We start from the raw sequence: 71,874 nt of genomic DNA on the forward strand, positions 1-71,874 counted from the left end.
ATTGTTTAGTTTTAGCCAGAGGAACAAAGGATAAGCGAAGAAGAAATTTAAAACCACATCTACATGCATGTCTATCTCACCTAACATCTTCCCGTCCGCTGCTATGTCTGAGTCTGGTTCCCTCGAACAACTTCTGTTCCTCTCCTGAGAGAGGGGCCTTCTTAATCCTCCCCCAGTTCTTTTGATTCTGTGTCCAGGGCCTATGATCTATGCGGGCCAGCCCAGCCCTGTACGCCCAGGAGCTGATCGAGCCAATGGCTCTTGAATTGTCCTTTAGCAATGCTCAGAGGTTTGCTGAATAGCTTTATCCTGAGCCAGTCCTTTCCTTCCTGTCTGCCCTTCCAGACAGACTGCTGATGAGTTAGATCAATATAGTTATACTGAAAACACCCCGCTGGCCAGGTCGACATACAGCCGTCACTGAGGTGTGTAGTGCACACAGATTCCATTCACTTGCAGACTCATGGGATCTGCAGGCCATCAGCATCCTGAAAACCAGGCTACTGATTTAGTTTCAGGCATCCAGTTTTGAAAATAAATTGGCCTTAACGTTTCGATGCCTCAGTTTCCCTCTCTGTAAAATGGGAGGTGCTAATATTGCACTTGCCTATATCACAGGGGGGTGTGAGGGTTAATCATGCAGGATAACACTCACATTAGCCCGTTTAGCAATGAACGCAGACTGATGGAGCGGGTACCCAGAGCTCCAACCTCAAGGTGATGGGGCTGCCAGGCTGGGTCCCAGCAGAGACCTGAGAGTGTTACTAAAGGTGCCCAGTCCACAGAGGAATAAGGAGACACAACCAGGTTTGGAGGGGCGAGGGGTTGGGAGCTGATGTTCCATGACATGGGATGTGCAATCTCTGTCCTTACAGCCATGCGGAGTGAATGGAGACTAGACAGGATCCCACTCCATGCACCCAGCCAGGGGTAGAGATTAAACCTTGGCCGAGGGTTTGATGTTTTATATGGAACTAAAGGAGCAGCTCAGCAGAGTGGAGCTGCAGGGCACTTGCTCCTGTGGTCTGAGCTGCATAAAGCACAGGGACCTTCTACCTCCAGCTGGGACGCTTTGGCCATAGGTCAGTACATTTAAGAACTGGTCCTTTACAGTGTGTGTGTGGGGGGGGCTCTTGTGCTGGTTTTGTTCTGTGTTGTCATACATTGCTGAGGCCGTCAGTCCCCAGATGGGATCTTGGAAGTGGTTGTCTGTCCACCGGCCACTGCATTCCAGCCACGCACAGGGAGTCAGCCAGATTCCTAGCAAATTGCTACCGTATGGTGGATTCCAGTCACCAGTTTCTGTCCTGTCCCACGGCTCTCAGGGCTAGGAGCACAGATGGGCCTAGTGTTGGTTAATTCCTCGGACGGGCCCTGGCGTTAGAGTTCGGGGTGGTCAGTGGTGCTCCCGGAATGACTGGGAGCAGAGTCATCTCCAGACTGAGTGACACCAAGGTGCAAAGGGAAAGAGAGAGTGTGTTGTACCTTCAGAAAAATAAAGTTCCCTTCAAGTACAGGGATATACGGTGGTGGGTATTTCTTCGGGAGGTCACCTACTAGGGAAGCACATCGCAGATAAAGGCTGCCCCTAGGGAGGAGATGGTGGAACACTTTCTGCTCGTCCACTCCTTTATTATCCACGTCTGCGATCTGTTGGCCTCAGCCCTGAGAGCTCCACTGTTGTGTGACCAGGCTTGCGGATACTTGGCTCCTGGACTTTTCCAGACACCAGAGGATTCAGCATCGACCTTGCTAAGGGAGGCCAGACAGACATTGGCCGTGTAGTTTCTGTGGGCCCCTGGCAGTTGCTAACGCAGTAGATCTCTGTTGACTAGAGCAGAGCTCTTTGGCCTCTTTTCAGGTGCAGGACGACCTGTGCAGTCATTCAGCTGCTAGCAGTGGCAGAGAAAAAACAGATGAGTTTGGCAAAACGGCAGTTGGCACAAGGGCCTGTGGCATCAAACTGACCTTTTCATTCCCAAGACAAAGAGTCTGGCATGGAAGGGGTCGGATGTTTTCTTTTGTAGCTGTGCATTGTACCCATTGTGACTGTGATGTCTGGGGTTTGGTTTGAAGTTTTTATTTAATAAACATGAACAGAGACAGAAGCAGAGCTGTCGGTCCGAGGTGGTGGGGCTGGGATCGTTTCCTGTTGGCCTGTTGGTGAGTCACATGCCACTCACTTACCATAGTGTTTTGCTTTCTGACGGATGTTACAGAACAGTTGGGTGCCTGCTCCATTCTAGCTGGGTAAATAATGCAGAGACGGGAAGGCCTATGAACTCTTCAGCACCGGACATTCTGCCCTGGCCCACGGCAACGCCTCCCCGCACCGGATGCTAAGTCGAACATTGCAGTCGCCCTCTATGCAGAGGTGGACCTGCCAAGTCCAGCTCCTGGGCTGGGGTCGGGTACACTTCACTCCGGATCCGGCCCGAAGGGCCAAAACCTCAGTACAGTTGAAAGCAATGGCAAAACCCCTGTTAAGTTCAGAGAAACCAGGATATAGCATTGCTTGTGTGTCTTTGTTCAGACCTGACTGCTGGGATGACCTCCAATTCTCAGGTTTCACCAGCTGAGTCCTGGGAGATCTCTCCTCCTAAGCACCTTGACACTATTTGGCCAGTACTGGCCTCTGCTTGATTGCTGGGTTACACCCCTCTCCATTGCAAACTCCTCAGCCTGTCTTGGAATAAGCAGAGGGGTTTGCTCTGGGCCATGGGTCGCATCGCATTACAACGAGGCACAATTATTCCATCAAAAGCTTTTTTTAGTCAAAAATTGGCCATTTTAATTGTCTGGGGTTTGGGGTTGTTGTTTTTTTAACAGAATCTTTTTTTTTTTAACCTAAAACTGGAAAATGTTCCATTTTGAGTAATTGTTTTCGGTTTTCAAAAATCAAAAACTGTGCCTGCAAACCAAAATGATTTCACTTTTTAAATCAAAACCTGGAAAGTTTTTGCAAAAAAAATTTGAATTTCTTTTTTTTATTTATTCAAACATGTTCCTGGAAAATACTTACCACTTTCTGACCAGCTCTGTGCTCCTCACTCTTCTGTCTGCCCAGCTAGGGGGGTAGACAAAATCAATCTGGTAGGTCTTCATTGCAAAAAGGTGTGTTTTTACATCAAGATCACTAACCTGAGATAGCGCTCTTGCTATAAAATCCTAGTGGAGACAAAGCACTGTAGCTTTTATCTCCGTGTCTCTGTAGTTAATTGAGGTCAGCCCCGTATGTGTGGGGCGTTGTGTTGACTTTGACTAGCTACCTCAAGGTAAACACTACCTGTGCCTTGTCTCCACTAGGGTTTCACATCAAGATAGAGATCTCAATATATTTCTTATTTCTTGTTTGTATTCTCATAGCACCCAGGAGCCCTACTCAACAAACTGGACAAACAGAACAACAAAATAGTTCCTGCCCTCACGAGCTCATAATCGAAGTCTAAGATAAGAGACAACAGACAAATACAGACAGAGAGGAGATCACAAAGGCAGTAAGAACACTCCTTTTGGCATTGAAGACATAGGCTACATCTACACTACAGGGGGGGGTCGATTTAAGATATGCAAATTCAGCTACGTGAATAGCGTAGCTGAATTCGACGTATCGCAGCCGACTTACCCTGCTGTAGGGACGGCGGCAAAATCAACCTCTGCAGCTTCCCGTCGACAGCGCTTACTCCCACCTCCGCTGGTGGAGTAAGAGCATCGATTCGGGGATCGATTGTCGCGTCCCGACGGGACGTGATAAATCGATCCCCGAGAGGTCGATTTCTACCCGCCGATTCAGGCGGGTAGTGTAGACCCAGCCATAGCCTCTGACAGGGACTCTCTTTTGGGTGCTGAGTCTCTGGGAGACACTGCTGCTTTTTGTGTTGCACCACTTTAACATAAATCGATTGTTAAACCAGTTTAGTTAAACTGGTGCAAACCCCTGTGTGGACAGTCTGATTTCAGTTGAGCGGCTTATTTTGATTTAATTTCAACCTGTTCCCAGGGAACTTAAACTCAAGTGAAAAAGCTGCTCTCAGATTGTGTTTTCACTGCAAAAAAAGTTGTGGCTGGACACAGATGTGGTGAATTCAAGATCGGGATCTCAATGTAACACCCTAGTGGGAACAAGGCACTGTTGTTATACCTCAGTGTAGTTAGTTGAGGTCACCCCTATACCCCCCAGCTGGGGTTTAGCCCTACTAGCTACAGCAAGGTCAGAACTACCTGTGCCTTCTCTCCACTCAGATTTTATGTCGCTCCTGATACCAATATACACCATATTTGCAGTGAACAAATTGCCTGAAATAAGAGCAGCCATACGGGGTTTGCTCTGGTTTAACTAAATCAGTTTAAGTTCCCCCTTCAGTTAAACCAGGGCAACTTATACATGTAGACGGCCCCCAGGATTATTATGTTCTCTTACATTTGATGCCATCAAAGAACTAATCAAAACCAACAATTTATTGACAAGGCAGCACATGCAGGGTGGTAACTATGAGCCCTAAGGTTACGGTTCAGCAAATATTCAAAAAAACGTGAGTTAGACAAATCGAGACCAGAGGCTCTTCCACAGGCTGTTACTTAGGCTTTGTCTACACTACACAGCTTTGAGTGACACCGCCGTGTCGCTAAAAGTCAGGCAGTGTCGTCACTCGCCCCTCCCTCCCTCCCTCCCTCCCTCCGTCCGTCAGATACTAGTTTCGCGCCTTTTTTCGGACCAGATGCCATAGCACTGGGATCATGGAGCCCGCTCAGATCACCGCGGCAATTATGAGCACTATGAACACCACGCGCATTGTCCTGGAGTATATGCAGAGCCAGGACATACCAAAGCAAAACCAGGACCAGCCGAGGAGGCGATTGCAGCGCGGCGACGAGAATGATGAGGAAATTGACATGGACATAGACCTCTCACAAGGCACAGGCCCCAGCAATGTGGAAATCATGGTGTTACTGGGGCAGGTTCATGCCGTGGAACGCCGATTCTGGGCCCGGGAAACAAGCACAGACTGGTGGGACCGCATCGTGCTGCAGGTGTGGGACGATTCCCAGTGGCTGCGAAACTTTTGCTTGCGTAAGGGCACTTTGTGACTTGCTGTCCCCTGCCCTGAAGCACCAGAATACCAGGATGAGAGCAGCCCTCACAGTTGAGAAGCGAGTGGCGATAGCCCTATGGAAGCTTGCAGCGCCAGACAGCTACCGGTCAGTCAGGAATCAATTTGGAGTGGGCAAATCTACTGTGGGGGCTGCTGTGATCCAAGTTGCCAGGGCAATCAAAGACCTGGTGATATCAAGGGTAGTGACTCTGGGAAACGTGCAGGCCATAGTGGATGGCTTTGCTGCAATGGGATTCCCAAACTGTGGTGGGGCGATAGACGGAACCCATATCCCTATCTTGGCACTGGAGCACCAAGCCACCGAGTACATAAACCGCAAGGGGTACTTTATAATGCTGCTGCAAGCCCTGGTGGATCACAAGGGATGTTTCACCAACATCAACATGGGATGGCCGGGAAAGGTACATGATGCTCGCGTCTTCAAGCACTCTGGTCTGTTTTGAAAGCTGGAGGAAGGGACTTTCTTCCCGGACCAGAAAATAACCATTGGGGATGTTGAAATGCCTATCGTGATCCTTGGGGACCCAGCCTATCCCTTAATGCCATGGCTCATGAAGCCATACACAGGCAGCCTGGACAGTAGTCAGGACCTGTTCAACTACAGGCTGAGCAAGTGCCGAATGGTGGTGGAATGTGCATTTGGACGTTTAAAAGCGCGCTGGTGCAGCTTACTGACTCGCTCAGACCTCAGCGAAAAGAATATCCCCATTTGTTATTGCTGCTTGCTGTGCGCTCCACAATATCTGTGAGAGTAAGGGGGAGACATTTATGGTGGGATGGGAGGTTGAGGCACATCGCCTGGTCGCTGATTACGCGCAGCCAGACACCAGGGCGGTTAGAAGAGCACAGCAGGGTGCGGTGCGCATCAGAGTAGCTTTGAAAACGAGTTTTGTGACTGGCCAGGCTACGGTGTGAAACTTCTGTTTGTTTCTCCTTGATGAACCCTCCACCCCCCCCACCCGGTTCACTCTATTTCCCTGTAAACCAACCACCCCACCCTCCCCTCCCTCCTTCGAGCACCGCTTGCGGAGGCAATAAAGTCATTGTTTCTTCACATTCATGCATTCTTTATTAATTCATCACACAACTAGGGGGATAATTGCCAAGGTAGCCCGGGATGGGTGGGGGAGGAGGGAAGGAAAAGGACACACTGCAGTTTAAAACTTTAACTCTTATTGAAGGCCAGCCTTCTGATGCTCGGACAAGCATCTGGGGTGGAGTGACTGGGAGGCCGGAGGCCCCCCCACCACCGTGTTCTTGGGCGTCTGGGTGAGGAGGCTATGGAACTTGGGGAGGAGGGCTGTTGGTTACACAGGGGCTGTAGCGGCGGTCTCTGCTCCTGCTGCCTTTCCTGCAGCTCAACCATACGCTGGAGCATATCAGTTTGATGCTCCAGCAGCCAGAGCATCAACTCTTGCCTCTGTCTGCAAGCTGATGCCACCTATCATCTTCAGCCTGCCACTTGCTCTGTTCATCCCGCGATTCAGCCCGCCACCTCTCCTCTAGTTCATACTGTGCTTTTCTGTAGTCTGACATTGACTGCCTCCACGCATTCTGCAGGGTAATTATACTGGACCAGATGAGGGATTCTCAGCGGAGGGGTGGGGGGGTGTCACAACTTTCAGGTAGCTGCAAACAGACATCATGGGGTCATGACCATCTTGCATTGCTAAATAGAGGGGGGTGCTGGCGAGATCTCAGCTGGATGCGAGAGGGGTCCTGGTGTGGAAAAGTGGGCTGTGGCCTACAGAAGACTGAAAACTCCTGGCCTAGCTGGGTCAATGTTATGTTCGAGTTTGGAAAATCCTTTCCTTAAGGGCCTCCCTTCCCTAGCAACTGAATTTCAGACCGAGCTGCAGAAGGATCCCTCCTTCATTAGTATCTCTGTTCTCTCTTTGAGCCCATAACCGCCTGTGTCAGTTTAGGATTAAACAACTGTTGTGATTCACGTCCCAGTGAGTTCCATCTTGGTGTAAAAAGCAGCTGCAATGGTACTTACCGTGATCTAAGATGAGTCCTGTAACCCCCACATTCCTGAGTTATTAATCCGGCTGTCAAGCGATTAAAAAAATTAATCACGATTAATCATGTGATTAAAAAATGTAATCACAAGGGATCGTGCTGTTAAACAATAATAGAATACCATTTATTTTAAATATTTTTGGATGTTTTCTACATTTTCAAATATATTAATTTCAATTACAACACAGAATACAAAGTGCACAGTGCTCACTTTGTATTTTTTATTACAAATGTTTGCACTGTAAAAAACAAAAAAATTGTATTTTTCAATTCACTTCATACAAGTACTGTAGTGCAATCTCTTTACTATGAACGTTGAACTTACAAATGTAGAATTATGTACAAAAAAACTGCACTAAAAAATAAAACAACATAAAACTTTAGAGCCTACAAGTCCACTCAGTCCTACTTCTTGGTCAGTCAATCACTCATACAAGGTTGATTACATTTGCAGGACATAATGCTGCCTGCTTCTTGTTTACAGTGTCACCTGAAAGTCAGAAAAGATGTTTGCATGGCACTGTTGTAGCTGGCGTTGCAAGATATTTACACAACAGATGCGCTAAAGATTCATATGTCCCTTCATGCTTCAACCACCATTCCAGCGGACATGCTTCCATGCTGATGATAGGTTCTGCTCGATAACAATCCAAAGCAGAGCGGACCGATGCATGTTCATTTTCATCATCTGAGTCAGATGCCACTAGCAGAAGGTTGATTTTCCTTTTTGTTGGTTTGGGTTCTGTAATTTCCACATCAGACTGTTGCTCTATTAAGACTTCTAAAAGCATGTTCTACACCTCGTCCCTCTCAGATTTTGGATGGCACTTCAGACTCTTAAACCTTGGGTTGAGTGCTGTAGCTATTTTTAGAAATCTCACATCGGTACCTTCTTTGCATTTTTTTCAAATCTGCTGTGAAAGTGTTCTTAAAACAAACATGTAGAAAAACATCCAAAAATATTTAATACATTTCAATTGGTATTCTACTGTTATAAGTGCAATTAATCACGATTACAGGCAAGTCTCATCTTATGCGGGGGTTCTGTTCTGCGGTTAGCGCGTAAAGGGAAAACCGCGTACAGAGAAACACTCATTGAGTTCAATGGCGGGCAGAATTGCCCGCACTACAGATGCAGTTTCTATATTGTTGTTTCTCCCCCCCCCCCCCCGTTTTTGCTGACCGCGCAAAGCTGAATTCACGCATGTTAAATGCGCCTAAGATGCGACTTGCCTGTAATTTTTTTGAGTTAATCGCGTGAGTTAACTGTGATTAATTGACAGCCCTGATTATTATTGTTAAATCTGAGATTCCCTCTGAGTGTTCTTTAGGGGGCAGATGACGGGCTGCCTGTGGCAGATGGAGGTGATCAGCTCTATTCCCTACAAAGGAAATGCCCTTTGGGGGCAAGTTTTGAAAGTAATGCAGTGCCCAGTGCTGCCTGAGGCTTGAGATGTAATCTATATCTGCAGGGCCTCCTGCTACACTGAGAATAGAGACCAAGTGGGAGGGCTAAGGCCCTTAAAAGGGGCCTGAAGGAATCCTTCCTTGGGAAAGTATTTCTGTACCTGCTCCCAGGTGCCAGCTGATGCATTCCCATGACCAGCCCGTAGGGCTTTTTGCCTGGTTTCCTGGTGGCCGAGTCCAGGCTTGCCAGTGGAAGCTGATTGCCTCAGGAAATTGCTCAGTCTCTGAAGAGCTTGTAGTGAGGTTCTGCCACATCAGATTTGTGCCACGACAGCTGGTTTCTGTCCTTTGCTCAGGCCAGGCATGAAACACGGTCTTCAGTGACTGCAGATTGGAATGATCCTGGGAACGCCCCCTCTAGATTCCCCGGAAGGCCCCGCACAGCTAGATTTAATAATACCAATCTCAGGCGGGAGAAGGTCGCAAAGGTATGGAGGTGGAACTGTGTGCAGCATTCACAGACGGCACGTACAGATGCTCATTGCTAAATATGGCCAGGAGCACAATCTCAGGGCCGGAACTGAAAGAACAGATTGGACAAGCATATGCAAACTGACACAAAATATTTCCATTAATGCTGTATAGTACCAGCACATTCCTCCATCACACGATGTAACCCCAGTGCCCTAATGATTCTCATTACTATCCTGCTTAGAAAATATTGCTCCTCAAAGACGGAATTGGGAATAACTTCTGATCCTAAATCCTGTCTACATTAGGGGGATTGTCAGACAGTTCCCACCTTGCTAACATTGTCACAGTTCCAATGTTGGCAGCTCTGCGGATGCTATACCATTTTAAGTCACTTACACCTGCTCAGAACAGAGCAGGGACAGATTAAGAAATAGACAGTATAGGCTGTGCCTAGGAACTAGCTCCTGGAGTCACACTGTGTGTGTGTGTGTGTGTTTCTAGCCCTCATGGACTCAAAGAAAAGCTTGAAAATGTGACCTGAGTATAAGTGATGCCTGCCTGAGTTTGCAGAGAGCCTGAAACAGTAGCCCAACAATAGCCATGAACAGTTCCATTCATCTTAATTCTGAAGCTTGCCACCATTTCACAGAGGGCTGGGGCCATGACCTCAGATTACCTGAACTGAGCTTAAAGGTTACAAGCAAAACAAAAGCATTTGGGGTTAGCACAGAGGAATCCACGAGCCATAAAGAAATAAAAAGAAATAAACCTAACCGCATCTTCCTAGACATTTCCTGATCTACTTACATATCTGGGGGTTTCAGGTGAGTAGTTTCTAGGTATGATTCAGATGATTTTTCATACCTGGCCCCAAGCTTCTTACAGCGTAGTTTCAGTCCTCTCTGCTTCTCCCCGAGAACAACAGACAGATAAAGGGGAAGTTTTCCCCAATTTTAAAAAGTTCTAGCCTTCCCATTGACTCTTTTGGTCAGGTGCCCACTCCCTTCCTTTTACCTATGCAGGGAGACTTTTTAACCCTTTACAGGTAAAGCAAGTAGAGAACAGCTACTAAGAGGGATTTTATAGCTAACTGGCTGGCTGGGTGTCCATAAATGGGAGCTACTCCCCCCCTTTCATTTATCACAGGGACATTGTCCTATTCCTGTATATTGTGTACCCCAACCAATATTAGCGCCCCATTGGGCTGGGCACTGGACAAAGACAGAGCAAGAGGCAGTCCCTGCTGCAGAGATCTTCCAGTCAGAATAGGGAAGACAGATAAAGGAGAGGAGAGGAAATGGAGGCAGAGAGACTAGCCTGCAGAGGCCGGGAAGGCAGTGCGGGTGCTGCCAGAGGCTGGGGGTTTCAGGGAGCTGCTTCAAGCTATGGGCAGGTGGGGTGAGATGCCTCACAGCGCTGGGTCCCCCTGGAAAGGTCACACTGGGCTGCCATCACCACACAGACCCTGTAAAGCCTGACTGCCAATAACAATGACTGTTTGGTACGTGACTGTGTGTGGCCTCGTGTCATCAGACACTGGGGACCAGCAGCATGGGAATGCTGGGATAAAACAGCTGTTTTCATGGGATTCTCCAACTTGCAGAAACAGGAAATGCTGGAGCTCTCCTGGGGAGCTGCTCCCGCAGGGACCTCCCCAGCCTGCCTCCCGGCCCACAGAGCAGCTGAACCTCCAAGCCTGCATAAAGTTCACCCGTTGCTATGGCGCTTGTGCCTAAGTGACTGGCAGGAGTGGAATTGGCCCCTACAGCCACGTTCCCCTAGGAAATGAGACGCACCAGGCTGTTTCCTGCCACTGTGCACAGTAACAGCGAGGAGGACAGAGCAATCCCTTGTGCCTCTTTATTAAATTGTTCTGCCCCAGTGGAGCTTGGGCAGGACACTGCCTTTGATCCTGAAGGCCAGGTCTCATTCTCAGCCATTGGGCCAGGCGAGGGAAGACCAGTGAGTAATGGGCAGTGACAGCTTGCCCTGTTCCAAGGCAAATCCGCCATTTGCAAACAAACGGAGACTGATGCTTTGCTAATGAGGGATAATGAGTGTGAGAGGCCCACAGCAGAGGCTGCTCAGGGAAAGAAGGGGGTGGAAAGGGGACGAACTCGCCTGATAGCAATAACGGTCTCAGCTGTACGGAAAGCGAGGGCCAGGGCTCTGAACAAAGGAGGCACTATGTGCTCCTCGGGACAGGCTCGTCTGGACGGTGCACTGACCCACACACACTGATTCTCTGAGCTGAGTAATGGCTTCTCGTCACCTCCTGATTATGGTGACTCAGCTTCCAGCTCCCAAACTGGGCTGCTTGGCTGAGGGCCTCCATTAAGCCCTGGTGCTGGTGCATGACCCTGCACTGAGCTGCCATCACGGCAGGTGGACCCTGAGCTTCAACCACGGGGTGTTTGCCTTCGTGTCCTGGGACATTTGCTCCGAAGGCCTAAAACCCAGCACCTAGGGGGCCCAGCCACCACCTTGGGCATAATGGGACGCACCGCTCAGCTGTGGCCTCTACCATAGTATAAATCGTAACTCACTCATCAGACCCCCCTGTGTAATGGGTTCTGCTGCCTGAGACTCTCTGAACCCTGCCCAAACCTCCCCAGAACTGTTGTGCTTTCCTGGGCTGGGGGGAAGGGTGATGTCTCGGGACATCTCCCCCACATACAGCTGTCCTTCCCACCCGCACTGCTCAGCTCCCCCCGCATTCTGAGAGCCAGGCCATGGCTTCCTAGAATCATAGAATCTCAGAGTTGGAAAGGACCTCAGGAGGTATCTAGTCCAACCTCCTGCTCAAAGCAGGACCAATTCCCAACTAAATCATCCCAGCCAGGGCTTTGTCAAGCCTGACCTTAAAAACCTCTAAGGAAGGCGATTCCACCACCTCCCTAGGGAACCCATTCCAGTGCTTCACCACCCTCCTAGTGAAATAGTTTTTCCTAATATCCAACCTAAACCTCCCCCGCTGCAACTTGAGACCATTACTCCTTGTTCTGTCATCTGGTACCACTGAGAACTGTCTAGATCCACCCTCTTTGGAACCCCCTTTCAGGTAGTTGAAAGCAGCTATCAAATCCCCCCTCATTCTTCTCTTCTGCAGACTAAACAATCCCAGTTCACTCAGCCTCTCCTCATAAGTCATGTGCTCCAACCCCCTAATCATTTTTGTTGCCTTCCGCTGGATTCTTCAAATTTTTCCACATCCTTCTTGTAGTGTGAGGCCCAAAACTGGACACAGTACTCCAGATGAGGCCTCACCGATGTCGAATAGAGGGGAATGATCACGTCCCTCAATCTGCTGGCAATGCCCCTACTTATGCAAAAAGAACAGGAGTACTTGTGGCACCTTAGAGACTAACAAATTTATTTGAGCATAAGCTTTCATGGGCTACTGCCCACTTCATCAGATGCACAAAATGCAGCCCAATATGCCGTTAGCCTTCTTGGCAACAAGGGCTCACTGTCGACTCATATCCAGCTTCTCGTCCACTGTAACCCCTAGGTCCTTTCCTACAATGCAGTGTAACAACACTGAAACATGGCAAGGACATGGACTTCATTGGGACTGAAATCAGCTATCAAGCTGTGGTACAGTGTGACCTAGTGGCCAGGAATGGATTATTAAGGCAATGTGGGAGGGCTCATTGCGGGGGCCCAAGTTCCATGGCCTCCTCCCTCATTGGGTGTGACAGATGTCCAGTAACATGAATGAGGTAGTACACCTCTCAGAGCAATTGTTTCAGGCTGTCTGCAGACTCAAGCAGATGATGCTGCATCAGTTACACTCACAGTTCCAATCTTTTCTCCGTGAGGAGGCAAAGACTGATGGAATCACGTGGCTCCGGAGCTGGGGTCCTGGGCATGTGTCTGTAGTGCCTGTGCCCTAATCCAGTTTTCCTGGTGGCTTCACCTCAGAGATCAGAAGAGAAACAGTAGGTGAAATTACCTGACCCAGCTATGGAATCTTCATTTTTGTACTCCCATGAGCATCAGGCTGTGGCTGGGGACAGGGGCAGAGTGAACAGTCTGGATTCGTGTGGTTGCGTTGATTTGAAAGCCAAGTCTGTTCTTCCCTCTGCTCTCCTGTAAATCCGCAGAGCCAGGACAGAGGTGTTTGGGAAAATGGTTCTGAAACGCTTTTGGAATGAGGAGCTTGAAGATTTGCTACATCTGGAAGAAGAAAGTTATTTGGAGGCATGAGCAGCCCAGTGACAACAGATCCCTTAGTGCAGAACGTCACTCATTGAGCCATTCCCCCAATGCTGAGCAAGGAGCAGTTAATCTGCACTAGTGTGACCAGATCACCTAAGTCAAATAGCGGGACGCGGGGGAAGAGGGGTGTGTGGCAGGGGGGCGTGGCGGAAGGGGACAGGGCAAAAAAAACCAAAACAAAAAACAAAAAAACCCCACCACCTCCCCGTGTTCCTCCACAAGCGCTGGAGGGAGGCCCGGGAGACGCAGGGGAAGCGCGGGGCCGGGGTGAGTGAGAGTCCGGCCTGGCCCCGAGCAGGCAGGACTCAGTCGGGCGGTAGGGCGAGGAGGGGGGCGGCCCGCAGGGCCAGGCGGCGGCTGTTCTCCCCCCCGGGCAGCGGGACTCGGGAGCAGCCACTGCTGCAGCTCCCACTGCCGCGGGGGAGGAAGCGGCCGATGGCCAAGCTCCGCGGCTGCGGCTCTGGCGCCCCCGAACCCCCCGAGCCCGGGCCTGCTGCAAGGATCTAGCAGTGCGCACGCTGCGCCCAGCCCCGGCCAGTCGCGTCTGGGCTCTGCCCAGCTGGTGCAATCCCGCGGCAGCAGGCCCCAGCCCCCCCGTCCCGCTCAGGTCCCGCAGGGGAACGAACGGGGCTGGGCTGCCGATGCCTCCGCCCCAGGGACGCCGCGGGATTGCACCAGCTGGGCAGCCAGCCCAGACGTGACTGGCCAGGGGCTGAGCGCAGCGTGCGCACTGCTGGGTCCCCGCAGCAGGCCCGGGCGCCAGAGCCGCAGCCGCCGAGCTTGGCCATCGGCCGCTTCCTCCCCCCGCGGCAGTGGGAGCTGCAGCAGTGGCTGCTCCTGAGTCCCGCTGCCCAGGGGTGAGAACAGCCACTGCCTCGCCCCGCGGGCCGCCCCCCTCCTCTCCCTACCGCCCGACTGAGTCCTGCCTGCTCGGGGCCAGGCCGGACTCTCACTCACCCTGGCCCCGCGCTTCTCCTGCGTCTCCCGGGCCTCCTTCCACAAGTGCCGGAGGGAGGAGGAATAGCGAGCCTGGGGAAGAGGCGGGGATTTGGGGAGGGAGCCAATGGGGGAAAGAGGGGGCGGAGTTGGGGCAGGGGGGCGCGAGCACTTCCGGGATCCGGCGTATTTGCTTGTTTGTCCAGTGTCCCGACCTAACATTGGTCGAGACGCGGGACAAACAAGGAAATATCGGGACAGTCCCGATAAAATCGGGACGTCTGGTCACCCTAATCTGCACTCAGATCACTTGCACGCAGTTGTTTGAGATCCTCCTGCGTTCTAGCTGACCGTCTGTAACCAGGTCCCATGGGCACGGAGTGGGTGAAGGATGAGGCTTTAGAAGCCATTTCTAGAGTTTACACTGCATCAGCCCCTCATCAGTTCTCAACTTCCCTTCCAAATACCCCTGCCATGGAAAACACCTCCCTTCGAGTGAGAAAGGGACACTGAACTGCATGGTGACCCCCATGCAGATCCACCACTACACGATGCTCCCCTTGGAAGCACTGTAACATCCACTCCACGCTGCCTCTGGAGTACTGTGTCCAGTTTTGGGCCCCACACTACAAGAAGGCTGTGGAAAAATTGGAAAGAGTCCCGCGGAGGGCAACAAAAATGATTGGGGGGCTGGAGCATGACTTATGAGGAGAGGCTGAGGGAACAGGGATTGTTTAATCTGCAGAAGAGAAGAATGCGGGGTGGGGCGGGGTGATAGCTGCTTTCAACTACCTGAAAGGGGGTTCCAAAGAGGATGGATCTAGACTGTTCTCAGTGATACCTGGTGACAGAACAAGGAGTAATGGTCTCAAGTTGCACTGTGGGTGGGGGGGAGGTTTAGGTTGGATATTAGGAAAACCTTTTTCACTAGGAGGGTGGTGAAGCACTGGAATGGGTTACCTAGGGAGGTGGTGGAATCTCCTTCCTTAGAGGTTTTTAAGGCCCGGCTTGACAAAGCCCTGGCTGGGATGATTTAGTTGGGAATTGGTCCTGCTTTGAGCAGGGGTTGGACTAGATGACCTCCTGAGGTCCCTTCCAACCCTGATATTCTATGATTCTATGATGGACCCTCTTGGGATGAGACGTCTGCCAGTAGGACGTGGCAATGTGGTGGCTTATGGGAATCCTACCCTTAATGCAGGGTCTCAGGGGTATGAATGGGAATTTGCTCCCCTCTCCCCCATCCAGGCAGCTCAGAGGGATGATAGCTGTAAGGAGTCCCCTTCTCCTCAGCACCCAAGTTTATCTCCTTGCTCCCGGGGACCCCATTACTCCGGGCAGGGGTGGTGGCTCAAAGACTGATGGGGGCACCAGTGGAGCTGCTGAAGCTGGGGACAGTTGTCTGAGGGGACTGTGTAGAGGCTGAGGAATCTTCCATGGTTTGTGTCTCTTGTAGTGTTTACGTGTGGGAGGGGCCCTGAAGACCGTGGCCACCAGAAGTAAGAATTGATTTCTTATACTCTCCACAGATTGTTGAGCAAAACCCCCATGACAAACTCTGAGGCCCAGGGATCAAAGATCGTAGGTTCTTTGCTGGGAATCACGCTGAATTGTAACACTGCCTCATTAAGAAATATTCTCTTAAAATAAAGCTTTTCTTCTGGCCGACTTGGCATCCTGATTATAATAAAGAGCTAAGACTGTGACTCAACCTTCCCCATGCAGGGCTGCCCCGACCTGCACAAAATTCAGACAAGCTTCCTCCGAAAGAAACCCTCCCTGGTCACTCAATGACAGACCTAAAAGTCGCAATACTCCAACAAAAAAACTTCAAAAACAGACTCCAACAAGAAACTGCTGAATTGGAATTAATTTGCGAACATTAAATTAGTCTTGAATAAAGACGGAGTGGATGGGTCATTACACAAAGTAAAACTATTTCCCCATGTTAATTTTTTCCCCTACTGTTACTCACACCTTCTTGTCAATGGTTGGAAATGGGCCATCCTGGTTATCACTACAAAGGGTACGTCTACACTTACCGGAGGGTCCGGCGGCAGGCAATCGATGTTCTGGGATCAATTTATCGTGACTAGTTTAGACGCGATAAATCGATCCCGGATCGATCCCGGAAGTGCTCGCCGTTGACGCCGGTACTCCAGCTCGGCGAGAGGAGTACGCGGCATCGACGGGGGAGCCTCCCTGCCGCGTCTGGACCCGCGGTAAGTTCGGACTAAGGTACTTCGAATTCAGCTACGTTATTAACGTAGCTGAATTTGCCTACCTTAGTCCGAAGTGGGGCGTTAGTGGGGACCAGGCCAAAGTTTTTTTTCTCCTGCTGATAATAGCCCACCTTCCTTGATTAGTCTCGTTACAGTTGGTATGGCAACCCCCATTTTTTTCATGTTCTCTGTGTATATATATCTTCATACTGTATCTTTCACTGCATGCATCCGATGAAGTGGGTTTTAGCCCATGAAAGTTTATGCCCAAATAACTTTGTTAGTCTCTAAGGTGCCACAAGTACTCCTGTTCTTTTTGCGGATACAGACTAACAAGGCTACCACTCTGAAACCTCCCTGGGAAAGATGCCTAGGCTTTGGTTGTGCTTTCCCAGCTCCTTTTCGAGCTGACTGCAATCACAGCCGGCTTGGGGCACCATTACCAGCTTGTTTGCCCATCAGATGCCAACTGAGTTGCTATGGAGCTGTTCCACTTTATTAATCACCCCTCCCTTGTGCTCCTCTGGTAAGAGCCCCTCTCCTTCAAACAGACACAGGCCTCCAAGGTATGCGGAGGCAGAGCAAAAACCAGGTCAAATCCACTGTGGACGGTTCTAACAATCCCTGTCTCTGCACCTGGAACTTAATGTTGCTTTGTGCAGGAAAAACCACATGAGCAACATTGATTTTCTTTATCTCAAACGTTTGCTGCCCCAGGGAGCTCCACGAGAGACGCACCTGCTCTTCACGCCCAAGGACAAATGCTCAGACACTAGCACCGCAACAATGCACAAGTGCGCACTGTGCTTGCACCTCCTGCCTTGTCGGGAGCTGGGGGGACCTCTGCAGACAGTCAGGAGCACGCACGCCAACCTGCCCTGCACGCACACACGGGCTGTGCATGTAGGTCTGGGATCTGTGCTTGTGAAGGGGGCACGTGCCGTTGTGGTGCACACAGAGCAGGGCTTCTCTTGGAAGTTGCACTGGTACAATTATTTCAGGTAGGGATGAGATTTTTGTTACCAACATCGTTTTACTTCTAAAACCCAGAGTCTGGTATAAAGTTGCCTTATTCCTTTGTAGCCGATTCCCTTTCTCAGGTGGGACTGGATGTACTGGTATCAACACCTTTATACAGCATAACTGCGTCCGCACAAGGCGTGTTGCACGGCTTTAACTCGCCCACCGAGTTAAGACGGTCTCACTCTCTAGTGGAAGCAAGCCCTAAATGAGCCACTAGGACCTGCAGATTTGACCAGCAAAGTTATTCAGCAAAGCAACACAATGTAACACATGTGTGTCCGGGTGAAATTTTTCAACAGGTGCCATCTCCACGGGCACATCTGGAATATCTGGCAGTACAGCAGCTGCAGTTTATAGGGACATGTCATGGGGCCAATGGCCTTCAAGGGAATGAGGGCCTCCTTGGCTCCTGACCACCCTGTGGGCTACACTGAGAGCAGTCAGTGCTCCAGGGGGTGCCCCTTTAGCTAACTGAATTGGAGCAGCTGAGGAAGGCTGCATAGGAAGTTGCTCTAGGGAAAGGGAGCTCTCTCCAGGGAGACCCTGTGGTTGCTGCAGGCTTGTGGAACAGGCTGTGAAGAAGGGTTAAGGTTGCCAGTAGGAGCCCCAGGAGAACTGTTAGAGTCCCTGGGACAGGGAGACGGTGAGGGACTCCTGTCAGTAAGGCCAGGAAAAGGGCTGGTGTCTGCCTCGAGAGCAGAGATGCCTGGCTCCTGGGAAAGGAGGGGGAAGAGTGTGCTGGTGAGGCAAGAACGCCCCTGGAGAGGGGCAAGCCATGAAGAGTCTAGCTCTCTGAGCCCGAGTAGCAGAGCAAGAGACTCAACCCCAGCCCAGGGCTGAGTCTGAGCGACAGGAAGGGCTGCTGGCAGCTTACAGATGAGAAGAGGCAAGAAGATGGTGACTCTGGTAAAGAGGAAACTGATGCTTGGGACTATCTCTTTATGCTGGCTTATTGGTTACTGATAAATAAAGTCTCCCCTGGATAAGGGATTCTTGGAGGCAAAATCTGAGTTGGGTCTGATTTATATAGCTAGAAGGGGAAACTGAGGCACATCCCAGGGTGTGGACCTGTGACAGGGCACATCTGAAATGCCCAGCAGCACAACAGGTGTTCTGCCCTGGTGGCACCTGGTCCATCTACCTGGCCACACCTCAAGACCGTCCAGCAATAGGAAAGGCATCCTGATTTAGGGCACGTCTTCACTGACAACTCGTGTAGTTGTGGCAGAGCGCTGGGAGAGAGCTCTCCCAGCACTCTAAAAAAACCCCCCTCCACGAGGGGCGCAGCCCCCAGTGCTGGGGCACTGTCCACACTGGTGCTTTGCAGCTGAAACTTGCAGCGCTCGGGGGGGGAGGGGGTTTCACACCCCCGAGCGAGAAAGTTGCAGCGTTGTAAAGTGCCAGTGTAGACAAGCCCTTAGGATTTGCTGAACTCCATGCAACTGCCCCTTTAATGGCCAAAGCTGCAGGGCAGGAGCTGTCCCACCCGTGGAGCAGCAGCGTTTGTCCACTGCAAGTGACCTGCCCGCTGGGCTGGGGATGGGGCTGGGCAAAGCAAAGCATCTCCCTGCAAGCTGCCAAGCTAAGTTTCTCCCTCAATACAGAAAGGTCCTTAGAGCCTAGCCATCCGCCCAGTATCTGTCGGATCGGCAGGGGCCTGGGAAGAAACATGATTAACACTGAGGGGAGGAGACCTTACCATGCTGCTCTCATCGCATTCTGCCCCCTCCCCTCCTGCATTTTTAATTACGTTGGATTTAACGAATTCTTGGCAGGGTCCCTCAGGCCCCTTCACACGCCTTGGGCCACATAATCCCCTGAATGAGGTTCCCTGGGAGCAAGGGCAATGTTGATGCCACTCTCCTTTGGGGTGGCTCGGGAGGCGGCTTTCCCACTCTGGGCAAGCACAAAACAGACCTCGGCGAGAACTATGCAGCCCGGGAGACACAACAAACACCCCGGTCTGCATTGTCTCACCGGGTCCGATTGCAACTGCAAGCACCATGCAGAGATCCTCAACACCCGCTGGATTTCTCATCTTCCTGGTCATGTCTTGGCAGGTGCTGCATGCTGAAGACTGAGGGGGAGCCGGGTGAGTACCAGCTGTAGGGGGGGCAGGACCCAAGTGCTGTAATAACACCTCCTGGGCACTGGGAGGCGCTGGCTAGGCAGTGACGTTTGCTTTGCCTGTGAGGGTTACAGTCAGCGTGCCCCCTCCCCAGCATGGCTGGCCTCCTTCCTGCCTCTTCCCGCCTGGCACTGCCTGCAAGAGTGCGCTGGAGCGAAGCAGGAAGGGGCTGCCCCAGAAATCCGTCCACCCAGGCCAGCTGTATCCTGGCCCAGAGTTTGCACGGAGATGCTGTTGGGAGGAGATCTGCCAGGGGAATGTGTCTAGCGTGGCCATTGCCTGCGGGGATGAGCATCACAGAGCCCTCCGCGTGGGGGCTGGGTTTCATTAGGGTTACCATATTTTGTGCCTCCCAAAGGAGGACACTCCACGGGCCCCTGGCCCCGCCCCAGCCCTGCCCCCGCCCCAACTCCGCCCCCTCCCCAAAGTCTCCGCCCCCTCCCCTGCTTCCCGCGAACATTTGAGTCGCGGGAAGCCTGAAGCAGGTAAGGGGGAGTGTGGGGGGAGGAGGCACGGCCCAGGCTGGCCCCGGCCCTGGGGTGCTGGCCCCGGGCCTGGCCCCCGGCCGACCACCCCCGGCCCGCCCAGCACTGCGGTCCCCGGCCCGGCCCCCAGACCCCCGGCACCGCACCGCCGGTCCCCAGCCCGTCCCCCGGCACCGCCGGCCCGTCCCCCGAGCCCCCGGCCTGGCCCCGCCGGAGCCCCTAAGCCCCCGGCCCAGCCCCGCCGGCCCGGCCCTGGAGCCCCCGGCCAGGCACCGCACCGCCGGCCCGGCCCCGGAGCCCCCTGCCCGGCCCGGCCCCGCTCCGCCGGCCCGGCCCGGCCCCCAAGGCCCCGGCCCGGCCCGGCCCCCGGCCCGGCCCCCCCCCCGATTTTCCCGGACATGTCCAGCTTTTTGGGCTTTCCCCCCGGACGGGGATTTGGAGCCCAAAAAGCCGGACATGTCCGGGAAAATCCGGACGTATGGTAACCCTAGTTTCATTGACTCCAGTAGGAGCCACAGTGCTCAGCCCCTCTGAAAGCCAGGCCGTGCTGCAGAGAGCCCTGGAAGGTGCAGTAGGAACGTGGAAGTGGAGAAGTGGCCAACGGAGATGGCTAGACCCTGCTGTAACCCAGGCCCATGGCCATTGCATAAAGTGCCCCCAGACCCAGTGACTTGGCCCCATCACCCCCTGCCTGCGGGCTCCAGCCCCGGCCGGCTGTGTCGCCTGGAGCAGCTGCTCTGCGCCTGAGTGACTGAATCTCTGCAGCCATCTCGTTCCTCTAACGACGGCCAGACCCACTAGTGGTCTGGCCAAGAGACTGAGAGCCCGGAGCCCCCATGTCGTGGGGACAAAACCCACTGGCAGGTGCTCGTGAGGTTCAAGGGAACTATGCTAGGGGAAGGCCCTGCCCTGTGTGCTGGGGGGCAGAGAGGAGGCATGATCCCCGTGCACTGGCACTAAGAGAGGGCATTGGATAACATGCCCACTGGGGCTGGGGTCTGCTGGCTTGGGACGTGTGTGTGTTGCACTCAGCATGTGCTAAATGCGAGAGCGTGATCTGCCGTGTCCCCTAAGCCATCCGGATGGCTCTCACACTCCCTCGCACATCTACGCTAGGAGCTGGGGCTGTGATTCCTAGCGCGAGTGCACACAGCACCAGCATGGGTAGCAGCAGCGGAGGGATGGCAGAGGCATGCTGAGTACACACCCGCCTGTTTCAGGCAGGGTTCACCCCCAGCTCACAGTGCAGACATAGCCTTGGAAGCCAGCTTGACCCTGCTTCCTGTCTTCACTCCCCATGTCTGCGTCTGGCAAGGGCAGCATTTTGCCCAATGTATCCACACAGGCAGCCAAGTAGAGCCTCTGCAGGCGGCCTGACTGTGCTATCAGTGTGTGTTAATGGTCGGGAGTAGCTGCTCTCTGTGCACGCCTCAGGATCTGGCCTCCTTCCTCTCCCAGGGTGGAATAATTACACACTTCTGCTCGGGCCCCGGGCTACAGCACCCTGTGTATCCACCGTGCTTACCCTGCAGGGCTGACTCAGTTCAGACAAGCCTGGCTCTTCCCTTTGGGAGTCTGTGATCAGCAGTGTATAAAGTGACCCGCCAGCCTTCTTAAACCAAAGTATTGTTCACGTCGCAGTAGGGACAAAGCATACGAGTAAAAGGATTGTAAAACCACAATCTACACATGATCACCTCGGCAGGTGCCTGTGTCTTAGTCTGGTTCCCCTCATTGGCTGCCCCCTCTCTTGAGAGATCCCTTTTAAAGCCAGACAGTCTTTTTGATCTCCAGTGTGTGCTGGCCTGTTCCTGTAATAGCTGTCTCTCTTCACAACCGTCACCTCTTTGTGGTGAAGGAGCTTATCACAAGCTCTGTGTTTCCTTCCTGCTTGTTTCCCCATACAGCCCTTCATACCGTAACATCCCAATACCCGGCTCAACATACAGTCTTAGTAAATTAGTACAGGGAGGCGCCGCATCCACAAGGCCACAGGCACACAAACTACAGTGGCCTTTACGTGACCTGGTGTGATTGGGGTCATGACTGACGGTGTGGGGCACTCTGTCCCCAGCCTCCATCCAGCCATCTGACACCGCAGGGCTGGAGTCTGCATTTTCAGAGCAGCTTGGACGTTTTGCCTGAGCTTTGAAGAATGACTCTGAAGTTCTGGATTTCATCCGCTCTTTGTGTAATGCTCGTAAGTTACACAACCTGTTGTTATCGCATCATAGCATCTTGCTGGGAAAAAATCAGATGCAATTAAACTATGGATTGAGACATGCATCTTCTTATGTCATGCAGATGACCATGTGTCAGACTGAAAAACCTTTCTTCTTTGGCCTAAAAACTGCATGCCTTAAATTCCTTCATCCGTAACAGGTGAAGACAGATGCCTTTGCAGTTAGGTGTGTAGGCGGTTGAGGGTGCAAAAAATATTTTCCTTTATATTCCTGTGTGATTCACACAGCGGGCACCAGTTTCATAACTGGGTATCTAATGCAGGCTATTGAATACATATAGATGCACCTAAATAAAAATGTGTTTCCACAAACTCTCTGGTGAATGGTTTCAAATGAGAACATTCCCCGAGATCAGGATGAAGAAAAAGGGTTCAATTCATGGGGCAATATATTCCTATGGAGTAACTGAACCTGGCTTTGATTTGTGATGCACCTTTCCTTGTTGTCTCGCATGGATGCGGAAGCAGAGAGCCCAGTGTGGCACATTCATTGCCTGAGGGGCTACAAATCTTCAGCCAGTGTTCACTGGATATTATTAGCTCCAACCCAAGGTGCTCGTTGCTCTGCTTGTCGGCTGTTAAGGAACAAAGGGAATAGCAACCTTGTCTGATCAATCTAAATTGTATCTACACAAATGCCTCCAATATATTAATGCCAAGTTATTCATAAAGCCCTTCCCAAGAGTAACGATCATCTTATTGTTCCCTCCCGGCCATCTCACTAGGCGCAGGCAAGAAAATGCAGCAACAAGGCTCCTGGAATCCCTCCTGTGTGGACTTCAGTTCTAGAGGACCCTCAGCATTCCCATCTTAGCCAGGTTGCACACCCGGCATTTGCACACTGCCCTCACCACTGCAGAACTAGGGAGAGGAAACACTTAGTAAATGAGGCAGGGACCTTTCCCTGACTGCCAGCACTGGGGGTATATTCCTCATTATCCTGAGCAGGGCCAGCTCTGGCTTTTTGGCCACCCCAAGCAAAAAAAAAAAAAAAAAACCTGCGGCGTGGCCGGAGCCAGGGTGCAGGGGGACTCCCTGCGTTGCAGATGTGCCCCGGCTAGCGGGGGGAGTGGGAGGGAGTGTGGGGAGAGAGAGAAGGGGGGCGGCTAGGGCTTCAGCGGGGCACTGCCGCGCGGCCCTGCCGCCTGCCAGGAGGGCTCTGCGCTGCTCCGGTCGGCTGGGAGGGAAGGACGCGGACTGCCCTGCCAGGCTTGCTGCAGGGCACTCCTCTCCCCTCTAGAACACCACCACCACCAAAAAAAAAAAGCGGCCGTGCCGCCCTAGGACTGGGCAGAATGCCGCCTCCTACAAGCTGCCGCCCCAAGCACCAGCTTGCTTGGCTGGTGCCTGGAGCCGGCCCTGATGCTGGGGACAGGGTAAAAACCTCCTTGCAGATGGTGGGCATAACAGCCATGCTTCATTCAGGGTAGATGTCAAATTAATTCATCTCCTTTATAGAACAGAGAGCTGAAACAAGAGAAGCCACTCCCCAAACACAGGCCAATCAGGAATATGAGCTGTGTGGGTGGAGGGATTGACTGGGGGCTGGATACAAACACAGGGATCGGGCCATTGTTTGGGTGGAGCTGTGTGTCTGAGAGAGAGACAGAGAAGCCACAGACGCAGACAGGAGCAGCAAAGTAATATCGCAGACAGCCAAAGAAGCATGGGCTGTGTGACCCTAAGAAAAAGCTGAGAGAGAGAGAGAGCTTTTGGGTTAAGTGCTGACTGGAAAGGGGCATGGGACTGTGAGCAAAGAGACTATCTCCTGTTTGATTCCTCCTGTGTTCAGGAAAACAGGACATTGTAGGTTCTTTGTAAATAACAGGATTGCATCAAAGAAATACCTGATTCCCTCATCAATTTCTTCTCCTAGTGCAAACAACCTGCAAGGCTCTGACCATTGGCTAACCCCTTGGGCTGAAGGGGTAACAGCCTCTGCACCTAACCAGATGGAACTGCCTTCACCAGCCTCTCCTATCCTTTTGGGGTGGCTTGAGCTGGTGGCAGTACCTGCCCTCCTGAGCTACGCTCTGTGTGTGGGAGGAAAAGAAGGCTTCTGGTGTCCTCTTCCAGCCTTGTGACTCCCTGTCCCAGGGACTCTAACAGTTCTCCTGGGGTTCATACTGGCAACCTTAACCCTTCTTCACAGCCTGTTCCACAAGCCTGCAGGGCTAGTCACAATATGAGACAATCCGCTTGTTCCGCCCGTCAGGCTCTGTGCATTACTGCCTCTAACCTCCTTGCTCAGACCCTCCCCCTCTAATTCATTACATTTCCTCCTTAACTTGCTGACCTTCTCCCCTTCAATGCTGAGACCTTCTCCTTCTCACTGGGGTCAGGTAGCTCACCCAGCAGTGCTGGGCCACTGGGCGGGATGCAGGGGTCCCTGAGGGAGGGCCTCTGGCCTTGGCTGTGCAGGAGGTTGGGCTAGATGGTCCTGTCTGGCTTTGGGATCTCTGGATCCTGTTAAGGTTCAGTTTCTGCAGAGGCCTCTCTCTCTCTAGTCTATTGTGTTCCAGTTACTGGGCGCACCTTGGACCAACACTCTGAGATTCAATGCTGGGAGGTACCTGACTGTGAGCATTGGGGGCAGGGCCGTGCTGCTTGGTTATCTACATGGCACACCGAGAACCCTGACCAGGGGATGGAGACAAAGTCCCTCTTCTCTCTGCTGCAGGTCCCATGCATCTGCTAGCCCTGCTCTGTGTTGCTGTTAGTTCTGGAATGCGGCCAGCCCAGGTAGTGACCCAGCTGCTGACAGGTGCTACCTCCTCTCATCCATCTACCTTGAGCTCCTCTTCCTAAGCTCCTCCCAGCCAGCTGCCTGACATTCAGACTCCTGCAGCAGGTTTGACTCTGAACATCTTGAATCCTGACCATCCAAGGGAGTAGGGGGGTTCCCACTTTCTGGCCAGCTGCTAATGGCAGTGGGTTATCCAGGCTGCACTGCACTAGATCAGATCCTCCTCCTGGAATGAATCCCCTTTGCTCATGTGGGCAGCCCTCCTTGCCCGGACACACATCACTTTGCTTTGTTTGAACTGATTGAAGGAAATGTGCTGCAGATGAAAGGCGCGGATTAAAGAGGCGTCTGACGCTAAGTGAAGGCAGGGAAAATAAACACCACAGAGCTGCTGGGAAAAGCCATAAGCCTGGGGTGACGTCTTTAGGTAGTTGCTATTGGCAACATAAAAGAAGTGGGGCAGGGTTGGGGGGGGGGAATCATGCACTTCCCAAGGTTAACGAAGCCCTTAGATCTCTAGTAACTTGTCATGTCAGTAATGGGGCATCACCCGAAAGGCTTGGCACAGCCAAGCCTTCGAAAGCTTGTAACCCTTTGGTGCTTTCCCTACTCCCACCTCAGCTAGAGCCGCTCTGCCACCCACCTCTTGGCTGGCGCCTTTGCCAGCTGTAACACAATGTACTGCTGGCATTTGGATTGATCTCGGCCCTCTGTTTGCATCCCTTTCCCCCGCTGGAGACTTTGGCCCGGCTGTTCGTTTCAGCCTTATGCTTAGAAGACACAATGAGCAGATCTAAATAAAGGCAGCTCTAGAAACAAATCATTTCCTGGCTTTTAAACAAGCCAGGAACCTGGGCATCCTGGAGCAGCATTGGCCAGAAATGCCTCCTGCCATCTTCATCTTGCCAGGAGACTTTCTCTCTTCTTCTCAGACGAGCACCTGAGCACAGTGATCCATGCACGGGATTTAGTTGGGGATCGGTCCTGCTTTGAGCAGGGGGTTGGACTAGATACCTCCTGAGGTCCCTTCCAACCCCGATCTTCTATGATGCTATGATTCTCCCCAGACTGAATTGCTGTAATTCACTGTATCTGGGATGGCTGGAGTCAAAGGGTCAGATCCCCAGCTAGTGTAAACTCTGTTGATGCTGATGGGGTAGCACCATGGACACCAGCAGAGAATCTGGCCTAAGTGTTTATACTTGAAGGCCATTAACTATGGAATGAGTGATGGAAGAGAGGAGGAGTTGAAGCCTGACTATCACTATGTAGTGTGAGGATAGAAACACAAAGGGCCATGCTTTAAGCAGTAACTAGAGAGCTCCCTCTTTTTATTAAGCTCCCCTTGTAACACATCCTCTCTGGTAACTGGAAGACCCAGAACTCTATAACCACTCAACATCTCCCTTTCTTTATAACAAAGATTAAAACTTAAATTATAAACCAACGTAAACAATTAAAACCCCTTTAAATTCATTAAAACTGTGTACGCTGCTCTGTCCCCTTATCAATTCCATTCGGATAGTCCTGAGCAGCATTCGAAAGAGCAAGTCTTCGAGGTGAGCTGATCAGCCTTCCAGACCATGTTCTCACTCCTGTTGAGTCTGTGCATCGAGCTCCCTATGGAAGGCGCTCACTTCCTGGCAGAGTAACCGCAGGCTCCAGTCTGTACCTCGGGGGAACACCCAGCGCCCCCATATTCACCCTTATAATATGATGGTGTGGTATCTAATGCAAAGTTTGTCATCTCAGGTGTCTTTGGAAGGCTCATGTTGGACTGAGCATTGTTGTTATGGTAATGTTATAGTAATCATTATAGTAATGTTATAGGTTGTAATTTCATGTATACAGTTATGAGGCTGAAAATGTGTCCTCATGGCTTAAACCAAACCCAGTCAAAACTCTCCAGGAGCAGAGGGGCAGTTCACACCTCATCAGGGCACGTATGGGACAAACCCAGCCCAGCCTCACAGGAACAAAGGACACTGGCCTAGGCAGCAACAAAGGATCTGTTGGACTCTCGAGTGAGTCACCCCCACCCCTTCCTTTGGTCAGTTTGGGACTGTGATGAGGTAATGCTCACCTGACTCTGGAGCGGGGGAGGGGGGGCGCAAAGCCAAGAGGGAAGAAAGAACATGATAAAAGGGAGAGACGTTTGCCATGCTCTTCCTCTCTCTTCCACCTCCATCTACAGCCACCACCACCAAGCAACTGAAGCGCTAATCAAAGGGGAGAGCCTGGCTGAAATGTAAGCAGCCAGTCTGTGGTGAGAAGCATCTAAGTTTGTAAGGACATTGAAAGTGTTAAGATCAGCTTAGAATGCGTTTTTGCTTTTATTTCATCTCATAGAATCATAGAATCATAGAATATCAGGGTTGGAAGGGACCTCAAGAGGTCATCTAGTCCAACCTCCTGCTCAAAGCAGGACCAATTCCCAACTAAATCATCCCAGCCAGGGCTTTGTCAAGCCGGGCCTTAAAATGACTGAATGCCTATACATTGTATCTGCTCCTTTCCAAATTCACATTTCTCAGAGGGAGGCCAACTTGCCGGAAGCATCTCAAAGCTACATACAGTCCCTCATCAGGTTCACTTTTATCTCTGCAGTATACTAACTGTGACGAAGTGGGAATGTTCTTAATGTTTTCTCTGAGTGCTGTGTGGGTGCCTCAGTTTCCCCTATGCATTTCTCAAGTGTCTAGGGGGGTGTGATTCTTGCAGAGCCCTAGGGGGCCAGTGTGATGCTGTCTGCACAGAGAATGGTCGACACCCTGTCTCCTGGCAACTGATGGCCTGGGTCCCTTCTCTACAAAGGTGCCAACTGAAGGTGTTGGAGAACAAAGAGATCAGGTGACCTCCTGGCCTGGGAAAGAGACAAAGGTGAGAGGAGGGGCTGGAGCATTTTCAGTTTGGAGCTGGCTGGGAAAATGGAGGCGAGCCCAGACAGGGTTCTGGCCTCCCTGGCCCGCCAAGATGGACCTGACTGAGGGGATCCTGTTGTCTGTACCTACAAGACCTGTCTTGGACTGTGTTCCTGTCATCTAAATAAACCTTCTGTTTTACTGGCTGGCTGAGAGTCATGGTGAATCGCAGGAAGCCGGGGGTGCAGGGCCTTGTCTCCCCCACACTCCATGACACTAACCCATCATCTGCATGGCAAAGGGTGCCAGGCAAACCTGCCACGATCTGAGAGATTTTCTTTTGGAAATGTTCTGATGCTGAGGATATCCTCAATGGAAGACGATTGAATGGCATGATGAAGGTAGTTAAAGGTATAGGCATCGTTAGAAAGGGAGATTTGTCACTTTGGTCTGACACCTGAGCTAATGTCTGATCAGAGACAACTGCAGGAAACGTGTCTTTCTCTGCACATACCTTTATTAAGTTGTGAAAAGTCCACACAAATGTGGATTTTGCCATTGAACTTTGGTACTACAACCATTCCCATACACCAGTCAGTGGGTTCTTTTATCAGGGAGATAACTCCTATATCTTCCAGTCTCTTTAGTTCTTCTTTGACTTTCCCTAGCAATGGTATAGGGTTGCGGCTTGGGGCTGTGAGAGCACAGAAAGTTACTGATGGATCCAGGCTTATTTAGTACTCCCCTGACAGGTTTCCTAGCCCTGTGAAGACATGTAGATACATCACCAGTATAATTTGCTTTTTGCCATTAATGCTTTCCAATTTCTTTACTAGGGGTATGTCTACACTACAAAATTAGGTCAATTTTATAGAAGTCCATTTTTAGAAATCAATTTTATACAGTTGATTGCATATGTCCACACTAAGCGCATTAAGTCGGCGGAGTGCTTCCCCACTACTGTGGCTAGCATCGACTTACGGAGCGGTGCACTGTGGGTAGCTATCCCACAGTTCCCGTAGTCTCCGCTACCCATTGGAATTCTGGGTTAAGCTCCCAATGCCTGATGGAGCAAAAACATTGTCGCGGGTGGTTTTGGGTACATGTCATCAGTTGCCCCTCCCTCCATGAAAGCAACGGCAGACAATCATTTCACGCCTTTTTTCCTGGGTTACCTGTGCAGACGCCATACCACAGCAAGCATTGAGCCCGCTCAGCTCACCATCACCGCTGCTGTTGTGGGCAAGTTTACTGTGGGGGCTGCTGTGATCCAATGCAATCATTGATCTTCTGTTATCAAGGGTAGTGACTCTGGGAAATGTGTGGGCCTTTTTAGATTTTAGGTGCATCATATTCCTGTCCTTTGTTGCTAGTGAAGAAGTCTTGCAGCCGTACATTCCAGTCCAGTCGGCGCTGTAACACCCCATAGCACTTCTGTGGTTGACACATGTAACAGCTCCAGGGCTCTTGCTCTTTTGCCTTGGCCGAGGTACCTTGCCCTACCCGGACCTCCAAGCATTTGATACAGAAGCACCTGCAGCAGCTGGCATTGCTACACAGCAGCAGCTCCTTGCCTTTGCAGCAGACGGTGCAGTAGGACTGCTAACCGTCGTCATCCACCGCTTCCGCTGCAACTCTGCTCTCCTGCTCCCCAGCGACGAGCTTGGGGGATCCGTACTAGTCCTCCTGGGTGCTGCTGGCAGCAGACGGTGCAGTAGGACTGGTAACCGTCCTCGTCGGACACGTAGCTTGGCTGGGGGTTCTGGGAATATCTTCCCTGCCCAGCTCCTAGCAACCTCCAGGGCATGGTGTACGGCTCCATCACTTCCCCTGCAACTCTGCTCTCCTGCTCCCCAGCGACGAGCTTGGGGGATCCGTTCATGAAGCCTGGATAGTAGTAAGCAGCAGTTCGACTATAGGCTGAGCAAGTGCAGAATGGTGGTAGAATGTGCCTTTCGATGTTTAAAAGCGCGCTGGCGCTGTTGGTCAGACCTCAGCGCAACCAACATTCCCATTGTTATTGCTGCTTGCTGTATGCTCCATAAATGTGAGAGTAAGGGGGAGATGTTTATGGCGGGGTGGGAGGTTGAGGCAAATCGCCTGGCATCTGATTTTAAGCAGCCAGACACCAGGGCCATTAGAAGAGCACAGCAAGGCGCGCTGCGCATGAGAGAGGCTTTGAAAACCAGTTTCATGACTGCCCAGGCTACGGTGTGACAGTTGTGTGTGTTTCTCCTTGATGCAAACCCACCCCCTTTGTTGATTTTAATTCCCTGTAAGCCAACCACTCTCTCCCTTTCAAAATAAAGTAACTATTTATTAATTTAAAAAATGAGATAATGGACAAGGTAGCCCGGGTTGGGTGGGGTAGGAGGGAATGACAAGGCCACATTGCTTATTGTAGCCACACTAAAAATCAAACTGTTTGAATGACAGCCTTCTGTTGCTTGGGCCATCCTCTGGAGTGGAGTGGCTGAGTGCCTGGAGCCTCCCCTCCGCGTTCTTGGGCATCTGGGTAAGGAGGCTATGGAATATGGGGAGGAAGGCAGGCGGTTATACAGTGGATGCAGTGGGGGTCTGTGCTCTTGTTGGCTTTCCTGCAGCTCCAACAGACGCTTCATCATGTCCGTTTGCTCCCCCATTAGCCTCAGCATCGCATCCTGCCTCCGCTCTTCGCGCTCACTTAATCCTTTCCTGGCCTCTGCCACTGAATGCCTCCATGCATTAAGCTGTGCCCTATCAGTGCGGGAGGACTGCATGAATCCTTGTGCTGCCTTAAGTTGGTGGGTCCTGGTTGTGGGGAGTTTGCTTCTGATGATGAGCTTGGATAGGTTGGTGAGGTTGTTTAAAGGCCAGAAGAGGGGCCCAGGAAAGATTTATTTCAGGATGAGGTCCCCATCGAGCATGGGTTTTAGCTGTTTGATGATACCCCATATGCGTTACAGTGTGGGGGTCACAGGTGACAAGTAGGGGGTGTGTGCAGTTGGAGGGGATTTTATTTCTGTATTGAAGTAGGTTCTCTTGGGGTATTTGGGTGGCCTGTTCCATGCTGTGATTTACTACTCTGGTGGAGTGTCCTTGTTTGGTGAAGGCAGTTTTGAGTGTGTTAAGATGTATATCCTGGACTTTCTCCTGGGAGCATATTCTGTGATATCTGAGGGCCTGGCTGTAGATAACAGATATCTTGGTGTGTCTGGGGTGGTTACTGGAGCTGTGAAGATAAGTGTGGTGATCCAGGGGTTTCTTGTATATAGTTGTCTGTAGGGTTCCATTGTTGAAGCTGATTGTGGTGGCCAGGAAGTTGATGCTGGTTTGAGTGTTCTAGAGAGAGTTTAATGGACGGGTTGTGGTGGTTGAAATTGTGATGGAAATTTATGAGGGAGTTTAGGTTTTCTGTCCAGAGGATGAAAATATCATCAATGTATCTCACATATATCATTGGTTTTGTGGTGCATTTGTCCAGAAATTCTTCTTCAAGGTGGTCCATGAAGAGTTGGCATATTGGAGAGCCATCCTAGTATCCATGGCTACTCCCATGGTTTGGACAAAGCGTTTGTTGTTGAATGTAAAGTTGTTATGGGTGAGGATGAAATGGATGAGTTTGGCGATGTGTTTGGAAAGCTGAGGGTTGTCCATTGTCTTGTAAATATTTGAGGCTGGCAGCTATCCTGTCATTGTGAGAGATGTTGGCGTATAGGGAAGTGACATCCATGGTGGCGAGGATGGTGTTCGGAGGGAAGTTGTTAATGTTGCGGAGTTTCTGGAGGAAGTCGGTTGTGTCCCGGAGGAAGCTGGCCCTTTGTGTTGTGAGTGGTTTGAGGATGTTTTCTATGAGTCCTCTGATATTTCTTCAGTAATGCCGTGGCCAGATCAGATGGGTCTGCCTGGGTTCCTGTGTTTATGTATCTTGGGGAGCATGTAGAACGTCCCTGGGGTGAATTTGTGGGGGATGAGGGTGTAGAGTTTCTCTTGGAGTTGTTTGGGGAAGGATTTGATGATATCCTTAAATTCCTGGATAAATGTGGTGTGAGGTCTTGTATTACATATGTTATTTGTTGAAGAACTTTCCATGCTTTGTCCAGTATCCCATGGAACTGGCCACAAACATCCAATGTAGTGTTATTAGCTCTACCTAGAATCTTATTTGAGCTTTGCAGATCTCCTTCCTAGGATCAAGTATAATCTTTTTTGGGAATTGCAGTGACTGCTGCCCCAGTATCAATTTTTAATGTAAGGTTTTGACCATTTAGATTTGTGTTTGTGTACTATGGTGCTGTTTGTTTTATTGAGGATATAATCTGCAGAAGTATGGACGCATTGTCATTGATTGTTTCCACTACTTTTAGTGACCTGCACACTATAGCAAAATGTCCCATTTTACATTCTCTTTTGCTGCTGAACATTGTTGCCCGCTGTGACTTGATGTCTTGCCACGTCTTCCACAGCTTTGCCCACTTTCCCTCCTTTCGTCTCCCACTCTCTAGCTGTGCACTGTTCTTACGTTGTAAATTTGGTCCGATTGCTTCTTTCACATTTGTGTCTTTTTTCTTTACTCTGTCAGTATTGCCTGATGCAGTCTCCCTTACGCTGGTAGCATGTAAGTGACATTGCTGTTTCTTTAGGATTTCTTGCATTGTCTCTTTTGCTATAGCTCCTTTTAGTGTCAGATCTGAAGCTGTGTTAATAAATTGGTGTCTCTTATGCCAAAAACTATCCGGTCACTTATTCATTCTTCTTTTAACATTCTATATTTAGGATGTTCAGCAAGGCTGTGATCTGCAGTAATAAATGCCTCCGCTGTTTCCCATTGTTCCTGGCACCTCCTATTATATTTGTCCCTTTCATATATAGGATTCTGTCTGCCTATGAAATGGGCATCAAACGCCTCTTTCACTTTGGTGTACTGTGTTTGTTCTTTTCCACATAGGGTATCACCATCAGCATCACCTATGGCAAGTATCAGGGCATTTCTCTGGTATTCTTGTATGTTCTCTGTTAAATCAGAAGTCACCTGGAATCGCTGAAATCTCCACATCCAGCAAGGCCAGCTGTCAAAATCATACTTCTCTAGCAGAGCCCTGAGTGGTGCTGCGATGCCGTGTGCTGGGTCTCAATGCCAGGAGCAGGGGGAGCTGGGCCCAGTACCATGGGACAGGAGCCTCTGCTGTGGGGTGAGTGAGGGGTGGACTCTAGTGTTGCCGGTGCTCCCCTCTGCACCAGGCTGGGAACAGGGTTGCAGTGTTGGGATGGAGGGTGTGCTGTGGATGGTCACTGCCCCCTCATCAGGAGAAGGAGGAGAACACAGCAGCAGCAGAGGAGAGAGGGATGCTTGAAGGGTGCCAAATGGGGGGGCTGGGGAGGGCAGGAACCCCCCCCCCCCGAGTTTCATACAGGAGGTGTGCAAGCTCCCAGGTGGAGCTCTTAACTACAGCCCAGCATAGTGTGAAATGGAAGTTGTGCAGAGGAGAGGTGCCCGAGACAGGGAGCCAGTGCTTTGTTTACAAGCAGAGGCTGGGTGAGTAAGATCAGAAAGGGCTGGCGATTAAATGAAGGGTCTGGACGTTTAGCTGTCAAAGAGGAATCCCTCCCTGGACGGGGGAGAGGGAGGAGGGGTTGTGTCAGAGAGAACAGGGGATTCAGAATAAACACAGCAAAGCACTGAGCCCAGGTTACATTCAGAAAAGAGGGAGATAGGTGAAAAGAAGGGGTCAGACCCAGAAGTGTATAGAGAAGTTCTCACTGTATCTGTGGTACTTATGTGAACTCATCACGAGGGTGTCATAGGATATCAGGGCTGGAAGTCATCTAGTCCAATCCCCTGCTTAAAGCAGGACCAATCTGCAGATCCCTAAGTGGCTCCCTCAAGGCTTAAACTCACAAGCCAATGCTCAAATCACTGAGCTATCCCTCCCTGGTGTGCCACATAATGTAGAAGATTTGACCCTCAAATTTCTTTCTAAAGGAAGAGCTGCCCAGAGCTCCTGTGCCTGTTTATTTTCCTTTCCTGCCTGCAGTGGCCCTGATATACCTCAGAGACTCAGGTTATTTTGCTCAACTTTAAAATATAGAATTTTCTTGGTGTTTGGTTTTAAATATCCTCCTGTGAGAACTGCAACTCAGTTGCTGTAGTGTTGTGTTTAAGAGCCTTCTGGAAAGGAACGAGCCTTTAAACAGAAGTAAAAGCAGTGTTGCCAACTATCATGATTTTTGTCATGAGCCTCATGATAATTGTTTTCCTTAAAGCCCCAGCTTCTGGAGTCAAGTGGATATGTGATGATTTCAGCCTTCTTTCTAACAGAAAAATGAAGTTTCTAGTCCTCGTGGCTGCGGAGAAAGCTTCAAAATGTGACTCCAGTGCACCCTAAAGGCTCAAAAAGCGGAAGGCAAATAAAAAGAACCCCAAATCTGTTATTTTTACATAATCTGGCTTTAAAATCATTAATCTCATGATTTTTGATTAGCCTGATTCATGATTTTTGAACATTTGGGATTGGCAATACTGTGAAAGTGACTTGAAAATGTCAGTTTCACTCCTGTTTAAGGTTAGTTTCTAGTCTATTATTTGTAGTGAGGTAACACCTCTAGAGCCCCAGGCAGGTGCAGTATAAATTCATGGATACTTGCCCTAGTTAGGATGTTTCCAAAGTTAAATGATTTATTTCAAGCTTGCTGAACTGCAAAAAAGTGATAGAAAGTCACCTAGATTTTTCTACAATTGTTTCAATTGTTGTATTCAAGAGTTGATGGGTCATCTTACTAAAAAGTTTGGGAACCACGGTTACATAGCACTCTGGTAACTGCTGGCTTTTTAAATGGCAACCACTGTACCACCAGTATGTGCATCTACTGACGTTCTCCTCCATTTTATTCTGTATGACTTTTACCTGGCCAGTTGGCTACGGTCTAGTAGGGTATGAGTGTAACGTCTGGTACCTCCCATGTCCTGGGCCTACAGTATGGCCTGTCCTTGTGGGAGTGGGTTCAGTGATCTAGTAGATCATTTCCCTGAAGTTCACAAATGTTTGTAACAGGAAGAGCCGTTGTTCACTCTGAATTCATCTCACAATGGGAATGTCTTCTGGCAAACCCCCTTGCGTAAAGGCCAGCCTCCCAACACAAGCCTGCTTCATTTGCTTGTGCAATACCAAGTCCTTCTCTGGCATGGCAGTCTGGGAGACCGAGGGTACATCTACAGTATGAAATTAATTGGAAATTATTCTTTTCGAATTTTCGGAAGTGATTTTTTACATTTGGTGTTGTGTGTCCCCACTAAAGCGCGTTAATTTGGCGGAGTGTGTCCATAGTACCGAGGCTAGCAGCGAGTGTCGGAGCGGTGCACTGTGGGTAGCTATCCCACAGTTCCCACAGTCCCTGCTGCCCATTGGAATTCTCGATTAATCTCCCAGTGCACGATGGGGCAAAAACATTCTTGCGGGTGTTTCTGGGTGTGTGTTGTCACTCGCTCCTCCCTCTGTGAAAGCTATGGCAGACGCCATACTGCCAGCAGACGGTGCACCGCCTGTCTCCTGATACTCTGAATCCACCTTGCATGTCTTCTCATCTTTCTATCTACTCTTTTATCTAACCATTTCCCGCTGTTTGTCGGCCATCGTGAACTGAGCCACACAGCTTCTGCCGCAAACTCTGCTCTCCTGCTCTTGCAGCGCTAGCAAATTTCTCCATGTTGTCTGTCCTGGGCTCCCCTGGAAACTACAGAAGGCAACCATTTTCCACCGTTTGTCGGCCATCGTGAACTGAGCCATACAGCTTCTGCCATAAACTCTGCTCTCCCGCTCTTGCAGCTCTAGCAAGCTTCCCGCCTCTGTGAAAGCTACAGAAGACAACCATTTCCCGCCTTTTATTGGCCATCTTGAACCGAACAGCTCTCCTACGTTTCATGCCCTTTTTCCAGGATTACCCATGCAGGCGGCATAGTGCGGCAAGCATGGAGCCCGCTCAGATCTTCGCTGCAGTTTTGACCATTTTAAATACCTCACGCATTATCCAGCAGTATGTGCAGTACCTGCAAAGCCGGGCGAGGAAGCAACGACAGCGCGATTACTATACTGATGAGGACATGGACACTGACGTTCCTAGAAGCACAGCATGTGGCGATTGGGAGATCATGGTGGCATTGGGCCAGGTTCATGCTGTGGAATGCTGATTCTGGGCCCAGGAAACAAGCACAGACTGGTGGGACCGCATAGTGTTGCAGGTCTAGGATGATTCCCAGTGGCTGCAAAACTTTCGTATGCGTACGGGCACTTTCATGGAACATTGTGACTTGCTTTCCCCTGCCCTGAAGCGCAAAGACACCAAAATGAGAGCAGCCCTCACAGTTGAGAAGCGAGTGTCCATAGCGCTGTGGAAGCTTGCAACGCCCGACAGCTACCGGTCAGTCGGGAATCAGTTTGGAGTGGGCAAATCTACTGTGGGGGCTGGCTGTGCTGCAAGTAGCCAATGCAATCATTGACCAGCTGCTATCAAGGGTAGTGACTTTGGGAAATGTGCAGACCATTGTGGAAGGCTTTAATGCGTTGGGGTTCCCTAACTGCGGCGGGGCGATAGACAGAATGCATATCCCTATCTTGACCCTGAGCAAGTGCAGAATGGTGGTAGAATGTGCTTTTGGACATTTGAAAGCGCGCTGGCGCAGTTTACTGACTCGGTTAGATCTCAGCACAACCAATATTCCAATTGCAATTGCTGCTCGTTGTGTGCTCCACAATATCTGTGCGAGTAAGGGGGAGATGTTTATGGCGGGGTGGGAGGTTGAGGCAACTGTATGGCCTGGTGGCCAGTTTTGCACAGCCAGACAACAGGGCGATTAGAAGAGCGCAGCAGGGCGCGCTGCGCATCAGAAAAGCTTTGAAAGCCAGTTTAATGACTGGCCAGGGTACGGTGTGACAGTTGTTTGTTTCTCTTGAAGTTACCCGCCCCATATATATATGAAAGGAAATAAAGTCAAAATTGTTTAAAAAACATTCTTTATTATTTTTTGCACAACACATTGAGAGAAATCAGAAGGTAGACCGGAAGAGATGGGGGGTATTGGGTTAGGGGGGTGGAGGAGGAGGAGGGAAGGACAAGTCCAGAAACCAAATCAAAAGTTCACATCTGCCAGCTTTCTGCTGCTTGGGCGATCCTCTAGGGTTGAGTGTGTGGGTCCCCGTAGCCTCCCCCCTCGTGTTCTTGGGTGTCTGGGTAAGGAGGCTATGGAACTTGGGGAGGAGGGAGGGCTGTTATACAGGGGCTGCAGTGGCAGTCTGTGGTCTTGCTGCCTTTCCCGCATTAGATCCACCATACAGCGCAGCATGTCAGTTTCCTCCCCCATGAGCTTGACCATAGTGTCCTGCCTGCTCTCATCGTGTGAGTCCCTCCTCTCTTCGTGTTCCTGTAATGCTTTACAGGACTCCGCAATTGTTTGCCTTCACGCATTCAACTGGGCCCTATCAGTGCGGGAGGACTGCAGGAGCTCGGTGAACATGTCGTCCCGAGTTCGTTTTTTCCGCCTTCTAATCTGGACCAGCCTCTGGGACGGAGTAGATAGGTGCCGCATTGAAATATTTGCACCTGTGGGAGGAGAAAAAGGGAGGGTAGTATTTTAAAAGATACATTTCAGAGAACATAGGGGACACTCTTTCTCAGTGAAACAGGCAATTCATAGTACACAGCACATGTTCTTTCTGTACAAGTTAGCATTTTGCCTCTTGTACTGAAGTGCCTGCCACTTTGGTGTGAGTAAGCCGTCACACGTGGCCGGGCAACACAATTCAGCTTGCAGGCAGCCATGGTAAGCCCTAGGAGCACGTGGGGTTCTGCTTCTTCCACATTCATTTAAATGCTTTCAAACTGCTGGGCCCCCTTTCCCATAGCAAGCAATGCCTGGTGGGTTTGCCATATAAAAGGAGGGCCTGCGGGCTCTCTGGGATGATTGCTTCACACAACATCCTCCTCCTCCCGCACCCACTACGTGGCTCCGATGAGGCTCTGAGCAGGAATGAACTCTTTAAACTAAACGCTAACAGCTGGGTTTCCCCCCAGCTCCCCACCGCATGGCTCCAATCAGGCTCTCACTCACCAGAAGTACCTTCTCCAGGGTCATGGTCCAGGAGCCCGCCTTGGAAGTGGGGGGAGGCTATTGGCTCCAGCGTTAAGAATAGTTCCTGGCTAGGCGGGAAAACGGATTCCCCACTTGACGCCTGTGCACTGTCCTCCTCCTCCTCTTCATCCTCCAATGACTTATCCTCCTTGCTCCGTGCAATTCCCCCCTTGTAGGTGTCCATGGACAGTGTGGGGTAGTGGTGGCGTCACCCCCCATAATTGCGTGCAGCTCACTGTAGAAGCGGCACATATGGGGCTGTGACCCAGATCGCCTGTTTGCTTCCCTGGCTTTTTGGTACACTTGCCTGAGCTCCTTGATTTTTGTACGACACTGCTTTGTGTCCCTGGAGTAGCCTCTTTCCGTCATGGCCCTGGAGACTTTAGCGTACGTATTTGTGTTCCTTTTTTTGGAATGTAGTTTTGCCATAACAGATTCATCTCCCAAACATGCAATGAGATCCAGGACCTCCCGTTCGGACCATGCTGGAGCTCGTCTGCGAATCTGGGACAGCGTGATCTCCTGTGATGGTGGACTGTGCTGATGGTCACCTGTGCTGCTGGAAATGAAATTCAAAAGTTCCCTGGGCTTTTCCTGCCCACCTGGCTATTGCATCGGAGTTGAGAGTGTTGTCCAGAGCGGTCACAAGGGAGCATTTTGGGATAGCTCCTGGAGGCCAATAACGTCGAATTGCATCCACAATACCTTTAACCCGGGATTGCGATCTCGATTTAAGCGCTACTCCACTTGCCGAGGTGCAGTACAGAAATCAGATTAAAGAGCCCTTTAAATCGACAAAACCGGTTTGGTGGTGTGGACGGATTCTTTTTTTTTTTTTTATTAACTCGGCTAATTCCGAAATAACAGGCTAGTGTAGACCAGGCCTGAGAGAGGAAGTGTGGGACAACATGCAGGACCTGGCTTCAGGTTCAGGAGACCTGCGTTCTTCTTCTACCTCTGCCACTGTATGCCAGTCACTGCCCCTTTCTGTGCCTCTACTTCCCTTTGCACACTCTGCTTGTCGTACTTGTTTTGACTGTAAGGCCCTGGTTCTCAAGAGGATTTCAGTGCCTAACTACTAGTGAAATGAATGGGAGGATCTAGGACTAAGCTGTTTGCAGGAAGGACTGTCTCTTATGTGTGTACGTAGAACACCTGGCATGGGGGAGTCCTGAGCATAGATGGGCCACTGCGTACTAGTGGGATATAACTAATAATTAGGAACACTACAACGTAATAATTGTAACAGACTGCATGAATGACACATGGGCACCAGCTCTCTGAAGGACCTTCCCCTGGGAAGCTCTCCCAGGCAGAGAGCAGAGATCTATTTCCACCGTGATACTGACAAAGTAGTCCCACGCTGCTCCGTAACTTTACATTTTGTGCCCACCTGGCCCAGCTTCCCAGGGCATAGGTCTAGGCACATACAGTCCGGCAGCCTTAGAATTCCACACCTCCAACTTGAGCTTTTACCCGAGCCCAGTGCGTAGCACCTGCAAAGCTGGTTCATTTTCCTTTGTCAGTTCTCTCCATAAAACTCCACTTCCAGAGCTGCCTACAAAAAATTTGACAATGGGTAGGCTGCTGGTGCGCTGAGCCCACCACCTGACAGGACCCTTTCATTGTTCCCTTGTACTCCCCCAACACGCTCTTGTTTTCTACCTAGACTGCAAGCTCCTTGGGGCAAGGACTGCCTTTTTCCTCTGGGTTTGTACATTGCCTAGCTCAGGGCCCATGACTGGGGCTCTTAGGCACGGCATTGATACAAATAAAGAAGAACTCACTTTGCTGGGTGGGTGAGATTTTAGGCATGAGCTCCACTCTGTCATCCTACGATCTTCTCCCTGTTTCTATAAAATAGTCAATACACACTGATTTTGATTAAAGTAAACTACGGAATTTGGGGAGCCATGAACTCTTGACCTAGCTGGGGCATGTATAGGTTGCCAGACACAGGGAGAATTCCGACCCCGGGCTAGAGGCAGCCTGGTGTAGTGGAGTGATCAGCACTGGATTCCGTCCGTTTCTGTTCCTGATGTGCTGGATGGTCTTAAATGGTTTCGCTTTCTCCTCCCCCCTTTGTCTATTCTTGGGCTGACACCGTCTCCTCTTACAGCTTTGCACAGTACCTAACACTGATCTTAGTTGGGGTCCTTTGGTGTTAACTTCATCTGGCTAATACTAATCACCTGGGGCTGGGAAGAGAACTCTGGCTGCATACTAGGCTAAAGGCATGAAGTGAGCCGCTGTCTTCCTCTGGAGCAGTGCCACAGGGCTATGGGCAAGGAGAGCTGTCAGGGGTTAGGTAACGTATTTGTACAAATACTAATGGATACGCTTGCTGGAGCAGGCAGCAGCAAGATCATTGAATGGACGCAGCTCCAAAAGGCACGTAAAGCACATGCCTTTAGCAGCTGCACTCTATGCAGGACCCTACGCCATTTTGATGAAGTATAACGCTGATATTTTCAGCTAAAAGACTCCGTATGGGAGGATCCCATTGCCATATGGAGACATTGGGCAAGAAGCTAGGAGGTGGTTTAGTCAGCTAGATGCCTGAGCGTGCTCTGGGCATTTATTAGCGTGTGGCTCATTCTGCCCTCAGAGGGCTGGTGCTGGAGACTCAGGGAAAGCAAGAGTGATGTTGCTTGTGAAATATTCTGTATTGACTCATCCTGGCACAGGGCTAATGCTCAGCTAGTCACGCAATGCTGGATTAGCCTTTAGTTGCCAGCTAGATTCCGTGCATGTCAGCCTGAAAATACACAGACACGTGCAAATGGAGGTGTTAGTTCGTGCAAGCCAATAGGGTGTGAGGGACATTTTGAATATTAACCCCTCAAAGATGCCTTAACAAATCTTCGTTTATGGTAAGGAATACAGATCAGGAATGAGAGATCTGATTAGCTGGGGAAGAAACGGTTTGATAAGCACCAAGGCTAGTGAGTCTAGGGCTTAGAAATATGCACTAGTGCATGGGAGGAAGGATTTTTTCATAGATTCATAGATTCTAGGACTGGAAGGGACCTCGAGAGTTCATTGAGTCCAGTCCCCTGCCCTCATGGCAGGGCCAAATACTCAATACCATCCCTGATGCTTTTAACACAGTGGGCTGTCCCCTTTAGAAGGAATTAGGAACCAGGGCATAGGTGCTGACTCTGTGGGTGCTCTGGGGCTGGAGCACCCATGGGGAAAAATTGGTGGGTGCTCTGCACCCACCGGCAGCCAAGCTCCCCGCCCTGCCCCCCACGCCTCCGCTTCTCCTCTGCCTCCTCCCAGTGCGCCGCATCTCCACTCCTTCCTTCCTCCCAGCGCTTGCCGCCACCAAACAGCTGTAGCAAGTGCTGGGGGGGAGGGGGAGGAGCAGGAACGCAGCATGCTCAGGGGGGAGGCGGAGAAGAGGCGGGGTCAAGGCGGGGATTTGGGGAAGGAGTCAAATAGGGACAGGGAGGGGGCGGAGTTGGGGTGGGGACTTTGGGGAAGGGGTTGTAATGGGGGGGAGGGGCCGGGGCAGGGGTGGAGTCGGGGCGGGGCCAGGGGCAGAGCAGGGTTGAGCATCCACCGGCGCCAGAAGAAGTCGGCACCTATGGACCAGGGCCAGGTAACCCCTGTTCCAGATCATAATCCTTTAAGCTTCCAGGAATGCTGGAGCAGATGACCACCTAGGGAACGGCAGAGGCAGAAGTGGGGAGAGAGGAAGTGGCCCCGGGTAATAGCTCTTGTCTGGGGAAAACCTGGGTTACTGTTTCTTTAAGGGCCTGGCACCAGGAGCCTTGCAGTATAGGGTGGAGTAAGGTTCCCCTCTCCCTCAGCCAACCAGGACAAAGTCTGGGAAAGAGGCCAGTATATAAACTGTCTCCCCCTTTGTAAGGGCGAGCCACTAGCAGGGAAAGAGCTGTATGCTTGCTGACCTCTCCAAAGCCCAGGGCAGAGACCACTCAGGGCATGTCTACACTGCAATTAAACACATATATCTGGCCCACGTCAGCTGACTTGGGGTCAGAGGGGTCAGGCCGAACAGCTATAAAACTGCCATGTAGCTGTTCGGGCTCAGGCTGGAGCCCAGGCTCTGGGCCCCTCCCCTCTCACAGCAGAGGATTTAGAAGCCCATTCAATTACTGGGGAAATGTCCATTCAAGCTTAGGTGGAGGAGGAAAAATAATACCGACAAGGGTATTCATCTGAACAAGGGTTATGTTGATTCTCCCCAGCAAAGTGTGTAATCGGAGATGCATGACCATCCCAAGCTCCCAGTGCACTGAATATGGTCAAGCCAGGTGCTTTACCCAGTCATTATATTGCTCCACTTCATAGGAAAGTATTTCAGGAAGCAACTCTGAGCCGCCCACTCCCTGCATGTATATTACAGCAATTTGCATGACAGACACTTTCTGTCTTTGTCTCTGGTGCCTTTATTTCCTTCTGATGACTCACAGCCATGCCATGGTACCAAGCCTCCAGGGATTGTGCAAAGCCGTTCAAGGGAGGGGAGCAGAGGCCGCAGCTGTTCAAACAGGACTTTCACTGGCTCACAGTGGAGGTGTGCTGGCGGTGTTACCGGGTGTCACCCGGTGTTACACAATGGGTGTTACCATACACACTATAACGAGAGTGATCAGTTAAGGTGAGCTATTATCAGCAGGAGAGAAAAAGAACTGTTTGTAGTGGTAATGAAAATGGCCCATTTCCAGCAATTGACAAGAAGATATGAGGAACTGTATGGCGGGGGGGGGGGGGGGGGGAGGAAATAAGCATGGGGAAATAGTTTTACTTTGTGTAATGGCCCATCCACTCAGTAATAGTAAAACTATTTCCTCACGCTTATTTCCCCCCTCCCCCCGCATACAGTTCCTCATATCTTCTTGTCAATTGCTGGAAATGGGCCATTTTCATTACCACTACAAACAGTTCTTTTTCTCTTCTGCTGATAATAGCTCACCTTAACTGATCACTCTCGTTATAGTGTGTATGGTAACACCCATTGTTTCATGTTCTCTGTATATACATATATATATATCTTCCTACTGTATTTTCCACTGCATGCATTCAATGAAGTGGGCTGTAGCCCACGAAAGCTTATGCTCAAATAAATGTGTTAGTCTCTAAGAAAAAAGAAGAACAGGAGTACTTGTGGCCACAAGTACTCCTGTTCTTCTTTTTGCGGATACAGACTAACACGGCTGCTACTCTGAAACCTGAAATTAGTCTCTAAGGTGTCACAAGTACTCCTGTTCTTTTCACCTGGAATTGTAAATGTTTACAGTGATGCTATCTCCCTGTTTGGGCCCATGCACTTACATGCAGAATGCCTGGGTTCTGTTCCTGGCTCTGACACCGACTCTCTGTGTGACCTTGAGCGAGTCACTTCCCCTTGCTGCGTCTCACTTTCTCCACCTGCCAGCTGGGGTGGATCTAGTGAGCTGCCCCGGAGGAGCACTGATTAATAAAGTGCTTTGACCCAGGGAAGTGTTAAGCAGTAATATGGAAGCTGAAGGCTTCTGTTTAACCACAGACCGATACTGCACAGACCCTATTTGCAGTGCAAGCTTCCCCTCCCATGAGGCCAGGGTGGCTCCTCCAGGAACTCTTCCTGAGAGTCTGGAGCCTAAATAGGATCTAATTTGCAGAAGTCAATGAAGATGTGCTGGGGATAAATTTGGCCTGCAATGTCCACTTAGTGACAGCTCCACATGGCTTGCTCCAAGGAGGCCTGGACTCTTCGATGCATCAGAATTCATAGATGGGACTATTATGCTCCTCTAGTCTCATCTACTGTGTCACTCAGGCTAGAGGATTTCACCCAATCGTTCTAACCTTGCACCCAGAACTTCCAGCTGAGCTAGAATGTATTGTACATATAAAACATAACAAATTCTGTTCTATCTCTAAACAAACGTTTAAGACTTCAAGTGCTGGAGACTCCACCACAACCAGGGATAAACTGTTCCAATGATTAATCACGCTCACAGTTAAAAATTGGCTCCTTATTTCCAGTCTGAATTTGTCTAGCTTTCAACCTGAAGCCATTGGATCTTGTTCTGCCTTGTCTGCTAGGTTAAAGAGTCCTCTTTAATGCCAATCTTGGAAACCATTTCTCTGCATCATGAACCTCAGTGAGGTTGTTTGAGGCCATCAAAACCCAGGATTCATACTTTAGAAATAGTTATAGTAGCACAGGGCATTTGGTTTGTATTAATGATCTCATATACAGCTAAGGGTTGTTAATCCCAACTAGTCATAAAACTGTCCTGAGCTGGGCCATTATTGCTATTTAAAGCATATAAAATCAGACCTAGGCCTATGGGTTTATGGGTGATGCAGTTCCAATTACATTAATGCTTTCTCCATTAGCCAAGCTGATTGCCTTCCTCCCACCTCAGATTCCAGCCCAGGTATTAACCAGAATGAGGAGTTGCCCTGTGTATTAACATTCTATGTATACATGTTTTATGAAGAATTTTATATTTTAATAAATGGCTAATCCATTGTTATAGAATTCAGCAGGGCAATAGGTTGCTTATAACTAATGCTGATCAATAAAGCCAGGAACACCTTCAGGAGCTTAAATACAGTCTGGAAATCATCAAAATATAACACCAAAACCAAACTCAAGATTTATCAGAGCTGCGTACTTTCAACACTACTTTATAGTGCAGAATGCTGGGGAATGAGAAAGTCTGACATGTCCAAACTGTCTTCATTCCATACAACCTGCCTCAGAAAAATCCTCCATATCTTTTGGCTCAGAACAATCACAAACCAAGATCTATTGACACAGTGCAGCCAAGAGGATCTGAGCACCATCATTGCTAGGAGGCACTGGAGATGGATCGGTCATGTGTTTCAGATGGAAACTGATTCCATCACCAGAGAAGCAATAAGATGGACACTGGAAGGCAAGCGAAAACGAGGCCGCACGAAAACAACATGGCGAAGAGCTGTGGAAGCCGAGCTGAAAAACCTCGGGCACAGCTGGGGAACCATTGAAAGACTTGCCAGAAACAGACAGGAGTGGAAGAGCTTCGTCACTGCCCTAAACACCAGAGGTTTAATAGGAACTTGATGATGATTATGAATTAATGCTGGTCAAAAAATTGAATTTCTATCCCGTGGGAAATTCAGAATGTGATGGGGTATGTACCCCACACTGGCACTAAAAGGGTTAACTGGTTCTACAGAGCTCAGTTGAGACAGCTGGTTGAGCCTGGACAAGAGGCCAGGCCCAGCTGAAGATGCAGTCCAGCTGGGGAAGGGAGGAAGCCCAGATGAAAAGGACACTGCAGGGAGTGAGGGGAAGAACCATGTAGTTTGTCTCTGGTTGCTAGAGAGTGGAGGACAGGCTTAGAGAGAGGCAGATGTACAATAAACCCTGGGAGAGGTTGGTCTGTACATGAGCAGGAGGACAACCCTGCAGAGCCTGGGAAGGGGTGAAGTGCCTGCAGAGGAGTGAGCTGGGGTAGGGGTGAAGAGTTGTGTTTATGTGCGTTGAGTTTATTGGACTCCTGGTCAGCCCCAGAAGGGGTTGGTTGGACTAAACAAAACTTAGCCTAAGGGCTGAGTCATGAGAAGAGGTAGACACCTTCAGGATTGGCATGACCATCGGCCAGGGGCGCTAGAGGAGGAAAGCTGCTATGGCATGCCCAGCCATGAGGGGGCATGCCAATGGTGAGTATACTCTTCTAGGCTTACATTTCATCAACTATTTTTATCCAAAATTGGGCTGAAAAGTCCAAATATAAAAACTTTTCACAGAACAGAGAGTAAAAAAACAAACAAAAATGTTGTGTTTTGAATCAGATTGGAATTAATCTCTGCATCCTCCTAACCTGCCGTGGTACCTCATGGGAGTTGTAGTTTGGGTGTCTTGTGTCTCCAGTCTCTCCTATGAGCTGGACTACATCTCCCATGATGCACTGTGATTTCTCCAAGATGGCTGCAGTGCATTATGGGACATGTAGTTCAGCTAGGTAGTGTGGCTCATAAAGGAGAATAGGAGGCATGTGGCATGAACTAAAATTCCCATGAAGCCCTGTGGCAGCTCAAGCAGATGCATAGATTAATATTGAACTGAGCTGAAACAAAACTTCTTGTTTCAACTTTTCTGATGGAAAACTGAAAAATTCTGGCAAAACTGACATTTGCCTATGTAATTTTTTTCCCTTTTCCCTTTCTTTTCCCCCCTTGAAACAAGCTTTTGATAGAAAATTCCCAACCAGCTCTACTTATAACCATGGCTCATAATTATCTATAACACCTTCTAGTGATGAGCTTATACATACATAAGAACACACTGGGTCAGACCAAAGGTCCATCTAACCCAGTTTCCAGTCTTCCGACAATGGCCAATGCCAGGTGCCCCAGAGGGAATGAACAGAACAGGTAATCATCAAGTGATCCATCCCCTGTCGCCCATTCCCAGCTTCTGGCAAACAGAGGATAGGGACACCATCCCTGCTCATCCTGGCTAATAGCCACTGATGGACCATGAATATATCTAGTTCTTTTTTTAATCCTGTTATAGAATCATAGAATATCAGGGTTGGAAGGGACCTCAGGAGGTCATCTAGTCCAACTCCCTGCTCAAAGCAGGACCAACCCCAACTAAATCATCCCAGCCAGGGCTTTGTCAAGCCGGGCCTTAAAAACCTCTAAGGAAGGAGATTCCACCACCTCCCTAGGTAACCCATTCCACTGCTTCACCACCCTCCTAGTGAAAAAGGTTTTCCTAATATCCAACCTAGACCTCCCCCACTGCAACTTGAGACTGTTACTCCTTGTTCTGTCATCTGCTACCACTGAGAACAGCCTAGCTCCATCCTCTTTGGAACCCCCTTTCAGGTAGTTGAAAGCAGCTATCAAATCACCCCTCATTCCTCTCTTCTGCAGACTAAACAATCCCAGTTCCCTCAGTCTCTCCTCATAAGTCATGTGCTCCAGCTCCCTAATCATTTTTGTTGCCCTCCGTTGGACTCTTTTCAATTTTTCCACATCCTTCTTGTAGTGTGGGGCCCAAAACTGGATACAGTACTCCAGAGGAGGCCTCACCAATGTTGAATAGAGGGGAATGATCACGTCCCTCGATCTGCTGGCAATGCCTCTACTTATACAGCTCAAAATGCCATTAGCCTTCTTGGCAACAAGGGCACACTGTTGATTGATATATATATATATATCCGCATGCTGTACCCTCCATAACATTTGTGAAGGGAAGGGTGAAAGATTCACTCCTGCATGGAACTCGGAGGTTCAACACCTGGAGGCTGAATTTGAACAGCCAGAGAGCAGGGCTATTAGAGGGGCCCAGCGTGGGGCTGCAAGAATTAGGGATGCCTTGAGGGAGCAATTTGAGGCTGAAAGCCACCAATAATGTTTGGTGCCCTGCACGGGAGTGAAGTGCAGTGGTTCCAATGTTAGTAGGAATCTGTGTTTGCTAAGCTGACTTGCAGTGCCTGTTGCTTTCCTGGGCTAAGGTATCTTTTACTTTATCCAATAATAAAGTTCTGGATGAGACCTTTGAAGAGATGACTGAGGCCGATTACCCCGATGTGAGAGAGCACATCAACGCCCTATTCCGCATCTAGGCATGCATGCAGCCCTAACCCTCCTCGCCCCAAGAGCCTGGACCAAATAACTTCCTTCCCAAAATAAAAGCTGCTTACTGGGCACCTCCTCTGGTGTTTGTCTTTCTCCAAGCACCGGCCGCCGTGACTGGCTACCTTTCTCCTGACTTGAGAACAGCTCCTGGCTGCATGCATCTAGGGATGTCGGGATGTCTTCCTCCGCCTCAGCACCCTCACTCCCACTTTCCTCATCCTCCTCGTCCTCCTGCCTTGTTGAACTGGGCTCTGAAGTGTCCATGGTGGTACTCAGAGTCGAGGTGGGGTCGCCCCCAAGTTTCGCATCCAGCTCTTTGTAGAAATGGCAGGTCACGGGGGCAGCACCAGAGCGGCGGTTTGCCTCGCGGGCTTTGCAGTAGGCATTCCGCAGCCCCTTCACTTTAACCTTTCACTTTAACCCTTTCCATCATGACCCTTGATATCTGCCCGAAGGTATCGTAATTCCTACCGCTGGAGAGTAGCTGGGACTGGACAGCTTCCTCCCTGCAAACACTGGTGAGGTCCAGCACCTCACCATTCCTCCATACCGGGAATCGCCTGGCACGTGGAGGCGTGGTCACCTGGAAAGATGCGCTGAGAGCACTCCACACCTGGCTGAACAAACAGGAAGGAATTTTCAAAATTCCCAGAGAATTTAAAGGGCAGGTCTGACGGTTGGTCACCTGAGGGCAGGGAAGTAGAGTTCAAACTGATGACCAGAGTGGCTAGAACAGGCATTGTGGGACACTTCTGGAGGCCGATCAGAGCGCATTAACAGGCCAGGGCGTCCACACTGGTGCTGCGGTGCTCCAGCCAGGGCGCATCAAACATTATTCCATTCGCCGAGGTGGAGAACCAGGAGCGCTCTAGCCGCGGAGTCAGAGCGCTCTATGTGCCTTGCCAGTGCGGACGTGTCGTGAGTTAGCGCGCACGGGGCTGCTTTAATGCATTCTAACTCGCAAGTGTAGCCATGCCCTAAGTGTGGCTTGGCCAGGATTACAAAAGAAGGCATTCGCAGAATCAGGAGTCCTGACTTCCAGTCCTTTTGTTCCCATCACTAGACACTCACTTCCTTTTAATAAACTAGAGGATTCTGGTCATAATTGCAAAGGTTTACTTACAGGCATCACAGACTTTGATTCTTCTAAGTTCCTATTGCCGAAGGAACATTCCGCTGCCCAAGCGAAGGAATTCAGCCTTTTGAATTGTGCAATACCGTAGATCTGTGCTGGGACGTCTGTCTTCGAGGAGGAAAAGGGTGATTGATTGCTTCAGGCACAGCTTCACGTATTGTTTTTAAAGCCAATGGGAATCTGGTGTGCGTGAAAACCTGTTTGTAGAAGGCAAGGTGGATGTGTCTGAAGTCATGGGAGTGGTGTTAACCCAAGGAGAGCACCGGCTGATGTGCTTTGCAATAGATAGGCTGTGTGGTGGTGGAGAGAGACACATAGGTGACTCAGATACATTAATGAAGAGAGTGACAATGGTTGATCTTAAAATTTGCCAGCATGGGTTGAGCTAACCAGATAATGCGTCTGTTCGGTTGGCAAAGCGCTGAGCGTTGTAGCATCTCAGTGCTGCCTGTGGATTAAAGACACCCGGAGAGCTGCCTGGGGGTGTGTAGGGACTCAGCTGGTTCTCTATCTAATTCTGGGTGTAAGCAGGCCCCTCACTTGGAGCTCAATGCCAGCGCTTCACCCTGCACTAGGTGTGGTGCCTCCGGGGGATGGCAGGGTGATGAGGAGAATCTCACGGCGTGAGCTGACGGGAGGACTCTGGATATCATCTCACGAGAGCTCAAGAAGGACGTCAGGCCTGCATGCTGGTTTGGATAAATGCAGTGTGCCAGCTGATGGGAGGAATGAAGGCCTCTCCCCCTGAAGGGTTTGTGCCTGGACTGGATCCAGAGGCCATGCACAGGGAAAACCCTCTAATCCATTCCCTGGTGAGGGTGCCCAACTCCCACCTGTGCTCTGACAATCTCCCCCTGGACCTGCCCCTAGTGGAATGCATCTGTGAGTGACACATCCCCTGGGGCCAGGCAGTGCTGTCACACGTCTGACCTCACCTCGCAGAGTGGCGTGGGAGTCGCAGCAAATGGAGACAGACTGTGCCTGATACACCTCAATGATCAGTTTGCTTGGCCACCAGGGCCACCTAGACAATAGGAATGTCCCTGAAAGGCTGCTTGGGGTGGGATTCACAGTAATAGAGGAGACAGCCCCAAAGCCCCCAGCCTCGCTAACTTTGCTCTCACAATATATTTTCCATGCAGTGATAGCTCATCAAGCAACCTTCTGTTCTGCAGCAGCGGAGTTCCCCCAGCACAACCTTTGCTGCTGCTGCTCTGATGTCAGGGGCAAAGACAGCCCAGCTCTTTATAATCCGATCCCTGGTGAGCTTTTAGCACTGGCAGTTTGGATGGGGCGGGGGATCATCATTTGTCGGTTTTGCCTTGATTACAATCACACTGTAAAGGCCAATAGCTTTGTGCTCCCGGGGGATCTGCATCCGAAGAAGTGGGCTGTAGTCCACGAAAGTTTATGCTATAATAAATTTGTTAGTCTCTAAGGTGTCACAAGTACTCCTGTTCTTTTTTCGGGGGAATCTTAGGATGTGATAGTGAAATGCCACTGGTGCTCAGTTTTAGAGCTCTGCCTGTGTTCTCTGAGGGGGCTGCTTCTGCTCCCACACCAGCTGTAGACCACTGATTTCAGCGACTTCTGCCTGAGCTACACCTGGGGATAGTTTAGCACCTGATTCTGGTCTCACTTACACCAGTGTAAAAGGAGAATATATATGTAGGCCCTAAAACATTCCAGGCTAGATTTTGGAGTCATTTTTTTTACCTTCTGGTTTCTGATCCTTTACATGGCACACAGGTTTTAATTTGCAGATTTTCTCTGCAACCAGGAAGACTAGTAGAACCTTACTTTATCTTTAATGATGGCTGAGATGTTCGTGTATTCACCTGACTCCAGGAGATGGGGCTTCAAGAAAAATACCAAATATTGCAAGACTTGTGATGAAATTGTGAGAGTTGGGGACAGTATTGCTATGACTGTGCCCATGCCAGGGGCTGCACTGATTTAATGACATTGATGTAGTTACATTGGTGCAAAATCTGTGGGTAGACCAAACGTGAGTTTTAACCTCACCAACTAGCGGAGACAGAGACCGAATGTCATGGTGCCTCCCTGTTTATCTTTTCACCCATTTTGTGTGCTTCCAAGGATTTGATGGAGGGACTATTTAATTATCCCTGTGTTAGAAGTTAGTCATTCATGTTTGTGGCCCTTGATTCCTTTGTCTTTTCCTTTCAAGTTAATTTCACCCTAATCTTTCGCTGGAATAAAATCTCTTTTTCTGACTTTTATTCCCTGTCAGTGCCATTCCGAATGTCCTAGAGGTCATAGGAACTGCATATAGCGAGTAAAGATGTTCCATTCCTACTCCAACAGGAGACACTGTGCTCTAGAACAGGTATTTCAATCAGGACTAAGGAGAAGCTGCCCTCAATGATTTTAAAAATAAAAAAATTACCTGTCACATCAGTAGTAGACAAGTAAAAATAGCACCTCCCCCACCTTGTCTCTCTAGTGTCCTAGGACTGACACGGCTACAACAACCCTGCATATCCATAGCAGCACAGATTACACACAATTACTATTGACGTGTCATGAAATAAGGCACAACCAATGCAGAATATCAGATGGGAACCTACAAAATGACATTTTGAAACTTTCCAAGATGAAATTTCTTCTTTTATGGCAAATGTTGCTGACATTGAGACGATTCTGAAAAAAAACTGGTTTTGACTAAACCGCGTTTTCTACCAGAAACCAGTTGTGACAAATTTCTGACCGGCTCTTTCTGATGTCCCGTGGGAAGCTGTACCAGTGGCTGAGCCAGCGCCTGGCCTCTAGCTGCAAGGAGAGGATGATAGGCAGCGTGGCCTAGTAGCCTCAGCAGAGGACTCGGAAGAGGGGGCTAAGCTCAGCTCTGACTTCTCTGGGCAGATGTCTGAAGTGGGGCACGGAGACGGGGCGGAGGGTGATGTGAGGTTTGGGGAACTGCTGGAGCTCTGCAGGGTCAGGTGGGGGCTGAGATCCAGAACACTTCCCCGTACTGCTGCTTTAAGCTGGAGAACAGAATCTGGATCGAATCTATTTCCTTTTCTTCTTTGCAATACTGGTTCTCCTCTCTCCCCTCCACCCCCTGCCCTTTGTTTTACTTGAACAAGGCAAAATAAAGATCCAGTGTTTTGTCTGTTTTATTCCTGCAGAAGTCTGGCCCCAGACTCTGCCCTGGCTGGCCGGGTAGGCCAGTGCTGGAGTTCAGTGTCTAGGAGTTTCTGCTCCCTGCAATTTTATGAGGACTCTGATTTATCTGAGAACGTCGGCAAGGGCCATGTGTGAAGGCACTGGTACGGAGCTAGGGCCATGCTGAAATGCAGCGCTGGCATTTACACAACGGCAGAACAAAAAGGAGAGAGCAAGCCTGAGCTTTCAGGGCCTGACATGGGACCAGTCATCTGTGGAGGACCGAGGGAGCTGTAATTGCTGTAGTGAAATAATCAAAGCTGACCCTTAGAGAACGGATTATGGAGAGAGAAAAGCATTTCCCTGCATCAGCACAGAGCCCAGGCATAGGGCTGTCGGCTACGTGAGCCGGCTCACGGATGGACTGGAGGGGGGAGCAGGCTGGCTGGCTCGCTTTGGCTCAGACACATACACTGGCTCATATAATCTTGTTCACAAATATCTTCAAACCAGTTAGATTGTTTGCCCTCCCTGGTCCTATTGGGCATCTGTTCCAGAACCTCCCTCTTCTGATGGTTAGAAACCTTCCTCTAATGTCCAGCCTGAATTTATTCATGGCCAGTTTATCTTCATTTGTTCTTGTGCCACCATTGTCCTTCAGCTTGAAGGGTGTTCATGTCCTGCTGTATTTATAGAGAGCAACCAGGGCCCCTTCCGCCTGCAAAACAGGCTGGGCTCTTTCATTCTCGTTTCCTAAGATAGGGTCTCCATTCCCCTGAGCATCTTAGCAGCCCTTTTCAGCACCTCTTCTTGAACATGGGTGACTGAACATGGACGGTCATAGTCTGGCTCCTAGGAGCTCTTAGTCTAGCTCTCATTTGCCCACCATGTTGGCTTTCCCAGCTTGGGACAAGGAGTTTGAACTTTGTTCTCATCCAACAGTAGCTTCCTTCAGGCTAGGGTGGAACATGTTGGGAGGGGAAGGTGCCAGGGAAGCTTGCACCATCCTGTCTGTTTTGTAAGCCAAGAGAGCCTGGCTTTTCAGAAGTGCTAAGCACCCAGAGCTCCATTTGAGATCCGTGGGAGCTGTGGGGGAATATTGAGTGAGAGCAGTGAGTGCTATTGTGTATGGCACTGGTGAGACCACAACTGGATGTTGTGTCCAGTTCTGCTTTTAAAGGTCTATCTACATAGCAATGGGCCAGTGTAATTTCTAGCTCAGGTAAACATACATGAACGATCTCTGCTAGCACCTACACTTGGGGGAGGGATAGCTCAGTGGTTTGAGCATTGGCCTGCTAAACCCAGGGTTGTGAGTTCAATCCTTGAGGGGGCCATTTAGGGATTTGGGGATTTAGTTAGGGATTGGTCCTGCTTTGAGCAGGGGGTTGGACTAGATGACCTCCCGAGGTCCCTTCCAACCCTGAGATTCTATGATTCAGGTTTGCTGCCACTCTGCCCGACCCCTGGGTCAGTGCTCAGGTGGCTAGCCTCATCTGCTCCCATGATGCTGCAGTTGCACAGCTAGTCTTAGGCACTAGCTCGAGCAGAGCTGGCACGTCTGTCCACCCAAGCTGGATCTCACGCCTCACGTCCGCAATTGGACGTACTCTAAAAAGGATGTTGACACATGAGGACGAGTTCAGAAAAGAGCTCCAGGAATGATTTCAGGCCTGGGAACCCACTGTGAGAGTGAGACACTAAAGAAGCTCAATTGATTTAACTTAACAAAGAGGGGACGTGATCACTGGCATTAAGAACTTACACAGGGAGAAGATTTCTGCTAGCAGGAAGCTCCTTAACTTAGCATAAAAAGAAAGCACAAGCTCCAGTGGCTGAAACTAGACAAAGTTAGACTGGAGATTAGGTGCGAACTTTTGAACAATGAGGATGATCAATCACTGGAAGAGATTCCTAAGGGACATGGTGGATTCTCCCTCATTAGTCTTTAAACCAAGACGGGATGTCGCCTTCTAAAAGATCTGCTTTAGCTTAGCAGGAAATTCTGGGCTGGATGCAGGAGTGGATGGGTGACGGTCTCTGGCAAAGAAAAACACCTTTTTTTTTTTTTTTTAAACTCACTATTCTTAAGCTAATTTCACGCCCCGTTTGGGGGCTAGACTCTTAAAATTGGAACATTCAACTGGCTCCCTAAAACGGTAACAGAAAATGTCAAGCGTTCCCCCTACCCCGCCCCGCAACTGAGAAAGACGGCGCTTCTGGCTAGGCACCTGCCTCATCTCACCCAGAACAGCTGGAGGAGGCGGGGCCCAGCTCCTGGGGTCAGAGTATTCACAGGGACTGTGGGGAAGTGAATTGAATTCCTCTCTCTGCCTGAGAGGGGGAAAGGATTTGAGCAGAGGTCTCCTACATCTCTCAGGAGAATCCTTAAACTGCTGAGCTCTGATATTCTGATAGGGGTGGGGGGGCTCCCTCAGTCTCTCCCATTGAAGCTGTTCCACGCTGAATAAATACTTATGAGTCTCTGGACTAGAGAGAGAGGGTGACTCTGTAGCCTGGGGGTTGGCGCACCCACTCGGGAGGTGGACACTGGGTCTCGGGTGCCCCAGGCTATGGGGTGGTTCTCTCTCTCTCTCTCTCTTCACATGGAACAGCGTCAATATGAGAGACTGAGGAAGCCCCATAGGCGCCAACTTCTGCTCCCGCCGGTGGGTGCTTGACCCCGTTCTGCCCGCGGCCCGCCCCACTCCACCCCTTCCCCTAAGTCCCCACCCCTGCCCCGCCTCTTCCCCGCCTCCTCCCTTGAGCACACTGTGTCCCCACTCCTCCCCCTTCCTCCCGGAGAGCTGCCAAACAGCTGTTTGGCAGCGGGCAGAAGTGCTGGGAGGGAGGGGAAGGAGCAGGAACGCGGTGCATTCAAGGGAGGAGGCGGGGGAGCCTGGCTGCTGGTGGGTGCAGAGCACCCGCTAATTTTTTCCCGTGGTGCTCCAGCCCCAGAGCACCCACACAGTCTGCACCAATGGGAAGTCCCACATCGGAGTCTCCCAGAGCTCCGTGGTTCGTGCACTCTCCTGAGAGGTACAGGAGACCCCTGTTCAAACTCTTTCTCCTCTCAGGCAGAGGGGGAATTGAACCTCCCCCATCCCAGCTGAGTCCTCTAAGCACTGAGCTGGAAGTTCACAACCCCCTCCTGTCAGGCTTGGAGTGGGGCCTGGTTTGTGGCCCCTGAGCACATCTACCGGATTGCCCCCCCGGGTGAGGTAGGACTAGAGGAGGGCCTGTTTTCCCCAGTTTGTGACTCACTCTGGGGCTGAGGTGGAAGATCAGTGCCCAGATGCCCACAGGGAGGCCGCACTGCACATGCCCAGGGCAGAAATTTAGGTGCTGAGGGAAGGTGTACTCTGAAAATGTAGGTGCTGAAGAGTTGAGATGCCTGCAGTGTTTGGCAACAGCCGAGCGGAGGGTGTGGGATCACAGGGGAGCCGACGTAACTTTGGGGCTCTAGGCTATAGCCACTTGCTCTGGGGGTTTCTGCAGTAGAAGACAAGGAGTCTCCTGGACACTGCCCGATTCCTGCCCACTTCGCCTTCCCTCGCCTGGGCCTGGGAGGCCGGCTCCTGTGAAGAAGGGGAGGGCAGCGGGGAAGAGTGGCCAGGGGTTGTCCCCCCACAAGTACCCACTAGGGAAAAGTCACGGTAGGCTACTTTTGAGTAGCCCTGGCGATGGGAACCTTCCTCCATGGAGGCCTAGGGCCAGCCGCTGAGTCAAGATTCCCAACAGCATGGCTGCAATAGAGCCACCCTGCCAGGGGTATCAGAGCCAGCCTGCAGGCTGGCTGCATAGCTCTGGCCTCTGACCTGCAGATCTCTGATGCGGGGAGGACAGACCCACTGGCCAGCCTGAGGCAGAGGGGATCTTCTGGGGGTTTCCCTCCTCTAGGCCCTTTCACAGGGAAGATTTCTTTAGGAGAAGGCAACTGAACCCTACATAGATCCCTCAAGAGCTTTGTAGAACAAGAGCGCAGTTACCCTAGTGAAAATGTTAAAATTTCAGAGCAGTTGGATTAACTAGGGAATTTATCCCACTAGCAATTCCATGCACAGTCAGAGGGGCTTTGTAGTTCTACTGAGTATTTTGCAGCCATTTCCGTTTCCAAGTCACATTGTTCATCTAAATTATTCCAGCCTGATTCATGCTAATCTTGGGAACTAAGAAAACAAACAAAATATCTTCATTTCTTGTTTAACTTTCCAGGTCCAGGGATCACCTGAGCAGTGTAGCCTACTATAAAGAGTGCTTCCGGAGTCAGGTTCTTATCTACAATTACAGAAAGTAAATACTGGATCTTGTATGTAAACTGGGTTTCAGATCAAATGGTGATAGTCATTAGCATTGATGTAAGTATAGCTAGAACATGATTGGCTGGCAAAAATGCTTTTGGTGAAATGCACCGTGACGAAGAAGGCTTGCAGAAAGCTCCTGAAATACTTAAATCCCAATTCAACTCAGGATGTATGTGGTTGTTGGAAGGAATTGAACAAAAAATTTCCATCAAAACTTTTGTCCATTGGAAAATGCTTTGGCATGTTGGCCAGGAGTAAATTTCATCCCCTGAGAACAGATTAACTAGGGAAACATCAGCCGTTGTAGTTCAACAAAATCAGCCCAGGGTATTTAATACTATGCATTGTGCTGTCTTCCCAGATTTTGATCTATGCTTGCTGTGATGCTGCCCACAGAGCATGGTGCGGCCAAAAACAACAGCTACTGGGCCTAATCATAATCCTCTCTGTCCTGAACTTTAGTGTGACTTTGGTCTTCAGTATGTCCAGAATCCTGCTGCCAGCTAACTCACCCTTCAGACTTGACATCTTTGGGTTTTGTAGTTGAGTAGATCAATTTGAAGCCCCTCCCTCAGACTATTCAAAAGTTACATTTTTTTTCTCCTTTTTGCTTTACAGCCTCCTAAATCCACCCTGTCTCCGGCCCGCGTTCACACTGCTCTCCAGCTGTGAGTTCCATTGCTGGCTGTATGCCGTGCTGCTCCTCGCTGGAGACATACGAAGAGATTCCAAGGCCGGTAGGGGCCGTTGTCATCCTGTAGTCTGGCCTCTTGCACAGCATAGGCCAGAGAACGTCCCCAGGGATTTCTCATCATGGCCAGTAACTTGTGGTTAAACTAGAGTCTTTAGCAGACAGTGACCAATGTTCCCTCTCAACCTGTGTACCTGAGTGGACTCACTCCAATCTCTACTTTCAGAGTAACAGCCGTGTTAGTCTGTATCCGCAAAAAGAATCTCTACAGCACTCTCAGGTGCTAAGGGTACGTCTACAGCGCAAAAAACACCCGACGCGCCAAGTCGCAGGGCCTGGGACCTAAGTTCCCTGTAAGTTGCATGGCAGCAGCCTATTTAGCACCGCGCAGGCACTCAGGGAACCCCTCCCCTCCCCCGTCCCCAACCTAGCCCAGCCCCCGGGGGCCTGGACCTGCCGTGGCGAGGGTGCCCCTACCCTGGCCCGAACCCAGCCAGGGTGACCTGGCCCGAACCCAGCCGCAGCCGGGAGGGCCCAGCCCAGACCTGCCACGGTGCCCCAGCCCCGACCCAAACCCAACCCCGGCTGGACCTGCCAGGGCCGGGGAGGGGTGTCTATCCTGGCGCCCCAGCCTGGGAGGTGCCACAGCGGGGAGAGGCGCCTCTCCCCCCAGCCCAGGTGCTGCTGGGGGATTCCACTTTCCCTGCCGGAGCACCCTCCTGCACCCCAAACCCCTCATCCCTGGCCCCACCCCAGAGCCCGCACCTCCAGCCGGAGCCCCCTCAGCCCCCCCACCCCAACCCTCTACTCCAGCCCTGAGCCACTCATCCCCAGCCCCACCCCAGAGCCTGCACCCCCAGCCAGAGCCCCCCTCACCCCAACCCTCTGCCCCAGCCCTGAGCCCCTCATCCCCAGCCCCACCCCACAGCCTGCACCCCCAGCCGGAGCCCTCAAACCCCTGCACCCCAACCCTCTGCCCCAGCCCTGAGCCCCTCATCCCCAGTCCCACCCCAGAGCCTGCACCCCCAGCCAGAGCCCCCCTCACCCCAACCCTCTGCCCCAGCCCTGAGCCCCTCATCCCCAGCCCCACCCCAGAGCCTGCACCCCCAGCTGGAGCCCTCACACCCCTGCACCCCAACCCTCTGCTCCAGCCCTGAGCCCCCTCCCACACTCCGAACCCCTTGGCCCCACCCCCACCACATGCATTTTGTTATGTTCACCGATAAGAAGGGCCTGTGTCACATCACCTCCATAGTGGTGCACAGAACAAAATTCATTCATGGGTGGGAGAAATGAGAGGGAGCCCTGCCTCGGGCCTGGGTCAGTTGTCTCCGGCTGGGGGTAACAAATAGCAGTGTGGATGTTCCTGCTCCGGCTGGAGCTGGGCTTTCTAACTGAGGGTCTGGGAGCTCGAGCTCCCGCTGGAGCAGGAACGACTACACCCGGCCTGACCCCCATGGGCCCGAGTCATTTGACCTGGGCGCTGAGACTCAGCACGGTGGGTTTCTTTGCAGTGGACACAGCACCCTAGGTCAACTAATGGTGTTGTCATGGCAAAGACTGATCAGGTCATTTTGTCTCTCTCCCCCTTCCCCCCCCCCACCCCCGTGCCCTAGTCAGAGCAGAATTGCACCCAGCAGGGTTTTCTCCCATGGGCTGGCCAGTGTGTTTTGAAGGTAAACAGCAAATCAAACGCCTGGATTCCCAAGAGCAGACAAGGTGAGAAAGAGCAAAGCAGCCAGAGGGCAAAGGCTCGAAGCTCCATGTGTCAAAGCCACCACCTTCCCCGTTGCCCTGCTAACAGCACTGTCCTCACCCCAGCGGCGAGCAGCTCTGGCTGCTATTAGAGGGGTACAGGGCAAGCAGGACAAATGCTGCAGTAAATAACCCAGCAGAGGCCAGGCCTAGTCTCCTGCACTCTTGGTGTTTCACAGCTATTCTCCCCTAGGAAAGCGTAGGTTGTTTTCCCCATGATTCACATGAACTGCTATGTGCATGCCTGGGGGAGTTCTTCACACACAAAGAGCTGGAGGAGGGGAAGGCAAGATACAGGAATACAAAGGATCCAGGTCAGAGCTGCCTTCTTTGTTCTCCAAACCTTCCCTATACTTGTTCCATCTCCTGGAGCTCCCTGTTCCCTTCATGCCTAGGGTTACCATACGTCCGGTTTTTCCCGGACATGTCCGGCTTTTCGGCAATCAAACCCCCGTCCGGGGGGAATTGCCAAAAAGCCGAACATGTCCGGGAAAATGCCGGCCAGGCACTTCCCCTCCCACGGCGGCTCTGCTCCTCCCCTGACTCTTCGGCTCTGTTTAAGAGCCGGGCTGCCCGAGCGCTACCGCCTTCAGGCAGCCCCCATGCCTCCGGACCCTGCGCCGCTGGAGCCCGGGAGGGGAAGTGCCCGGCTGGGGGCGCAGGGTCCGGAGGCATAGGGGCTGCCCAAAGCCCGAGCGCTACCGGCTTCACAGTTTGCCGGGCAGCCTCCAGACCCTGCACCCCCGGCTGGGCGCTTCCCCTCCCGGGCTCCAGCTGCGCTGGGGAAGCGCCGGCCGGGGGTGCAGGGTCTGGGGGCTGCCCGGCAAACCGTGAAGCCGGTAGCGCTCGGGCAGCCCTTTCCGCGTGGCTGGGAGTGGGAGGGAGGAGGGGCGGAGTTAGGGCAGGGAAGGGGCGGAGTTGGGGCGGGGTTGGGGTGGGAAATGGGCGGGGCCAGGACCCCGTGGAGGGTCCTCTTTTTTTATTTGTTAAGTATGGTAACCCTATTCATGCCTCTCCACCGCGTCTGCTCGGCTAGCTCAGTCCGTCCACAATCTTCCCACAAGAGTCTTCTCTTCCGCAGCGCTCACTGTCTGGAACTCGGTATTTCTCGCTTCCTGGCTGGCTGGCTCAGGAGGGGTGGTTAGGAACACTAATTTCCACAGAACGCTGCCTCCTGCCAGCAGGCCTCAGTCTGCCATGGAGGAACCGTCTCCATGGGTAAGAAGGAAGTCCAGATGCCCTGGCCCATCCGTTCCTCAGCCTCCCTGTTGAGACTGCAACATTCAAGGTGATTGGGAGATAAACTGATTCCATCAAGGTCTTTTTGTTCTGTGTGTACAGCACCTAGCACAATGGGCTCCTGGGCACAACTGCAATAGAAATAATTAATAACAACACCCAATCACCCAGCAGATGCTAACAAGGACTGATCACTACTAGCACCCTCCAAAGCTGAATTGCACTGGTGAAAAGCATCTGTCACCATCACTGCCCTCCTGAACTATGCAGTCCAATAGCTCTCAATTCTCACAAAGATCCTCGTTACAAGAATCATAGAACTGTCTGGCTGGAAGGGACCTTGAGAGGTCCTCTAGTCCGACCCCCTGCACTGAGGCTGGACCAAGTGATCCTAGCGCATCCCTGCCAGGTGTTTGTCCAACCTGTTCTTAAAAACCTCCAGTGACGGGGATTCCACAACCCCCCTTGGAAGCCTGTTTCAGCATTTAACTACCATTATACTGAGAAAGTTTTTCCTAATATCTAACCTGAATCTGTCTTGCGGATTCACCCAGTCAATTTACCCAGATTACAAAAATCTGTAAACTCCCCAGTATTCTCTGTAATCTGTAACTGTAATCTGTGTGTGGTGGCACCTTAAAGACTAACAGATTTATTTGGGCATAAGCTTTCGTGGGTAAAAACCTCACTTCTTCAGATGCATCTGAAGAAGTGAGGTTTTTACTATGCCCAAATAAATCTGTTAGTCTTTAAGGTGCCACCAGACTCCTTGTTGTTTTTGTAGATACAGACTAACACGGCTACCCCCTGATACTTGTAATCTGTGTGTTTGTGTTCCTCCTGCTTTGCAATCTGTAATGCTAACTGTCAACTTCTGACTACGGGTTGATTATTGTCTCCTGCTAGGAGTTCTGCCATGTTCCCTGTACAATAAGAAAGAGACTCAGAATTAAAAAAAAATAGAACTTTATTGTGCGCAAAGAAACAGTCAACAACATTAAAGTGCCAAAAAAAAAAAAGTGAAAACAGTCTAGCCACAGCATCATGGGGGAGCCATACTTTACTCTAAAACCCCTGTCCAGAATGGAATGAAACGCAGGTGCCATCTGAGTCTGGTTTTCACAGGCCGTGTGTGTAGCTGCAGTTTGCCCTGTTTTACCCTGGTGTGGAGTGGTAGGGGTACGGGGTACACCGTGCTGTCATCCATTGCGTTTGGGGTGCAAAGCACCGACCATGGAGTTCCAAGGATTGGAAAGGCTGCAGAGGAGGGGGTTTGTGGACATGTAGGCCAGCGATGGTCTGCAACAATTGTGTTTTGTTGCCTGATTAAACCCAGGATGTCTTGGTGCAATCCCCAGTGCGCCTCTTGGTCCTTGTCCCTCTCTTGCAGCAGCTGATTCCCACCATTCTCAGTCTGTCTCTGTGGGCTCCGGCATATGGCCCCCCGAGCCCTGTGTTCACAGTCTGAGGCCAGAGAGAATCAGAGGAGCTTGTCGAACATATCATATCCCTCCCTAGCCCTCGTCTTTCCTCTCCTGGCCAGGGTCAGACATTCACAGGGACGACCTCACAAGGCCCCCGCAGTAGAGGCAACTGACTGAAACAGACAGATACACCATTAGCTTTATCATTACAACCGCAAGGGGAAAAGTCCCAAACCTCCCTTACACGAGTCCCATAAATAACATTAGTAAGAAATGCTTAGTGAGCCTTTAGCTTTGGAGTGCCTCCTATGGCACCGCTCTGCGGCACTAACCATGGTACCTGGGAGCTTTAGTGAATAGTGGCACCATTTTCACAGGCAGTGGTGATCTTGGCTGATATTTCACTCCTAAGAGTGATGCAGGCAGAGAACACAGCTGCCGGTGGTATTCTGAGGCCGCCCTGGCCCTTGTGCTGCTAGCCTGTTTACTGCAATGGTGCCAGCCGAACTCATCGCAGAGCGGGGTGGGAAGAAAGAAGGCTGCCTCCCTAGAAATCTTCAGGAGAGGATTGCAGAGTATCTCCATGGATGTGTCATGATCTCTCAAGAGGGCAAAAGGGGCATCCCAACTCCGATAACCAGAGTATTCCACATGGTTCTCACCGCCTCGCCCACTGGTTCTCAACCTTTCCAAACTACTGTACCCCTCAGGAGTCTGATTTGTCTTGTGTACCCCAAGTTTCATCTCACTTAAAAACTATGTGCACTCCCTGCCCATGGTATAGTGCTTACAAAAGCTTTTTTCATTTTAAACTGGCAAGTCTGGCACTCTGAGAGCTTTCTTTGAAAAAATTCTACTGGCTGACCCACATGCACAGGGTGTTTTGCCTTCCAATGTTGTTGCAAATGCTTCATACTGTTATTTGATCGTTTCTCGGCAAAGGAAGCAAAGCTTGAGCTGGGATTGCTATTTGTAGAGGTGAATCCAAAAGCAATATATTCCTTGCAGAACTGACGACAGGCCTTTTTCAGTCATTTTCACTTTCTTACAATTTTCACTGTCACCACTACTGCTGCTTTCAGCTCCTTGTGTTAAATATCTAGCCAGTTTTACATCACAACCGCATATACCCCATGACAACTTCAACTTCCTTAACGTGCTTGCATACATCAGTAAATGATGTAAAATGCATGTCTAATACAGTGTGTATACGCACATTGTTACTGTATAATGTAGTACATAGAGCAATATAAACAAGTCATTGTCCGTATGAAATTTTAGTTCGTGCTGACTTTGCTAGTGCTTTTTACGTAGCCTGTTGTAAAACCAGGCAAATCTCTAGACGAGTTGATGGACCCCACAACAAACCAAAGAATTGAAAAACAAGTCGACTCTACCTCTGTTTCTCCTGCATCTCCCTCAGCACAGGACCCTGATCTGGTGTGGATGGTATAACTGGACTGCCAGATCATTTTTTTAATGTATTTTCTAACACTACGCCAGTAAAGTAATCAATTAAAAGTCAAACCTTTGTCCTGTAACATTGCAGACGGGATGGGCACCATTTTTAAATGCCCAAAAAGAGCAACGGGGGTGGGGGAGAGATGATGTTTCAAGCAACAAAAAGGGGAAAAAGTTCTATAAGCTGGAATAATTCCAATATGAATTTATCTGAACTCCCTTCCCCTTCCTCAGAGGGTTCATCCGCATTCACCTGTTGGGACTGGCCTGACTCCGGAGGAGTTTCAAACAGCTCCTGGCTCATGGCATGGTTTGAGTCCCCTGCTCTGTCTCCCCCACCCCTCTCTGGTCATGGCATGGGTTCCGGATGGGGTCCCTGCCAAGTCTGGCATGCAGCCCGTTGGGAAAGCGGCCGGTCTAGGGGGCAGCAGCAGATTTCTTATTTCCCTCCCTCCCCTTGTGGTTGTTTGTTTTCCTGCGGCACTGCTGCTGAGCCCTGTCACGCCCCTGTCGCAGCATCCGCAGGCGATCTGCTCGGAGATGTTCATGTTTCTCAGGCTGGTCCCTAGCTGGGCTAGCTCAGCTCTTCTCCCCACAGGCCAAGGGGAGCCAGGCAGGAGCATGGCTAGTAGCTCTCTGGGGGTGTGGAGCTGGCAGGGTGGGATGCCCACAACAAAGGCGAGTCACTAGGTGTGCTCACCAAGGAAAAGGTGTTTCAAAATTACCTGGGGGGGGTGGGGGGAGGGGAGGCGTGTTTTCAATGTCTGTGACCCCTACCTAGGCAGGGGAGTGACCAGAGTGGCCACTGCTGTGGGAACAGGGGCATTGTGGGATAGCTGCTGGAGGACTGTCAGGGTCGACACAGGTCATGCAATGGCTATGTTTGCACTGCGTCGACCTAGGTAGGTGGACCATGTCTCTGTCTCCTTTGAGGAGGTGGTTATTGCATCGCTGTAGCGAGGCGCTTACATCGCCAGGCATGTAGACACCTGCAAGTAGGGCAATACAAGTCGGGAAGACCAGGCCCAAGCCCTAACGTCTGTTCAGTGCTCTGGAGACGAAGTGTTATATGTGCTGTGACCTAGGATTTCCAGTAAGAACAATGGTCTGGTGGACACTTGGAGAGTTTCCAGTGAGAGCAGAGACTTTTTTCTTCTGCATTTTATAACACAGCAGTAACTGAAATAGTTGAGGAACCTCAGCACTAAAATTATTTAAGTTCAACTAGGTGGAAGGAGCCGACGGGGCCTGTCAGCCTGTTGAGCTGTCACTTGGCATGTTCCAGCTCTGTGAATTCACAGAAGTCTGAAGTCTCCTGGCTAAAAGGGAGGGAGCGATAGCTCAGTGGTTTGAGCATTGCCCTGCTAAACCTGGGGTTGTGAGTTCAATCCTTGAGAGGGCTGCTTAGGGATCTGGGGAAAAATCAGTACTTGGTCCTGCCTAGTGAAGGCAAGGGCCTGGACTTGATGACCTTTCAAGGTCCCTTCCAGTTCTAGGAGACAGGATATCTCCATAATTAAAAAATCTGTCTTAACAGATTCCAGTTTTTCACAGGCATAAAACACCACATTGTACTGTAAACAACATGGAGTCAGTGCCATGGGTTGTCCACGTCCAGGAAATCTGAATGCAGGGCTACATTCCCACACACAACTGTGCAATTCCCCCAGTGTGCCCTGGGACAGATGGCAGGAGTAGTGATTCCCAGGTGCTCCATGCCGTGGGGGTGGCAGTGTGTAGGAACAAATAGGGCAAGTGAAGGCCCAAAGAGAATCCTGCTCCAACGTTAACCACCATTGCTTGAGTGTCACAGGATCTGGGCTCTGGCACCCATTGCTTTCCGTTCCGACCCTGGTGAATATTTCCCATCGTGGGCACTGGTGGGAAGTGAAGACTGGAATGGTTAAACAGAGGAAATGCCACAGTCACCACCGGGGCAGGAGGTGATGATGTGAGAGACAGCGGGGAGGCCCTGGTGTTCTGTTTCTGCCACTGACCGGCTGGGTGACCTGGGGGATGGCACCTCCCCGCCTTCCACCCCCCTTTGTGTGTGTCAACTGTAAATTTTTTGGGGCAAGGACTGTGTCTGTGCAGTGCCAGCACAACGGAGCCCACACACAGTCATGGAGCAGAGAGGCCTTTCTTCTGTGCAATGCTAAACCAGAGACCCCTCCTCTCTCCAACCTGCTGGCAGGATCAGAGCTGTTTCCCAGTCTAAGCTGGCAATAAAGCTCTTTATCCCGACAGCCCTCTGTCTTGCACTGCTGTATAAAACATACAGGGTTTGCCTGAAATGGCTCTTACTCACATACGGCCCCTAAGCCCCCTCCCAGCCACACACACAACCTTCTGACATGCGTTTGGTGGTGTGCTCATCAGAGGCTAGCTGGCTTGGCTGGAGGTGGGTTAGAGTCCAGGTGCCACGTTCACTCAGGTGCATAGTCAGCCCACTTTGCAGTGAGAAGATAAAAACGGCCATACTGGGTCAGACCAATGGTCCAGCTAGCCTGGTATCCTGTCTCTGACAGTGGCCAGTGCCAGGTGCTTCAGAGGGAAAGAACAGAACAGAGCAATTATCGAGTGATCCATCCCCTGTTACCCCTTCCCAGCTTCTGGCAATCAGAGGCTAGGGACACCTAGAGCACGGGGCTGCATCCCCGCCCATCCTGGCTAATAGCCATTGATGGACCTGTCCGCCACAAACTTATCTAGATGTTTTTGAACCCCATTATAGTTTTGGTCTTCACAACATGCCCCAGCAATGAGTTCCATGGGTTAACTGTGTGTGTGTGAAGAAATACTTCTTTCTGTTTGTTTTAAGCCTGTTGTCTCTGGATGTCATTGGGTGATGCCCTGGTTCTTGTGTTATGTGAAGGGGTAAATAACACTTCTTTATTCGCTTTCTCTATACCAGTCATAATTTCATAGATCTCTATAATATTCATAGATTCATAGATGATAGGACTGGAAGGAACCTCGAGAGGTCATCGAGTCCAGTCCCCTGCCCTCATGGCAGGACCAAATACTGTCTAGACCATCCCTGATAGACATTTCTCTAACCTACTCTTAAATATCTCCAGAGATGGAGATTCCACAACCTCCCTAGGCAATTTATTCCAGTGTTTAACCACCCTGACAGTTAGGATCTTTTTCCTAATGTCCAACCTAAACCTCCCTTGCTGCAGTTTAAGCCCATTGCTTCTTGTTCTATCTTTAGAGGCTAAGGTGAACAAGTTTTCTCCCTCTTCCTTATGCCACCCTTTTAGATACCTGAAAACTGCTATCATGTCCCCTCTCAGTCTTCTCTTTTCCAAATTAAACAAACCCAATTCTTTCAGCCTTCCTTCATAGGTCATGTTTTCACTGGGGCTCTAACTGGGGGTATGGACTCTGGGGTGGGGTCAGAAATGAGGGGTTCAGGGTGCAGGAAGGGGCTCCGGGCTGGAACAGGGAGTTGGAGGGGGTGAGGGTTCCGGTTGGGGGTGCGGGCTCTGGGGTGGGGCTGGGGACAAGGGGTTTGGGGTGCAGGAGGGGGCTCCAGGCTGTGGGGTGGGGCCGAGGGATTTTGAGTGCGGGAAGGGGTTTCAGATGCTGATCTGCAAGCCCCCCGGGCATTCATTTAAAGAGCAGACACATCCCAGAAGGGCCCCGAATATCCATGATACATGGCAGCCTAACTCATTCATTCCCGGGGAATTATATTACCACAGCGATAGGTCTTGCACATCAGGAGCCCTGGGAAGACCCATCCCTTCTCTTCAGTCATGTCACTGTACAACTCCCAATAAACTGATGCAGCCTCTCAAATTAGAGGTGATCGCAATTAGAGAGCAAATTAAGGTCAGACAAACAATTACATAACTCAGGGACCTGGAGGACTTGATGCTAATGGACAAAACTCACAGCACTAAGAAGCCAGTGGAGAAGTCCAGGAATCCATTGAACCAGACTGGCTGAGTGGGGACTATTGTCACCAAGTACAAGGGGCCTTTGTCTGCATGGAAAGTACAAACCAAACGGCAGCTGGGAGGGTGCAGAAATGGTTGTGGAGGGCCATGTCCTGAGCCCAAGCTCCTCCCACCCCATGGGGGATGGAGTCATTTGCGTCATGACACTCTGCTTACCAAAGCTGAACTTGCAATAGATCCGGTGACGTCTCCTGGCCCTTGGAGACACGGCTGTTTGTCTTGCGCTGGGCACTGCCAGCGCTGCCTTTTCTTAACATCTGGCAATGTTGTTGTCTCTCTTGTCTTGGCCACTTCCAGCTCTCCCCTTTCCTAACTTGGGAGCAATTCCAGCTCTCTTGTCCTAGGCATTGCCACCTTTCTTGGGACACTGCAGAGTCTCCTGTCCTGCAGCTACCAGCTCCAATCTTCCATGGTATCTGGCTGTCTTCTCCTGCTCACAGGCATCCGGTCTCATTGGGGCATTGCTGGCTCTGCTTATCCAGGGCACTGCCATCTCTTCTCTCTCCTGGTGGCTGGGGTTAAAAGTCATGGCTCTAGACCAGGGGTAGGCAACCTGAGGCACGCAATCTGATTTTCAGAGGCACTCACACTGCCTTGGTCCTGACCACCGGTCCGGGGGGCTCTGCATTTTAATTTCATTTTAAATGAAGCTTCTTAAACATTTTAAAAACCTTATTTACTTTACATGCAACAATAGTTTAGTTATATATTATAGACGTATAGAAAGAGACCTTCTAAAAACGTTAAAATGTATCACTGGCACGGGAAGCCTTAAATCAGAGCGAATAAATGAAGACTCGGCACACTGCTTCTGAAAGGTTGCTGACCCCTGGACTAGAGCCATCGGCAAGCCACAAACATGCTCCAGCAGAGAGGATGGTCACAGGCCTTAGCTCTGCACAGGCTTCTGGCTGGCAAGCGAGGGCAGCCGTACTCGCTTAGCTAGCAGGAGAAACCCATCTCCAGGGGATGCTCGTCACATGTTGGCACCCATAGTGTGGAAGCTGTTTGCTGCCGATGGCAGTGTCTCTCTCTCGTGTGATGTAGCCACTCTCCTAGGCCCAGAGTTTGTCTGTGGGTTGGATTCATTTGGAAACGAGAGTGAATTTGTCTGAATCAGGCCACAACAGGCTCCATCAGCACTGGAATCAGCAGGGATTGGGAGAGATTTGTGGAAATGTTACTGGAGTCTGAATAGTGACTCTAGTTTCATCCTGTAGTAAAGAGGAGCCGTCCGGAGCAGATAAAATAAGAGTATACCCCGCACTCCCAAACTGAACGTTCCTCTAAGGATGGGTGGTCTTATGGTTAAGGCATCAGCCTTGGCCCACCCACTGTGTGACCCCGGGCAGCTCATCTTCATTGCTCTGTGCCTCAGTTTCCCCATCCGTAAAGTGAGGATCATGATACTGGCCTGTCTCACAGGGCTGAATTCACTGATAGTTGTAAAGTGCTTTGAGATCCTCCGATGGGAAGTGCTCGAGAAGGGCAAAGCATTAAAGAGAAGAAAGTCAGTGTGGTCGAGGCACGGGACTGGAACTCAGGAGATCTGGGTTCAATCTAAAATGATGGGTGAAAACATTTCAACCATGTCTCCTAACCCCTCCCAGGACTAAGGGCTTGACCCCCAGCTCACTGAAGTTGGGGGATACTTAGGTGGAGGAATGTATTGGTAATGGGACATTGAGCCATTCATCTCTTGGCTCAGCCCCGTGTATTCCATAACTCCTTGACTGTGGAATTAGCTGCAAAATCCAGCCTCACTGCAGAACTGGGCTCCAAGATCCAGGCTTTCCAGACCCTGTGGTAGCAGACAAACATACAGTGCTGTCTTCCAGGCTCTGCAGAGAGCCTCAAATGTTGGCTTTGAAAGGTGTGAATTGCCCTGTTCATCTCAGTGGTGTGTTAACTCTGAAACTTAATGATGTTTTAACGCTCAACACAATTATGTGTGTCACTATGTAAATCCACCTCAGAACTAATGGGCATTATTACTGAATATCTCGGCTGAGAATTTAAGGAGAGACCAATATGGAAGCTAAACTCCCCCTTTTGACTCTGAGAAGTCTATCCAGGCATAAGCGCCGATTCCGTGGGTGCTCTGGACCTCAAGCACCCCTGGAAAAAAATAGGGGGTGCTCAGCACTCACCAGCCACAGCTGTTTGGCAGGGCCGCTGATCAGCTGTTTGGTGGCTGGCAGGAGGCGCTCGGGGGAGGGCAGACAGCAGTGAGCGGAGGTGGGCAAGGAGGCCTTGGAAGAAGGGGCAGAGCGAGGGCAGGGCCTCTAGGGAGGGGGCAGAGTGGGGCAGGGCCTCAGGGCGGAGCGGGGGGTGCAGTACCCACCAGGCAAAATAAAAGTCAGCACTGTGTATTCAGGATGGAAACTGGCTGACTTGCCTAATTTTGCATGCTGCTGCCAAGCTGTACCTGTTGAGTGGATGAAAAGAGGATTTCAGTTTCCAGGGCTGCCAGCCTAGCACCTTTCACAAGCATTAAAACTCATTTAAGAAACCAGCAGTGATTCATGACCTTATCAGAATGCTGTCATGAAAAGTGTAGCCTTTCTAATCACTTCCTGCCTAGGAACTGCATTGTATTACAGACACGGCATGGATCACCGGACCTTGGGTCTACGCTGTCCGCCTGAAGTGCTAGGAGATGATTTTCATTGGGGATACTGGCATTTCATAATGGTTGAGTGTGTCTGGCAAGAAAAAAGCAGTCATTCTGAGTCTAAGGAACTCCGCTGATTACAACCTAATCCACTTCAGGTTACTTACAATAATAAGGGCATAATATATTGTAATGGGAAAACTGTGATGAAACTGCAAGCCATTGCAAAGTGATTCAAATTGCTCTAGAGATGCAGGGGGATATTTTTAAAAGCACCTCAGGGATCATGCGACTCGTGCTCCCTTAGCTGCTGCTGAAAATCTGCCCCACAGTCTCATTGAGAAAGGAGTTCAGATGCTAGAATGCAAAAGCAGCGTTGCCAACCCTCATGACTGTATCACGAGTCTCATGATATGCGATGTTCTTACAGCCCCAGCAGGTGTTGGGGCAGGTTTGGTTTGGTTTTTAATTTCCTGGGAATTATCAGGTTTTCTTTTAAAATTTTAAAAATGGGAGAAAATTGGTAAAGGCTACAAGCGAAGGGCAGCAGGTGAAGGGTGCTTGGTTCTCACAGGGGCCGGGGCCCATTGCTGCCAGGGATGGGGGAGGGGTGCCCGGTGCTCACAGTGGTCAGGGATGGCTGGGAGGGGTGCCTGGTTCCACAGGGGCCGGGGATGGAAATAAGGTGCCCATTGCTGCCAGGGGCGGGGGAGGTGTTCCCGGTGCTCATGGTGGTCAGGGATGGCTGGAAGGCCCAGGACTCATGGAGAGGGGTGCCCCGTACCCAGGAGGGACAGGGGCACTTGCCATGTGGCAGTAGAGGAAGGCGTCAGCTCCCTGCACTGGTCGGGCAGTCTCAGCTGCCAGAACCTGACTCTCTGCCCTTCTCGCTCCCCACCCCTCACGAAGGAAGCGGACGGGTCAGGGCCTGAGGGGTGCGGATGTACAGCCCCTCCCCCAGACAGACAGAGCCTCCTCCTGACTGCAGCCATTCAACACAGCCCCATCCACTTCCCTTGCAAAAAATTCCTTTGTGACCCAGTGTGCCTGGGGCAGCCCTCACTGAAAATGCCCAGGGCAGGGCAGGCTGCAAAAAACAGAGCAGATTCTCCCCCAAACTGGGGGTTAACACTGAAGTTAGACTCACTAGCCAGTCACAAACTGTGCTCCCGATCTCCCACACTGGTTATCAAGAAATAAAAAATGAAAGCACACAGCCCCCTTTATTGCATTCCAGTTCTCTGGCTCCCGATGAGCGCATAGGTCCAGTGCAGTGAGAAGTTATTTCAAAACTCTGCTGACTATACAAAATGTTCTTCTGGCCCCAAAGGGCCAGACACGTTACCAGGTCAATATTAGTTTGGATCTTACCCGAACTATCATGCTGCCAGTCAATCCTTTAGTAACTAAAAATAAAGATTTATTATAGAAGAACGAACGAGAAGAGAGTTGTTAAATGGTAAAACAATCAGATACAGACATAAGACTACAAAGTCCATATATCAGGTTCTTAGCGGTGTTGCTGAGTTTGCTGGCTTGAAAGTCCTTCTTGAACACATCCACAGCTTAGATGGGTCTATCAGTCCTTTGTTCAGAGCTTCAGTTTGTAGAAAAGTTACTCCAGAGGTGAGAAGCAGGAATGAAGACAAAATGGAGATAATGCAGCTGCCTTTTATACCTTTTCCCATGAGGCTTGTACTTCCTTTGTCCTCAGGAGCACATGGCATGGAAAAACCTCGGAGTCCCCTGTCCATAGGCATGTCCCTACAAGTCTGCTGACTCCTAGACACCACAGTACAAATAAGCGATGGTCACGTTAACACCACCCTATTCTGAAAACCCACCGACCTCTATGCCTACCTTCATGCCTCCAGCTTCCACCCCGGACACACCACACGATCCATCGTCTACAGCCAAGCGCTGAGGTACAACCACATCTGGTGCAACCCCTCAGACAGAGACCAACACCTACATGATCTTCACCAAGCAGTCTCAAAACTACAATATCCGCACAAGGAAATAAGGAAACAAATCAACAGAGCCAGAGGTGTACCCAGAAGCCTCCTGCTACAAGACAAGCCCAAGAAAGAAACCAACAAAACTCCACTGGCCATCACCTACAATCCTCAGCTTAAACCTCTCCAACGCATCATCAGTGATCTGGTTCCACAGTCCAGTCATCCTGGACTATGATCCCTCACTTTCACAGACTTGGGAGGCAGGCCAGTCCTCGCCCACAGACAACCTGCCAACCTTAAGCATATTCTCACCAGCAACCACACCATAACAACTCTAACTCAGAAACCAATCCATGCAACAAACCTCGATGCCAACTCTGCCCACATATCTACACCAGCAACACCATCACAGGACCTAACCAGATCAGCTACAACATCACCGGCTCATTCACCTGCATGTCCACCAATGTTCTATATGCCATCATGTGCCAGCAATGCCCCTCTGCTATGTACATTGGCCAAACTGGACAGTCACTACGTAAAAGGATAAATGGGCACAAGTCAGATATCAGGAATGGCAATATACAAAACCTGTAGGAGAACACTTCAACTTCCT

The sequence above is a fragment of the Malaclemys terrapin genome, chromosome 19, assembly GCF_027887155.1.
Source record: "Malaclemys terrapin pileata isolate rMalTer1 chromosome 19, rMalTer1.hap1, whole genome shotgun sequence".
NCBI classification, from domain to species: Eukaryota; Metazoa; Chordata; order Testudines; family Emydidae; genus Malaclemys; species Malaclemys terrapin.